The sequence below is a fragment of the Peromyscus eremicus genome, unplaced genomic scaffold, assembly GCF_949786415.1.
Source record: "Peromyscus eremicus unplaced genomic scaffold, PerEre_H2_v1 PerEre#2#chr22_unloc_1, whole genome shotgun sequence".
NCBI lineage: Eukaryota > Metazoa > Chordata > Mammalia > Rodentia > Cricetidae > Peromyscus > Peromyscus eremicus.
This window is the reverse complement of record NW_026734286.1, coordinates 6,450,644-6,505,302: the sequence shown is the minus strand read 5'-3', so window position 1 is coordinate 6,505,302 and position 54,659 is coordinate 6,450,644. Positions and strand designations below refer to the sequence as shown.

The following is a 54,659-nucleotide window of genomic DNA, read 5'->3' as shown; positions in this document are numbered from 1 at the left end:
GCTTCACCCTCCATATCTGATATGTCTGAAGATCGATTTAAAAAAAAAACGAAAAAAAAAAAAAACAAAAAACTAAAAGAAGAACTAAGAGTGTGCCACTCACACGGGGACGAGGGACACGTCACGGGCTCAGTCCCACACTCGCACGTAACTGCCACATGACAAGCTGACTGAAAAAATAGGCCTCCCTCGGAGGCGCACATGGTGATCTTGTTTGTTTTTCAAAGTTTTGACCGGCACGATTTTGTTTCTTCTTAAAAAAATGAGGAAAAAAAATATACACTATTAAAAAAAAAGAAAGAAAATGTTGCCGATAGGCCGGCGGGGAGCCCTGGCGCAGAGCTCGGCCGTGGGGAGCAGAGGCTGCACCCCTTGGCTCTCCACCCCCGCCCCCACCCTGGAACCTCATCTGGAATCAGAAGGGAGTGAGGAATGTGCCGAGTTCGGAAGGCAGCAGCTGGGCCCCTGTGACGCCGGGCTCCTGGTGCCCTGCGGGGCCTGGGTCACATCTGGACACGTGGCGCAGGGTCTGGCGTCGGGCAGGGCCCATGGCTTATGTTGCATAATGATCAAAGCTGCCCAGGTATTCCAGCGCCGCCTGGAAGCAGAACTGGTACTCATCCTGCAGGGCAGAGGGGAAACTGAGGCACCTGTTCCAGGGACTGAGGGTTCCCAAGGCGGCAGCAGAGTCCTCCCCCAGGGCCTGCAGCCTGGTCCTTCCCTGGCCTCTGTTGTGGAATATTACTTTAACTCTGAAGGTGTGTTACATTGTTTCACACTTTAATTATGTAAAGATCCGGTGTTGCTGTTTCACCTCGCCTGCCTGAGGCACCTGATTGGTCTAATACAAAGCTGAACGGCCAATAGCTAAGCAGCAGAGGGATGGGTGGGGCTGGCGGGCAGAGGATAATAAGTAGGAGGAAGAATCTAGGCTAGAGAGGAGAGAAGGGGAAGAGAAGGAAGAGAGGGACATGCCCAGGGCCTGAAGCCTGAGGCGACCAGCAGGCAGCCAGACCGAGAAGGGTCAAGGGAGGGAGGGAGGGACGGAAGGAAGGAAGGAAAGAAAGAGGTAAAAAGCCTGAGGCAAAACAAAGATGAAGAGAAGCAGGTTAAGTTATAAGAGCTAGTGGGACAAGCCTAAGCTAAGGCCGAGCATCATAACGAACAATGAGTCTCTGTGTCAAGATTCGGGAGCTGGTTGGTGGCCCCCCAGAAAAAGCCTGGTATAGGCCTCAGTTTCCCCACCTGTACACAAGTATCACTAGATTCAAGACCTGTGATCCAGAGGCAGACACCTGATCAACCCCAAGCCTGCAGGGCTGTGGAGCTGGGGTGAGGGGATCAGGAGGGAAACTGAGGCTCAGCATGCAGAGGCATCTCGTGCATATTCCCATACCTCCGTCTGCACCATGGCGGGCCTCTGGGTCCGAAGCACCTTCACCGTCTGGAAAATGTCCACCACGCCCTCGTAGCGCATCCGCTCTAGCACGATGCTCAGGGTGATGAACACGCCTGTCCTGCCCACTCCAGCGCTGCAGGGGGGAGGGGGCGGTCACACGGGCTCCCGGCGCCTCCCCACGCCCGCGCCCCTGCTACCTGTCGGAGTCCCTCTGTGGCGCTCACCTGCAGTGCACCGAGATGGGCCCGTCCTGGCCGAACTGCTCCTTGGTCTTATGAACTTGGCCGATGAAGTCGATGAAGCCCTCGCCTGACTTGGGGGCGCCCTGCTCTGGCCAGTCCGTGAACTGGAACTGTCGAACGGTCCGGGACTGGCCATCCTGGGGCGGGGGACGGACAGGACAGCCTGGTCACAAACCCCTTCCGCCATCTTCTACACGACGAGAGCCTTTGCCATCCAACATCCGAGATGCCACCTTCCGTGGACGCTGGCCGCCCACACGGCTGATTATGGCACAACCCCCAAAGCTGCCGGGGTCAAACCCGGGAATCACCAAAATCCACCCCAGCTCCCAGCGGTGCCAAGGTGCTCCCACCTGCTGGAGACCTCTCCTGAACATGCCTGGCCTCGTCCACCTCACCCCACGTGCACTCGGTGGCTCTTCTTTCACCGAGTGTCCGTCCTCAGCCACTCAGGGCTCAGCCTGGCTGGCACCACCCCCAGGCCCCGGCCTCCATGCTCTCCTGGCACGGGCTGGGGGCCGTGCTCTCTCCCCGACACCTCCCTATCTTATGATGTCTCTCACTGAACCGAGGGCTGGTCGTTGGCCAGCACGCCCCCTTCACCCCTCCTCCTGCCTCAGTCCACAGAGCTGGACTGTCAATCCGGGTGCTGCAGATTCAAACCCAAGTCACCACAAACTTTACCTCCCAGCTGCCCCACCACTCACCCGGGCATCCGTGACCTTGAACTCACGTAGGATGTACTGCGGCATGTTGTACTCTGCCATCGGGTCCACCACGAAGTACTGGTAGCGGGCAGAGCGCTCAGCTGGCCAGTACTGGTGGCATTTCTCCTGTGGGGTGGAGGGCAGGGTCAGTGTCATGGCCCTGCCCGTGACCTTCCTGGCGGGCCCAGTGCACACTCACCCGGCCCATCTCTCGGAGCTTGGTGAGCATTACGACTATGGTGGAGTTGTTTTCCCACAGCGCTCGCCAGAAGTCCTCCGTGGTCTCTGCCAGTGGCCCCTGAGTCGCAATGTAGGCTTTCTGCTGCCTGGGGAGACAGGGCAAGTATGGGGTCAGACACACATCCTCCGTCCACTCTCCAAAGCCATCAGACATGCTCAGTCGGGCCAATACAGAGTTCTCTCACCCAGCCAGGACATCGTCCTCCCAGGAACTAGAGTTATAGGGTGCTAGGGACCAGACTAGGGTCATCTGCAGGAGAAGCCAGCGCTCTAACCACTGAGCCGCCTCTCAGTCCCAGGTCAGACTTTAATTTTAGCTTGGTGTCACTGAGGGAGCTCTGGGCTCTAACTCCCGCAATGGCAAGGCCAGGCGTGGGACCACGGAGGAGTCTCAATGGCCAGAGAGCTTGCTGTGCCTGTGAGGACCCGAGTTCAATCCCTGGTGCTGGGGAGGTGGTGACAGAGCAGCCCTGGGGGGCCGCTGCTCAGCCAGGATGGCGCCTGAGCGAGAACACCCCACAGGCTCAGGTCCCCAACAGGTGGAACTGCTGGGGAAGGATCAGGAGGGGTCACTGAGGCGGGTTTGAGGTTTCAGAGGTCTCTCCCTCTCTCTGCCTCTAATTTGCAGGTAAGATGTGAGCTACTCTTCAGTGCCTTGCCTGCCTGACACCATGATGGCCCCCGCCTGACCCCCCCAAGCCCTGAGCCCCAAACTTTCTTCTGTAAGTCGCCCTGGCGTCTCATCACAGCGACAGGACAGTAGCGAAGGCGGCCAGTCACACCCCCTGGGCAAGTGTCAGGAAAGTCAGCCCAGCTCATCAGACAGGGAAAGGCGTGCATGCAGGCTCCTCCCCCAACCCAACAACAGGCTGAGGATGGAGGGGCCCCGAAGGCGGGACCGATGCACCTGTAGCCATCGATGAAACTGGCATTGATGTAGTCCGAGCCCTCAACTCCACGGATGGGCTGCAGGCAGACTCGTGAGCTCTCATACGGCAGGATGTTCACCAGGCGGTTCTTGAACTTGTTGCAAGGCAGGCTGGCGGTGATGAAGCGGGAAGTGTGCGCCTTGGAGCTGGCGAGCCTCTGTGGGTGAGGGGTGGGCTGGTCAGGCACAGGGAGAGCCCCGACCCCCGTCACATCCATTTCATAGGTGAATGTGGAGGTCAGAGGACCACTTGAGGGAGTCAGTTCTCGCGTCCACCCGTGGGTCCTGGGGCTCACACACAGGTTGCCGGACTTGGGCTACAAGTGGTCACCTTGAACTCCAGCTCCATGCCCGTGACGTGCTCGCCAGGCTCCACCTGGGCCAGCTTCTGGATGTAGGTATAGAGGCTGCGTGCGGGGACCTCGGTATTGCCACAGCCCACAGCCTCCAGCAGGGCCTCGTGAATGAAGCTGTACTGATCTTCCGTCTGCACCATGTAGTTCCGCTGCGAGCGCATGAGCGTCACGTGTCCGTACACGTCCACCGTCTTCTCAGTCTTAATTCGCTCCAGCATGGCATCGATGACAATGAAGCAGCCAGTGCGGCCCACGCCCGCGCTGTGGGGGCAGACACTACAGTCAGGACACAGGACGGGGGACAGGCCAGGACGGGGACAAGACGGGACTGCGCTGTGCGCACCTGCAGTGGACCACGATGGGGCCAGCGTCGGGCGGGTTACAGGTCTTGACTCTGCGCAGGAATGCCAGGAAGGGTGTGGGGTATTCGGGCACCCCATGGTCCGGCCACGCCGTGAACTGGAAATGGCGCACCTCACGCTTCTCGCTTGAGCCATTCTGGGGACCAGAGGGACAGCGGCTGTCACTGTGGGCTGAGTGCACTCCAGAACACCTCAGTCCACTCTTCCCTGGTTTAGGGGCTTTTACAGGGCGTCTGTCACCCACTGTGCCCACACTGCACTGACCACAGCCTGGGGTCACTCAGCTCCCCTCCCCCACCTTCCTTCCCTTCCCCCAACATGCACCAGCCCAGTGCTCACTCAGGAGTCACCCACCCTGCTCCCGGGGCCTGCAGCTCCCCTGAGCGTGGCCCTCCCATCTCCCCCTCCCTCAGAGTCAAAGCAGGTCCATGTCCTCCCTGCAGCTCGGCCCTGCCCGGCCCTGCCCACCCCCTCCTGCCCTCCACACTCCTCCAGTGCTGGGCTCCATCCTCTATCAGGCCTGGGATGCCCAGGCCTCCTATGGCCCCTCCCATGGCTATTCCTTCCCGTGCTCCACCAACGGTCACACCCATCACGCGGTGGAAGGACACTTGTGTGCTTGGCCCTACTGTCATGGGCGGCTCAGGTCAGCACGCTTACACGTGTGACTCAGCTCACAAGCTCCTTCCTGCCCACGTGGTCACTCAACCTGGTGGCAGGTAGTGTCATGGGCTCTAGGCACCTTAACCCCAACAAACACGAAGTAGATTGCACCCTGTCAGAACAACTGGACCGAACAGATTTGGCTACACACCAAGAGCAGACATCATTACGATGTGCACAGCAGACAGACAACCGTGTCCCTCCCCGGCAGGACAGGGCCCCTGGGTGACAGAACCCAGTCAGTTCAGGAGCAGGCGGGACCACATTAGAGAGACATGGCTAAGGACGGCTGGGTGGTAGACCCTACACACGGCAGCCAGGGCACGCCACGCTGCCAGGCCAGGCATCTGGGCTGGCCTTGTCCCGCTGTGGCTGCTCACACTGGGGATGTCCACTGCTCACGTGGGCTTACAGGAGTGTTGACGGTCTGGGACACACTCATCTTTCTGTGGAATGCCTCCCCTACCCAGGCCACACCTTGTGCAGGGAAAATGTCCTGATGCAGAAAGTGGCCAGCTCCATGGTGTCCAGCAGGGTGACCTGGATGAAGCCGTAAGTCTCCGTACCGCGGTTAGGCCAATACTGGTCACACTTGATCTGCGTCAAGATGAGTAGGGGGTGAGTTTAGGAAGGTCGGCCAGGGCCTTGGGAGCTGTGGGGCAGGCGCTGGGCCAGGCTGCCTGCGGCGCCGCCTCACCCGTGATTTCTCCTCCAGCCGCGTCATCATGACGACAGTGGCTGACCGCTGCTCCCACACCATCCTCCAGAAGTCCCCAAAGGTCTCGGGCAGGGGCCCCTGTGTGGCGATGTACGCGTTCTGCCGACGGTAGCCGTCCACATAGTTGGCGTTGATGTAATCACTACCCACGATGCCTGCAGCCGGGCAGGGTGCCAGGGACAGCTTTGTGGGGGCTGCCCACCTCGCCCTCTCCATCCCCAACGCACACACTGTGGCCGCTGTGGGATGGCCCTCTGTGGCTCTGCTCTGCTGCCCTGCAGCTCTCTCCACGGGGCCCACAGTGGAGCCAGTCGCTCCGTTTCCCACACATCTGTCGCTACGGCACTCCTGCCCCAAACCGTGACAACCCAGGGCAGACAGGCTGACGCAGGCCAGGCAGACGCCCCCCTACCTTCGAGGGGCTGAAGGATGACTCGAGAGTGGTCGTAGGCGATGACGTTAGCATAGCGGTTCTTGGGCTTGTTGGCCTCCAGGTTTGAATGTTCCCATGTGAACTGCTGCCCGGGGTCGATGGACTACAGGGGAGGGCGGGCTCAGGTATGGCAGGGCCGGGGTGCTGGGGCATCAGGTCAGGCCAGGCCCTGTAGTGACCCCAGCTTACCTCGTATTCCTGTGAGAGCTTCAGACTGTCATTGGCTTTGAGTCTCTCCGTGTGCTCTGCCATGTCTGCGATGGGGATGGGTGGGTGGCTGAGCATGCCTGTTGGGAGATGAGTGGGTCGTGGGATCAGTGGGCGCAGGCCCGGAGGGCGCAGGCACTGTGGTTAGAGGACAGGTGGGCAGGCCTGGGTGGTGTCCCCACTGCCCACTAGAGGACGAGGCCTGTGATGTCCCGGTCCCTGCACTGCCCGGGACTCCAAGGTCTTGTGGCAGAGACGAGAAGTAGACGCAGCTGCTGCAGTTCAGAACCATGGCGCCTGGGGTGCTGCCCTTCCCAAGACCAAAGGGCAAACAAGTCCTCCAGATGGGCACAGTGCGTGCTATGTGTGGTGTGATGGGCTGTCCCCAGTTTCCACGTGTCCTGAAGGTGGCTGGGGTCTCACGTCCTGGTGTGGAGATCCACTGGACTCCAATCTGCATCCCAGGCCCCGCCAACAGTGTTAGCCCGGAGCCTGCAGGGTGGTGGGCACCCCCAGCTCATCTGACACCCCGAGAGGCCCCTCAGTCCCTCGTGGCTGCCTGTCATCCAGCTGGGCGCAGTCACACCAGCCAGCCCAGGGCAGGGGAACCAGGTCCTGCCCTGTGAGGTGCCAAGGCCAGGCGGGCAGTGGGCAGCACAGAGCAGACCCACCGACAGGCGCCAGGACAGGGAAAGCAACAAAGGGAAACATGAGAGGAAGTGGGGACAGGGATGAGGGCCCAAGAGACACCCCAGCTGAGGCCCAAGCTTGCAGAGACAGCAGACAACAAATTCACCACGGGGAGGAGGCCATGGCAGCAGCTGCCTGTGGGGACTCACGGCGACAAGAGGCCAGAGCTCTTCTTTAGCTCCGACTCTGAGATCTCAAAAGCTCAGGCTCATCTGGCTCTGTACCCCTCCCTCACACCGACCTGGCTGGGGGTCCCTACAGAGCAGGGACCCGGGAGACGGTAGATGCCACGGGGTAGAGGACACATGGACCATGCCAGGAGCTTTCGGGAAGATGAGTTATCTGTTAAATGCTGGTGATTCTCACTAGAGTGTGAATGTCTGCTATGAACTAGTTCAGAACTGGACCTTGGGGTGACACGAGACTCCGGGCAATTGGGAGAACACAGCTGTCAGCCAGACTCAAACTCAAAACCCTCGCTGGCTGGGGCTAGTGATGGGGTGGTGGGTGGAGCGAGCGAGAGAGAGAGCGAGAGTGAGAGAATGCACAGAGAGGTGACACAGAAGTCCCAGGGTGCACCGCAGGGCAGTGGCGTCGGTTAGACAGGAGGCGGTCTGCTCAGTGAGAAGCAGCTGGTGGTGGGGCCGGGGCAAGTCTGCAGCCACAGAGGAAGCTCCGGCCACGGCAGGTGTGCAGACCCCTCCCAAGGCTGGCGTGGAAGACAGCCAGGATGACTCTCGAAACCCTACCCCCGAGGGCCATTGTGGGGTACAAAGCCACTGCCCTCCTGCCTGATCGTTTTGTCTTGACTTTCCAGGCTGCTACAGTACCAGCCTCACTTGGCGATCATGACCCAACTTGTTCAGGGGGTACAGGGGGCCCCGGCACAGCACCCTCTCCCCAGCTGCCTCTGGCCCCAGGGTCAGCACACACCTGGCGTCTGGAAGTTGATACGCCTCATTTCCACAGGGTCCTTGGGGTGATGGGGGGCGAGGTCAGCGTTGTTTAGCAGGCATTTGGTGCGGGGCTCGGAGTCCTTGCGTTTACTTTGAGGAGAGCGAGGGGGACAGATGGCCCAGTGTCAACACATGCCCCGCGCACAGAGTGCACACTCAGGGATGTGTGACCCAGGCAAGGAAGGGGCCATTTACACTGAACACTAATTTTATGGAGCCTTGATCCCAAACTGAGCCTCAATCTTGGCGTAGCCAAGCCCCAAATCCAGACAGAGGCTCAATCCCAGATGAACCCCGATTCTAGCTGGGGCCTAAGTCAGGACTGAGCCCTGATCCCAGGCCTCGCTCTGAGCCCAGCTCCACCCACCACCATCCTCCTCAGACAGTCCTCACCTGTCGGGTTTGCTGTCCACAGGCGGATGCAGGTGAGAGGAGAGGAGAGAACATCAGTGAGGCTGCGGGTCAGGCAGCGCCCCCGGCTCCGTGACCCTGCCGACCCCCAGTCCCTGGCAAGTGGGGCTGGCTGTTCTCGTCTGGACCCCACTCCGAGGAGGCTCCCCACAGCTTTCTCTGGGGAAGGTGTGGCGGGCGGGCGGTCCCTCACCCAAGCGGCTACACACCCCACACGGCCACGCCCCTCGTGCTGCCGGCCTCCCATCCCCCACCTCTGGCCGCAGGGCTCACTTCTTGTACAGCAGGATGGCGATCACGATGCAGATGATGAAGACCACGGCCAGCACGGGCCCGATCACCCAGATGAGCCCTTCCTCGCCATCCACGATGGGCTGGGGGTCTGGGTTGTCCAGCTGGAAGGGGTCTGAGAAAGGACTGGCTGCAAACGTCTGCAGGGGAGTGGCAGGGGAGGGGCTGCCATCAGTGCTGGCCACAAACTGATCCCTGACCCCTGACCCCTGACCCTCAGCCTGTCTGCCACCTTCTGCCTCCCTGACTCTCTCTGCTGCCGCCACTTTCCAGGCTTCCCTGGAGCACACGAATGATGGGCACCTTTTCTGCTGTGCTCCTACTCACCTTCAAAGACCCTGCTCCACTGTCCTTCCCTCCAAAGGACGAGCCCTCGGGACCCCTCTGCCTCAGTCCCTCCCTCTGCCCAGGCCTGACCAATTGGGAGCTGACGAGGTCTCTGCTTGGCCTCGGGGATCAGCGGGCCAACCTCACTGAGAGGTCCCATCAGCTCAGGGGGTGACGGGGCCGAGCCCCAGGGCCTCTGTGCCTCCACCTCCACACCTACTTCCACGCCGGTGACGAGGCCCGACTGGGGAGCGGGCGGCACGACGGAGGACTCACAGGCTCGTTCTTCTGCAGCACGGCGAGCACAAAGAGGACGTAGCGGTGGCCTGGCTCCAAGCCGCGGTTGTCAAAGCCGCCATACTGTTTCTGGTTGCCAGGATGGAAGACAGCGGGCAGGATGGAGAAGCGGGCGGCGATGTAGGGCCGGGGTACCTCCAGCTGGCGTGAGTGACGCAGGCTGCGTCTCTGCAGCCGGGAGATGTCCTGGATGAGCTGTGGAGACAGTGGCATGGTGGCCCAGGGCTCCTGGGGGCACCACAGCCTGGCTGTGCGCAGGCCTGGGGGTGGGGAGTGGGGTGTTGGCCTTACCTCCTCCAGATCCATGTCCTCGGGACTACCCAGCAGGATTGGGAACTGGCCACCACGAGACTTGCGCAGTGGGACCATCACGATGAAGTAGTTCCTGTGGAGGGAGCTTCGATGGTACCTGTCCCCAGCCCACACAGCACCCACAACTCCACATCCCAGTTCTTGGCTACATGCCCTCTGCTAACTTCATGGTGTTCTAGCTCTTCAACCCCTGTGTCTCCCTCAAAGCCCAAGTTTCAGCGTCCATATACTCTTACACCCTTTCCCTGCTCCCAGGCAGCCTCTAGTTCTTCATTGGGGACTAATAACCGCCCCCCTCCGCCCAGCCTGGAAGCACAGAATCAAATCCTTGCAGAGGGTCTAAGGTGCCCAATGAAAAGTCAGGCTTTGTGGGGACCGTCCATGAGGTAGGCTCCTTGACCCTTATCATCTCAGTGAGTGAGGAAATGGAGGTAGAGACGTGCACGGGCCTGACTCAGTCACACAATGGGCTGACAGCTAAGGGTAGGGTCACGAGGGAAAGGGTGGGCGTACTGGACGGTCACAGGACTCTGGCCATCAGGCAGGTAGACCACGATGAAGCCGTCATTGTCGGGCTTCGGGGCGACACTCGGTTTGCCACTGAGCATGTTGAAGGCGGTCCTGGCAGTGACGGTCTGCTGCAGGCCGCCCAAGCTGCTGCCACGGTTGGTGAGCACAAAGTTATAGAAGGTGTGCGGCTTGAGGTGTGTGATCAGCTTCTTGGTGGTACGGCCGTCCACGTCCAGTGTGAGCCCGTTGTACTGGATCTGTGGGCGGAGCTGGCTCAGCGAGGGGGTGGTGCTTGGAGCTTGTTGACCCCAGCAGAGCCGCGACCCCAGAATGCTCAGAATGAGCTCAGGCTGCTCATCCTCGGGACTGATCTTGACTGTGCTCCAGTCCTAGACTCAACTTCAGGTCTAACCTAAGCCTTGATCCCTGGCCGACCTTCAACCTCGGCTAAGCCCTGAAGCCAGCCTGAGGACCAACCCGATTGTTCCAGGCCGTCAGCCCCAATCCTGGTTTCAGGTGGAGCCCCCAGCTGAGTATCAGTCTGGACTGAGCCTCAATCCCAGGCAGAGGCCCAACATTGACCGACCATCTTCGGTCCCAGGCTCTTCCTTGACCCCAAACTGCGCCTCAATCTCAAACTAAACGGTGATTCCTGACTGATCCTAGACCGAGTGTCACTGAATCCCGACCTTAGTTGGCCTTGACTGCTGATGCCAGCCGGAGCCTGGATCTCTGTGGCCCCGCCGTGGCTGCGGTACCTTATAGGGCGTGGGCGAGTTGTAGTTGTCAGGAAACTCCCAGCTCAGCAGCACCGACGTCTTCATGATCATCTTCACCTTGAAGTTCTTGGGGGAGACTGCAGGCGGCGGCAAGCGGAGAAGAGAGAAAAGAGAGGCCCAGTGAGCGCCAGCGAGGGCTGAGGGGCGCGTGGGGCGGCCCCTGTCGTCCCTGCGGTCCGCTGTGCCCTCGGCCTTCCTGCCTGGCCCGGCCCTGCCTGCCCTGTCCCCAGTGCCTGCTGCTGCAGAGATGGTGCTGCTGCTGCTGCTGCTGCTGCTGCTGCGGAGAGAAGCGGGAGGGGCGTGGCCGCCGGGGGCGTGGCTGCCATAGGCGTGGCCGCCGAGCCGCATCCCACCTGTGCAGACCGGAGCCTCCGGCGCCTGGGCTGAGTCCGCGGAGGCCGAGACTTACCTGCGGGGAGGAGCGGGCCGGGACCGGGGCGGCGCCTACCTGGGTCCCGCGCGAGCCTGTAGCGCAGCGGGGGTGAGAAGGGGCCTGGGCCGCGGCGCGTGTGCGCGCGCACACGCAGCTCGTAGGCCGTCTCCGGCCGCAGCCCTTGCAGCGTGAGCGCCGTCTCGGCCCCCGGCTCGGCCGCAGCCGCCAGCTCCGTCTCGGTCGCGGGCCCCGGGGCGCCGGCCTCCCGCACGGACACCGTGTACTTGATGATAGCGCCGTTGCGCTCGGCGGGCACGGGCGGCAGCCAGCGCAGCAGCACGGAGCCTGCGGACGCGTTGCCCGCGGCGCCCAGGATCTGTGGGAAGCCTCGCGGGGCGTCCTCGGGGATGCTCAGTGCCGCCGCCGCCTCCTCGCCCAGCCCCGCGCGACCGCGCGCCGCCAGCCGGAACACGTAGGTGGCGCCCTTGTGCGCAGGCGCTGCGAACCGCCGCTCCCACGCCGCTAACTCCAGCGTGGCCGGGGCCGTGTCTTCACGCCCGAACTGCAGGCGGTAGCCCAGCACAGGGTCCTCGGCCACGTCCGCGGGGGGTTCCCAGCGCGCCAGCAGGCTGCCCTCGGGGGTCTGCTGCACCGACAGGGTGGGGCGGCCCAGCACTGCAGGGGGAGACAGACGGTCAGCTGCCCAGCGGCCAGAGCCAGCCCATCACTCAGCACCTTCACCCTTGACCACGCCCCCAGCTCCTCACTAGGGGGGTCCAGGCAAGGCCCCACCTTCACCATGCCTCTAGCCCTCAAGGTCTAGTTTTTACAGGTGCTCTTTAGGAAGGACTTCTTTTAAGTTAAGGCTCGGATTCCGGGGGGGGGGAGTGGTGCATGAGAACATCTTTGGGGCATGCACTGGAAGCCTGACTCCCACATTGCAGCGGAGAGGCGGCCATGAGTAGTGTCCGGGCAGAGATGAACACTGGTTAGCAGTGTCTGGAACCTGGAACCTCTGAGAAGCGGCCCATGCCTTTCCTCTCTTGGGCCCACCAGTCTGGTGCATCTTTCACTACATAGGCTTGAGAATGCAGTGGGTAGTCTCGTACCTGCTCCCTTGGTCACCACCACCTTCGGCTTGCTGCGAGCGCCATCGCCTTTTCATGGTGTATGCGGCTACTGTGATAGAGTAAGCAGTCTCAGGCTGTAGGTCCGTGATCACCATTTCCTGTGGATGCCGACGGGGAGGGGGGTCAGCAATGGGGCAGGCTCTGCCCACCCTCTCCCCTTACACAAAGGGGAGACAGATGCCCGAGTTCACAGGCAGACATGCTGGTGAGCGCGTGCACAGGCCACAGCATGCAGTGCCCACACTCCGGCCAACACACACCCTGAGCCATGCTGTCACCACCAGGTCCCCAGCGCCTATTCTCATGGCGGCAGCCACCAGAGTACTGTGAACCGCCATCCCTCTGCCCGAGGCCCCACAGCCCACCAGGCCCTGCTCCCCACCCCCTCTTTCCCTCAGCTCCTCGAACATCCCAGGCCCCGTCCTGCCCCAGGGCCTTCGCATGGCTTGGCCTCCCTCTGAGCCCCCTGGATTATTAGAGATGCCCACAACCAACTTGAGAAATTCCAGTTACACTATCTGGAATTTTGAAAGCCAGTTATGAAACACAGCATCAAATGCTAAGACACAAACTATAAACTTAAAGTCGACACAGGAGGCAGAGGCCGGCTGCAGAGGTGCGGACGAAGGCCTGCGTCAGAAACAACCCCCCAGCAGCAAGCCTCGCCCTGTGCGGACCACCCCGTGACAGTGATGCCACGCTGGGGTGCAGTTTGTTCATACATCGGGTCCTGCTGCGCTCTGACATACCCCCTTCCTGGGGACTCTGGGCAGCCTTGGTCACCACCCCATCCTGAGCCCACAGCAGTCTGTCAACTCTACAGTGGTGACTGACAGGTCTTGCACACAAGATGTGCACATGTGCGGTGTGCTCTCTTGCACGTGTGTGTGCAGGTACGCACACACACACACACACACACACACACACACACACGGCATGCCTGGCAGCTGAGTCCTCAGGAGCACAGGAGTGGGGAGGGGACAGAAACACAGGCAGGGAGGACGGAGGGCCTCCCCTGGGGCCCAACCAGGTCAGTGGCAACTTTAGACCTTATGCAGAGCCCTTGCCTCCTGTCAACTGGACTGAGAGCAGCCCAGAGACAGGCAGTGCCTTGCCTGAGGACACACAGCAATTCTGCTCTGGAGCCACCTTTGACTGCTCTGGTGTGGCAGCCTGACAGCTGTCCTTCCCCATCCTGGGTCCATCAGAAGCTACAGAGGTCGTGTGGAGGACACAGGGGAGGAGACCTGGGGACCACACAGTGCGGACAGCAGGATGGACCCGGAGACTACTTACGTATTCGGCAGTGTCGTCCATCTCCCACTGAGCGGGAGGCGGTGGCACAGGAGAGAGGAGGCATGTGAGAGGGGGCCAGCAGCAGAGTGGGGAGCAGAGAGGAGACAGTGCCCAGGTACCCCTGCCACCCCAGCCGTGCCCGCCCACCTGGGCATCTGCCAGCATGATGTCCTTGATGCGCGGTGGCCCGCGGGCCTCGGCACCTTCCATGCGTACATAGTGGACCTGGTAGCCGCGGATCTGCCCATGCTGCCGGCCGGGCGTGGGCGAGCGCCACAGCACTCGGATGGCCGTGGCGTTGAGCGCCTCCGCCTCCACCTTCCGCGGGGGCGCGCTGGGCACTGGCGGGCAGGAGGGGGGCGGCGGGGCTGTTACCGGGGCGCCAGGCCCTGCCCCAGGCCAGGATACTGGGCAGCTGCTGGCCCGGGAGGGCATGGCCCCCTCCAACCCCTACGTTCCCAGGACCTTCTGCTGTACAACACAAGGACCCACCGCGGTCCCCTCTCCAAGGCCCCACTCTTAGTACTTGTCACCCTCTGAACGGATACACATCTCTGCAGGCTACAGATAGGGAACTGAGGCCTGGAAAACGGAATCCGGGATCCCAGGTGATCACAACGCTGGGACACACTATGCAGTCAGTCCAGAAGCATCGCCCCTAGCCTGCTAGGCTGGGATCTTTTTTCCCCGTTTGTCGTCAGGCCCAAACGCTCCCTCCCCGCACAGACAGTGCTGGTCCCACGACGCTCGGCACCTAGCTTGTAGCTCACACTAGCCTGTCACGTGGCTTTCCCGCTTCAAGCTACCTGGACTCTTAACAGGCCACCGTGGGTGTATGTTGGTGAAGGTGGCCGCAGCCTCCAGGCAGGATGATGCAGGGCCACCGAGAGTCTAAAACTCGGGTTAAGGAGGCCACCTCGGAGGCGGCCCCTGGGATGGAGGGCGCCCCGGGCTCAGGCCACCTGTGGCGAGGCCCCCGGAGGTACAGCTCTCCTGGCTTCCTGGTTCCCGCTCTGACCCCAGCCCGTGGGCGGGCGCAGCCCTGGGTCCGGCCGGGGCCGGTGCTTACCGTCTTCGTCGGTGCGGACGACCACGGGCGAGCTCTCGGGCCCTGGTCCCACCTCTGTGTAAGCCACGGCGGTGACACGGTACTCCGTCCATTTCTCCAAAGCTTCCAGAAGGATCTGAGTGGTGGTCGGGGGTATGTTGTTCACCTCCTTGGGGTCCGGGTCCTCTGAGCCCAGCGGTCGGTAGCGGACGCTGTAGCCCACCAGGGCCCCGTTGTGAGTTTCTGGCGGTGGCGGGCGCCAACTTACCAATATGGCCGTGGAGCGCAAGCTGGTGCACTTAACGTCTTGAGGGGGGGCTGACGGTTCTATTGGGAAGAGCGTGGGGGCGGGGAGGTGGGATGGGCAGGGAGGGCAGGGACAGAAGATGGGAAAGAGAAAATAAAAAGATGATAACAAAACAGAACGAACCAAAGAGAAATCGAACCCAAAAGAAGCGGGTGTCAATCAAAGGTGAGATGGGTAGTGGGCGGGGCCGGGAGGGCTGGCCAAGAACTGCTGCACTAGCTGTGGGAAGGTGACTGCCAGGTGCACAGTAGGTCTCCAGCGGGAGACATGGGTGGTGGTGAAGGCTCTCGCCACTGGGCTCCACTACATGCCTGAGACCTACTGTGTGTCATCAGATACCTACTGGGTGTCATGAATGTAACACATGCTTCATAGGATAGAGAAAGCAGTTACTGAGCACCTACTCTGTGTATGGCGCCACAACAAAGGAAACCACAAGAGAAGCCTCACATACTAAGGACCTACTGTGTACCAGTTACTTGCCACAGACTTTACATAATAGGAAAATCATTTTTCCAGACTCCTACTATGTGCCTGGCACCACAAGGGGAATCATACTAGACACCTACTGTTTGCTAGGACACTTCTCATGCCCTTCAGAGAATGGCAGAAGCCTGTCTCTTGAATACCTAGTACGGGCCAAGCACGTGCAGGGAACTCCATATAATAATACACAAAGGGATGTACTTAGCCGGGCACCTGCTACGTGCCAGGCACCATGACAAGGACTACAATTGAAGCTCCAACAACTGAGTACCTACTATGTTCCAGGTACCCCATAAGGGCTTCTAAGAATGGGAGCAAAATCACCTACTACCTCCATGCCTACTATGTGCTGGGTACCATGCCAAGGGGGGAGAAGGTACATATTATGTGCAAGGTGTCTGACAAGGGCTTCATAGAGTAAGACGTGCTGTATTGACGGTCTACTATGTGCTGGGTACTGGCCAAGGGGATCAGCAATCAGATAGCAAGGTCCTACTGTGGTCAAGATATCACACCAAGGCGTCTTAGACAACAGCAGATTTACTTATTCCTTGAACACCTACTGCATGCCTTGCATGGTGCTGAAGTATTTTAGGGTTAAAAAAATACAGTGTTTAAATATTCTTAGGTTTCATCTATTACTTGAGCCCTGAGGCCATCCCAACAGCCAACTCCAGACACCACTGTCCTCTTGGTCTTGCTCAAAAATGGGTGTCCTGAGCACCTAATGTGTGCCTGGTTACATGCCAGGTGCTTTTCAAAGTAATAACAGAGATGCTGAACATATCCTATGAGACATGTACTACGTGCTGGGCACTGGGCCAAGTCCCTGAATATCAAACACCCATTGTGTGCCAGGGTACCAGGCCAGCAGCCCTTACATGGTAAGCACTTACCTAGGTGGTAGGTATTATGCATTGGTTATACATCAGAAAGTCAGACTGCAAAAGGTAAATCACCTACTGTGTACCAGTACTGTGCTAGGGTCTCTACTGAAAAGAAGGCTCCATACTTTATTCACCCACTGTGTGTGAGGCCCTGGACCATGGACTCTGTAGAATATCAAGAACTCTTACATATTAAGCACCTACTGTGAGCTGGGCACTGAGCTAATATATCAAATACCTAGTGTGCCAAGCACTGGGCTAGTAATATCCATACATTAAACACTTACTGTATGCTAGGCACTGACTGGGCTAACAGTGACCACATATTAAATTCCTACTATGTGTCATTATTATGCCAGAGGCTTTACTGAGAAACAAGAACAATCTACACATGTTAAATACCTACTATGTGGGCACTGGACTAACAGCTCATACAAATTAAACACCCACTGTATGCCAGACATTGGAGTAATTGTCTCCATATATTAGATGCCTACTATGTGTCAGACACTGGGCTATTATACCCTGTGAAACATTAGGAGCTCTCATCTATTAGGCACCTACTGTGTGTCAGGTACTATTAGGAACTTTAGCTTAAGCACCTATGGTGTGCCAGTCCAGGTGGTAGGGACTTTATTAAATTGAGTTCTAGCGTCCACATATGAAGCACCTACTGTGTGTCAGGTGTCATGATCTCACACTAGAATGGTCGCAGCGCCAGGATCTTGGCAGGAACTGTTCTGAGCAAACCCTCAGCCACAAAGTCCCTTTTCAGACTAACAAGGTACAGATGTGAGCACCTGCTGTGTGCCAAACACCAAGCCAACTTCCTTACAGCAAGTGGGCCTAAGTGCTTACTGTATACAAAGAGGCTTGTAGAACTGTCAGAGCCCTATGTGCTAGGGACCTACTATGCATCCAGCATCAGATTTAGCTGTTCTCCAATGGTCGATGGCTTTCATTTTGATTATGTCCTGATTTGTATTTAAACTTCAGATAACCCTTAAGGAGCATCTACTATCTGTTGGGCAGGACATCAGGACTTTGCTCTCAATGGCGTGCCTACTGTATACATCAAGGGCCCTAGGGGAACATTTGTAGCCCTACTATGGGCCAGAGGCTAAACTGTGGAAATTATTGATAATATATGCCATGTACCTACTGTGCACCCAGCACCCCATGCCTTTTGGGGGCTTGAAATGGGTCCTGACATTGGCTCTCTGTGGCCTGGTCTGCTGGACATAGGGGGGGGCTCCTACACAGGACCCACAGACACTCAGTCATCACTCCTGAACCCTGCCTCAGGCCACAGACAGGAAACCCAGCTCCAAAGCCCACTGATCTGGCTGCTGGGATTGGCTGTACACCTACTAGGTGTCAGACTCCACTCTGAATTAGCTCTGAATCCTCCTGGAAACCCAGGGGCAGATCTCATTTTGCAGGCAGTGAAACCGTCTCAGAAAGAGCAGGTACCGACTCAGAGCCCATACACACAGCAGGCTCAGATTCAGGCTCAGCTGTCAGTTATGGTGGTCTGGCCTTGAGCCTGTGCAGGTGGCAGGTAGGTGGCTCACGGACCTGCAGGCACTCTGCTCTGGCTCGCTGGGCGGGTCACCTGCCATACCTAAGTCCGGCATCTAGTCAGTGACGCTGCGTGCATCCCTGACCTTCCAGGCTAGGACCTAGAGTCAACCACAGCTTCGTCCTCAAAGACGGTGGCTGCTGTGGGCCCGGGAATGACCTCCAGCTCCCCTTCCTCAACACTGGACAGTAGCCATGGGATGGAGTAGGGTCCATTTCTTGACCAGTCACCCCAATCCAAAGTGCCCGGGGTGGGGGGGTGGGAAGTCAAGCAGGGATGATGGAAACAAAATAAGCCACTGGGGGATGTGCTGGAAGGGTGCTTCCGCTGCGAACAGGAGGAAGATAAGGTGATAAAACCAAACCGAAATAATAAAATAAGAAGTGAGGGTGATGGTGGCGATGATGGAAAAAATCATAAAAGAAAGACAGACAGACAGACAGACGCCTCGCAGAGACGCCTGGTCTTTACCTACCTTCCACTTCTTCAAGCGCTAACTTAACAGACTTTCTTACGAGAGGGAATGGCGCCGGGAACAAGGCTATGAGCTCTTGGTGGCCCGTGGCCGGGAGAGCCACTCTGCAGCTCCCGGCTGGCGGGGAACGGCGGGGTCTGGGGACACCTGCAGTGGCCAGCAGGCAGACCTGCACCTACCCTTGACAGGGCCTAATGAGCCCACAGCCCCGGGGACACGCCTGGCCCTGGGTCTTGGGGTGAGAAGTGGGGAGCTTGCTCCCCCACTCCCTGTCCTGGGCCGCCCTGGACCGCACATGGCTGGGCCGAAGACGCTTTCTGGGTGACCTCGGAGGTCACGACCTTCACAATCCAGCCCAACCTGCATGGTGTCTCAGGAGGGGACATGTGCTTGTATGGTATCCAGTCGGGGTTCTTTGGAGGTTCCTCTGGGCCACGTGTGTGGCCCAGGGCAGACAGGGGACACGCAGGGTGGGCTGTGTTTGTGAGTCGCTTGAGACCGGCTGATACTCACCTGTGGGCCACCTCTACCGGCCGCTCGGTGGCTCCAGGCCACAGGCCACCCTCACTGACCTCCACCTGGCAATCACCACCTCAGAGCCACCTGGGGCTCAGCGAGGGGGTGGGGGGGCAGGCTGGCAGGGGGACCGGGTCTCCGTGGCCCATGCCCTCAGAGAAACCCTGGCCCAAGTCTACATCACCCTTGAGGGACCCGAGACCCACGTGTACACACATGGGGGTGAGGGACACCGCAGTGCAGAAGCTTCTGGAACCACATTTGGTGGCCACATGTGACTGGCTGAGGGGGCAGGGGAGGTGCAAGGAACCACCGCGGCAGCCGCTAATGCCGGCCAAGCTGAGCAGAGCAGGCAGGGTGAGGCAGCCCCAAGGGGGCCATGAGGGCTGAGCTGAGTGGTGGGACGGTAGTGGGACATCAGGGCCACCACGTGGCCCAGAGGCAGCAACCTAGTAAGAGGTGACTCGTCCGTGACAGGGGACTGGGCAGGCACAGCAAACTGCTTTAGGGACCCACGACCCTGTATCAGGGCCACACACGCCCCCCCCCAACTGATATGGCTCTGAGCAACTGGGCCACAGGAGACCCTGTCTTGAGGCTTCGAGAGCCATGTCCCCTAAGAGGTGAGAAGAGCTGAGGGGGACCTGATAGTCATCCTGGGCCTTCGGGGATGACAGCCTTGGGGCCCTGTAGGGACATTCTGGGGACAGGATTGGTTCCATGTCCAGGGAGAGTAGGAGGAACCAGTGGCTGAGAGGCCACTCTGTGCTGGTCTCACCTCCATGGGGAGACCCACCCTGCTCTGGGGAAACTGAGGCACGGCAGGCAGACATGGCCAAGGCTGAGGCAGGCCAGGCGGGAGGCACCCCCGCCCCCACCCAGGGGCTCCGGCCATGTCAGTGGCCACTGTGGCCCCCCTCCCCAAGGACAAGGTGCCAAGAGACACGTACTGGCCTGCAGCGTGCGCTGGCGCACGACCGCGGTGAAGGCGCCCAGGCCCTGCGGCGAGCGCGCCGCCAGCCGGAACGCATACTCCGTGTTGGGCTTGAGGTCCTCCACCACAAAGGCCGTGGTTGGGTCAAAGGTGCGGCCCACCTGAGAATGGATGGGGTGGGAGTGGATGGAGGGACGCAGGGGCGGGGGGGGACAGTGATGATGCAGGGAGACACAGAGGTCCATGGGAAGTGGAGGACAGAGAGGGAAGAGACAGAGATGAGGGACACGCGCAGAAGAGAGGCGAGGTGGGCAGAGAGAATGGACAGGAGAGACGGAGAGGCAGGGGTGAGTAAGGAGCCAGTGCTGACCAGAGGCCACGGAGGCCCACGTGGGTTGCCCACCCCAGCTGTCCCCTCCCACCCGCCCAGCCCAGGTACCTCTCGGCCACGGTCGCCCTCCCGGAAGAGCAGTTCATACTTAATGACACTCTCCTGCCTTGGTGCGCTCCACGAGAGCCCGATGCTCGTCTCTGACTTGGCCTCTGCCCGCAGGTTCATGGGCTGGCCAGGCACTGGGGGGAGCACACAGGAGGGAGAGGAAGGTGGGGAAGGCCGGTCTCCACGTGCTACCTGACTCACCAGGGAACTCCAACCCCAAACCAGGATCCCAACACTGCTGCCTGCCCGGCTCAGGATGCTTCCAGAACCAGCCACTGTTTGTACTCTCCTGGGAGTGCCCACGCCCTGGAGTTACCACCCCACCCTTCTCGTCCAGCAGGGAGGAACACTGCTCGGGACTTGCCACCCTTTCTAATTACTGCAAGGAAAGGACAAACGGAAATTTCCTGGGGCTGGGCATTTATTTTCACCCATTCTTTTTATTTTGACAGAGTCTCGCTGTGTAGTCCAGGCTAGCCTGGCATTTGCTGGGTAGACCAGGTTGGCCTCAAACTCCCACAGACCTGCCTGCCTCTGCCCCCTCCCTCAGTGGTGGGGTTCAAGTTGTGCATCACTTATGTCTAGAAAGGGACACACTGTGATGACAGCGTGTGGGGTCTCCTCCCCAGTGACTGGGGGGCGGGGGTTGGCAGTTAGAGATAAACAGATGAGCCGGCCTTCGGGAAGCCGGGCGCTCAGATCCTGTCCTTTTTGACGCTAACACAAAACCCATGGCAGGTGTGTGGGGACCTGCTCCCCAGACCTCACCTCCCTGCTGGGTCTTGACCTGGATGGGGTCTGACAGCGGCCCATCGCCCACTGAGGTAAAGGCGAGCACGCGTACGGTGTAGGTCTCGTCCTCCAGCAGACTGCCCACAGTGGTCAGCAGGCTGTCATCCACATTGTGTTTCTGCCAATTGCCCACCGGGTGCTCGGGCTCCATGGTGTAGTAGACGCGGTAGCCACGGATCAGGCCGTTAGGCTCCACCGGCTCCTCCCACTGCACAATCATGGTGGTAGCGCTGAGCATGCGAGCCTGGACATTCCTGGGAGCGCTGGCCGGGGCCTGCTCGCCTGTGCGGGTCACCACTGACTCGCTGGGCGGACCTTGGCCGATGGAGTTGACAGCCGACACCCAGATCTCATACTCGGAATTGGGGCTCAGGCCCCCGATGCTGTAACGTGTGGTGGTGATGTCCTCTTTGATCTGATACGGTCCATCCTGGCTTTTGGACTTATACTCAATTACGTAGTAGGACACGGGGTCGGGGTTGCCTGAGTCCCATGTGACCGTGATACTGGTGGCGGTGTTTTCCGTCACCACCGGAGTCCCAGGGGCTTTGGGGAGAGCTGCAGGAGGGAGGGAGGATGACTCAAGACCATACACCTATCTGAGCCTCAGTGTCTTCAGCAAACACACAAGCCTAACAACCCACCCATCCCATCTCCTCACTCATGTTTTCAAAGTTGTTTTTTGGTTTTTTGTTTTTTTTGGTTTTTGTTTTTTTTGGTTTTTCGAGACAGGGTTTCTCTGTGTAGCTTTGCACCTTTCCTGGGACTCACTTGGTAGACCAGGCTGGCCTCGAACTCACAGAGATCCGCCTGCCTCTGCCTCCCAGTGCTGGGATTAAAGGCGTGCGCCACCACCGCCCGGCTTTTTTTTTTTTTTTTTGGCAAGGGGGTTTCAAAGTTTTAAGTAAAGCTTTATTAGAGCATAACAACACTGTTGTTAATGGCTGACTTTCACACTACCATGTCAGAGAGGAGTGGACACAGTAGAAACTAAAAGTTAATGTAAGGTTAAAAGATATTTACTTCAAAAAATAAAATTACAGGGCTTCAGGTAGCCCAGGCTAGCCTTGCCCTCACTATGTAGCTGAGGATGGCTTTGCACTGGCCCTCCTGCCCTACCTCCTGAGTGCCAGGGTAGCAGGCATGGGTCACCAGGACAGTATTTGCAGGATATGTCGTGGAGCTTACCTGCCATCTCAGGACTTGAGAGGCTGAGGCAGGAGGATGGTAATTCCAGGCCAGCCTGGGTTCCACAGTAAGACCCTGTCCTGCCCCCAGTCTGTGGAAACAGACATTTACAGAGGAGCGGTGTCCCCCGCTAGGAGCTGAGTGCGGCATTGCCCTTCTCCCTGGGGTTCACTCTTTCAGGAGTTTCACTCCACACTTTGGTCCCCACAATTCTGTCCCTACACAGACGTGGCTCCTGCCCTCCCCTGGCTTTGGCCCACATCATGACACCCACCTGTTTCCCCACCAGCCGGGGTTTATATCCAACTTTTTTTTTTTTTTTTTTTTTGAGCTGAGGACCGAACCCAGGGCCTTGCGCCAAGCGCTCTACCACTAAGCTAAATCCCCAACCTCCCCCCGCTTTTTTTTTTTTTTTTTAAGATTTACTTATTTATTATGTGTAAAGACAGTGTTCTGTCTACATGTATGCCTGCAGGCCAGGGCACCAGATCCCATTACAGATGGTTGTGAGCCACCATGTGGTTGTTGGGAATTGAACTCAGGACCTCTGGAAGAGCAAGCAGTGCTCTTAACCTCTGACCCATCTTTCCAGCCCCCCACCTCTACCCCCAACTATTAGAACTCACACACCACAAGGCCTGGTGGTCACACATTCAACCTTCGGCACAACCCATGGGCCTGCGGTGACTGAGGCTCACTGCGCACTTGCCCCGTGTTCGGATTCAGCTCTACCGTACAGCCCCCATGCTGCACAGCCCCCATGCTGCACAGCCCCCATGCTGTACAGCCCCCATGCTGCACAGCCCCGATGCTGCACAGCCCCCATGCTGCACAGCCCCGATGTTGTACAGCCCCCATGCTGCACAGCCCCCATGCTGCACAGCCCCGATGTTGTACAGCCCCCATGCTGCACAGCCCCAATGTTGCACAGCCCCGATGCTGCACAGCCCCAATGTTGCACAGCCCCAATGTTGCACAGCCCCGATGCTGCACAGCCCCGATGCTGCACAGCCCCAATGTTGCACAGCCCCGATGCTGCACAGCCCCGATGTTGCACAGCCCCCATGCTGCACAGCCCCCATGCTGCACAGCCCCGATGTTGCACAGCCCCGATGCTGCACAGCCCCAATGTTGCACAGCCCCCATGCTGCACAGCCCCGATGTTGTACATCCCCAATGTTGCACAGCTGTGAGATACAAGCAAACATGATACCACTTCAAAACACCTCATTTCATCTAAGTGGAGGGCCGGGATTCACAGGCCCTCAAGTTTAGCCTCCGATTCTCACGGAGAACTCAAGCCACCAGGAGTCTTTAGTGCCCTCCCGTGTCCAGGGTCTTAGCATAGGCTGCCCTCCTCCCAGTGTCTGAACCATCCGTTTAACTTCCGGACTCCCACCTCACCGATGCCCTTCCCAGACCTGACCCTGCTGGGAAACTGAGAGCTTCACCCTGGGGTTTCCACGCTTGCTGTGCAGCCCCAAGTTGGCCTCAAATCCTCCGATCCTCCTGCCTCAGTTCTGAAGGCCTGGGATCATCCCCAGCATCAGTCCCACACCCTCTAGCCAGGCACACCTGCTGCTTCTCAGCCCCGCCCACCATGGTGTCAGGGTCAGGGATGCGCCACATCCACCGCGCCACCACTGTGGACTCGACTTACATTTTACAGTGATCTGAGCCACCGCCTCGATCACACCCAGGCTGGACATGGCCACACACGTGTAGTTGGCTGAGTCCTTCACATCCGTGAGTTCTAGAACATTCCGGCCCACGGGCATGTCATCCTCAGGCGTCAGGTCCTCGGCCCCCTGCATCCACTTCACGTAGGGCATGGGAGAGCCCACGGCCACACAGGTGATATTCACGTTCCCACCGGGCATGATCTCGTGGCTCATGGGCAAGATGGAGAAGCGGGGTGCCACACGGCGGACTGGGGGGGCAGGCGGCGGTTTTGGCAGGAGAGTGAGGAAAGGACAGGGTGAGGAGGAGGAAAGAGAAAAAAGGGGGAGAAAGGGTAGAAAACCATTTAAATATAAACAGGGCCATTTCAGTCCCCAGGTCGTTCATTCCCCAAAATGAAAACAGAACAACAACAAAAAAAATTAAACCAAACAAATTATAAAAACAAATTCCAACACAAAGGAAACTTCAAAGGTAGGAACTTCACAAACAATATAGAGCTACCGAGAGTGAGACAGGAAGCGTTATCTCATAGCAACAGGGTTTCCCCGACCAGCAGTTGCTGGTCGCAGCACAGAAGTACACACAAAAATTTATCGGCAGTTTCTCATCTTTGTGGAGAGATGTGGCTCCAGTGGGAGGCCTCCCGGGAAGGGGTAACTACCATGGAAGGTTCTAGAAGGTTCTGGTGCCAAGTGCTGGGGTTGGGGAACACACAATGGATCCACAGGGGTGAGGCCTGCCACCCTCCTGGGAACGAGGACAGAACCTGATCATGAAAGGTCGGAGCCTGGGAGGTCAGAGGACCAGGGAACCCCATGGCCTTCTGATCCGATCCCCAAGGGAAAGATGAGAAAAATGCTAATGAAATTTTTGTGGTTTTGGGGTGTTAGAAACCCTCCTAAAGCTTGAAGCTTCTGTCGGATTGGACAAGTTTCCGTCAATAGATGCAGCTCTCAAAAATCACAAACATCATGCAGAAGAGATAGATAGATAGATAGATAGATAGATAGATAGATAGATAGATAGATGATAGAAAGAAAGAAGGGAGGGAGAGAGAGGGGGATGATGAAAGGAGGGTGTGGATCTCAGGATGGTGGGGGAGAGGAGATAGAGATAGAGATAGAGATAGAGATAGAGAGAGAGAGAGAGAGAGAGAGAGAGAGAGAGAGAGAGAGAGAGGAGGAGAGATGGGGACAGGGACAGAGAGACGGGGAGGACCCACTTCAGTGCTGCATGGTACTCTAGCAGATGTGACGCAATGTGACTGGCCACATTGTCACATCAGCCCTGGCAGAACCATAAATAGGATATTTAATAATAACTCATAATTGAGAATTCTTAACAGTAAGGAGCCGATGAGCTGGAACGTTGGGGACAGGGCATGTTCGCTGCGTTCCTTAGAGGGTGGGGATGGATGCCACCTTCTGCAGGGGCCTCTTGGGCTTGGAAGGCAGCAGGACATTTCCAGGGCTCCGTTTTCGGAAGCTGGGTGGGTTCTGAGGTGGGTGTGGGACACTCACAGGGACCCGAGCTTCAAAGAGTAGCCTCCTCCCCAGGGGTGAGGCTCGGAGTGACCCCCAGCCAGAGCCCAAAGAAGTCAAGGAGTGAAAGCGTGGCCTTAGGTGTGTGAAGACTCTCTGACAAGCTGAGTCCCAACCTAGGAGGACACGTGAAGGCCATCGCCACGCCTCTGTCACACAGTTCTAGGGGTACAGCCTGAGGGCACTTGCCATTAACTGCCGTTAAAGGGTTAACCTGCTCTACTGAGGGGGAGAAGCCGGCCTGTGCCGTTCCTTCCAGCCTGGCCCTTCAGGTGGACACCCCAAGTTGTTTCCAGAATCCAGGTGGAAGTCAAAGGAGACAGAGACAGGGGTGCCACTGAGATGGGAGTGAAGGTCTGCGGGCTGGAGCCCTTCAGAAAACGTAGCCCCACAAAAAGTCCAGAGTCATGGAGGACACGGGATGGAGGGGAGGGGTAGGGAAGACATGGGGCCATGCAGGCTGGAGGGGAGAGGCGGGGCAGGGATGGGGGCACCGTTCCGACAGGGCTGGGTGGAGGGTGAGGAGCAGGGGTGGCGGCACCGGGGTCCAGCCGGCCACCTGCTGCCAGCATCCACAGCGAGGCTCAGGGTGGGAGATGCCGAGGCTACGTTGTCATGGAAACGGAATGAGTGGGAATGAGTGTGGAGAGGCTAATTAATCCAGGACAGAAAACGGCATTGACGTCCAAACCAAAACCAGGAGGCGGTGGGGGAGGCAACGAATTTCAAAAAAATAAGCAAAAACAGAAATCTAAAGACCAAACAAAAGTGCCTGAAAGGAACAACACTCCAAGCAAGAAGAAACATGGAATGGGTGTGGGGCTGAAAATCGGGGTCTGAACAGAGGAGGGCTGTGGCTGCCCCAGGGAGATGCCCGGGTCCCTCCCCGCCAGCAGAACACAGCATCCGGCCTCCCCACCCAGCACCCAGGGTCCTCGGCTGGGCAGTGAGGCACCCGAGGGGCGAGCGCCCCCAGAGAAGGCTTCCTCAGGGCAGACCAACCCAGACCCAGAACCCCATCTCTCTAGACCCCTGAACCTCGCTCAGGGCACAGTACACTAGAACCCAGAGGCAGAGGCCTCCACCGCTGCCGCCGCCAGTCTAAGTCCCCCGTGTATCAGCAGAGGTGACCTGCAGGGAACGGGCTCTGAGGGGACAGAGCCCGCGAGGGCGCCCAGCCCAGGAAGGTGGCTGCCAATATCGTTGTCCAGACCCCCAGCGACAAGAGATTCAATTGGTTACCTATTATCACTCATTGCTGCCATCGATCATCCCCAGCAGCTGTTACCTATCTGCTACGTCAATCAGTCAACAGCTATCTATTGAGACAGGGTCTTGCTCTATAGCCCAGGCTGGCCCCCATCTCAAGGCAGTGGTTCAGCCTCAGCTCAGATGTGCACTTCACAACTGCCTGTGAGCCGGACCCTGGAACTGGAGATCTTCGTTGTACATCTGCCTCACTGGATCCCACTCAACAAGCTCAGTTTGCAGAGGAGAGAGCAGGTCGGAGGTGACGAAGCTAATGAGGATGAGCAGGTGCCAACCTCAAAGGCCCCGCCTGCTCTCCGCCACTCACACACGACCAGCAAGGACAGCTGAATTCCCTTTCTCACTATCTGGGTTCCGTTAAATGTGCGTCTTTACTGGGGACCCAGAAGAGGGCAAAAGCACTCGGCTAAGTGAGCCGTGGGCCCTGGCTGAGGGATATATCTGTCACACTCAAGAGGCCACTGGTGGACAGCTCCTATGCAAATGTGTGGAGCCCCAAAGGGGCAGAACCCAGAGCTTACAGGGCTCACTTCCGTCCTCAAAAAGGAGCAGATGTCTGTTCCAGAGGCCTTGCTCATTCCTGACCCAACCTTAGTTTATGTTGAGGGCACTGCTGTGTGGAAAAGACCCCAGCTTCCAGAATACAGAAGCCACAGGCAGCCTGAATACAGAGTTTCCATCCAGGGCTGTGACTGCGGCCATTAAAGGCTGGATAGGACCACAAGAACACAAGGACACGTTCACTGTCCCTGATGTGGCTAGCCACCGTCAGCTGAATGTGGCTATCAGTTAAATGGCCAGCCTCCATAGGTTAAATGGCCAATGGCTATAGGGTAGACGGCCAGCTACTGCCAGTTACATGGCGGCTCTCAGCTGAATAACCGCATCAGTTAACTGACAGCTCCATCGTGGTCACGCCAATCGGCTGCGAGGGGGTCTGGGGCATCCACAACACGCTGCCCACTGGCTTCCATGGCCCCTTGTTGGTTCCTATGTCCTTCAGGAAGTGGGTTGGTGTGCCAGAGTCTGCGGGGAAGGGTGCTGTAGGGCTCTTATCCTCTCCGTGCACCTTTCCGCCCGTGGGGGTGATGGCTGATGCTGTGTTCTGCCCAGTTCTGGGCCGTCGCCCGCCCACTTTGTTCCTCCAGCCCTCGGCTGCAGGCTTGAGGTGCACATTAGGATATAAAGTGGGCACAGAGCCCACGGGACGGACAGGCCCCGCGGGACCCCCGCCCCAAATTACCGACCTGAAAGGAGGGTCCAGGCGGGTTATAAGGGGCAACACCAGCCTTGGTCCTCGGCACGCTCCAGCTGGCTCTGGTCCCCAGCGCTTCTGGTCACCGAGTAGCCGGGAGGGTCCCAGCAGGGGGAACCCGCGTGGGCGAGTGGGGTCAGGAGGGTTGGGTGGCAGGGTGGGGGATGGTGGTGGCAGGTCAGGAGGGGATGGTCGCTTCAAACCCCGATTCACATGGCAAAAAAAAAAAAAAATCAAACCAACTGAAAAACCATCAAAGCAACCAGGAGACAGCCCCTCCCCCAGGCAGGAAGAGAGGCAGAAACCAAAACTTAAAAGTGGGGGTTTGAGGGTGAGGGGTGGGTGGGCGGGGACAGGAGGGGTGAGTGGGGAAGAAAACTCAAAACAGTGAGGTGATCTGGTTGAAGCGCTAGGTAAGGGGTCCGACAGTGTCACATGATTAACATCGAGCAAGCTGCAGGTGGGGGAGGGGGGGTCTATGGGGCATTTTGGGGTGAGAGAAAAACGTGGCTGGTTCTCTGAACTCCAAAATGGATATGTGGATGGGAGCTGGGGGTGGGGTGCCGAGGACTTGTGCAGCCTCCAGGGTGGGGGTGAGTTAAGCTTAGATTACACCTGTCTCGACGGAGGGGCAGAGGCCCAAGCCCAGAGCCCATCTCCCCCCCCGCCCCCCCCACTACCCTGAGACCCTCCCCGCCTGCCTCCCTGTCCGCCACCAGCTCCCTTGGCAGGAAGCTGCCACATGAAGGCCCAGAGGGCCCTGAGCCGTGGCTGTGGCATCTGAGCCGTGGCTGTGGCATCTGAGCCGTGGCTGTGGCAGGCTGCTGGGGCTATACTCCACTACAGATCACTTCCCAGCCGTTCCATGTGGGGGTACCCAGTCTCAGCCTCTTCGCTCCCCCACACTTTTGCCAATTGACTTCCCCATCGCCACCCACCACTGTGGCTGTGGGACACTGGCTTCTCCCAAGGACCAGGTGTAATCTAATGTCCGTCCCACCCCGCCCACAGGGACACGGATGCAGGGGTGAGGCAGGCAGCAGGCCACATGTCAGTCAGTGCTCAGTGTTCCTGTGGGGCAGTTCCTGCGCCCCCACCAGACCCCGCTGGAGTCTCCCCGCCGAGGCCCGACAGGATGATGGGGATGGTGTACCCTCACCTCCCCGGTCAGGGGCCGTCGGAATGGGGAGCTGGCCAACAGACCCCACAGAAGCACCTGGGGGACATGAGAAGTGAGAGGAATCCGGCCCCATTATCTCTAGCCCATTTGGGGAATGGAGGGACCTAGAAGACAAATTCCAGGACATGGGTGCAGCCTCGCCAACGGCCAACGCGTCTCCACGAGCAACAGGAGCAGAGCAGGTCAGCCTGCAAGAGCTGAGGGCCGAGCAGGGACTGGGTAGCCTGAATGCGCACCACCTCGAGTCCCTTGTGGGTGGGAGGCTGTCCCTCTGCAGCAGGTGGGAGGCGCCATTCACTTGGTTAGGCGCATCACGGTTCAGTAATGCTGCACTCCGATGGGGGCCTACGGGTGCCATCTTTTTTGGTTAAACCGAGAACCTGTTAAAGGCTCACAGCTTTAAATTACTGACGAGGAAAATGTGAACAGCCTGCTCTGACGCCATCTGTCTGTCTCCTGGCACTGTCTTCCCTCAGGGAAACCCCAGAGAGGTGCAGAATGTGTACTTAAAAATAGTCGTATATAGGGCTCTGGCCATGTAGTCCTCAGAGGTCAAGGACTGGCCAGCTCCTGGGCTCCCTCAGCAGCAGCGGAGCCTGCCACTTAGGGGAGGGTGGCTGGGGCTCTGTGTCACTCTGCAGGCCTCGCAGGCCAGCTGCTGTTCCCCTGGTGGGTACTTCTGTGCCAGGGACCTTGTCTCTCCAGGCTCCCTTTGCTGCCTCTTGGGCCTCAGGACTTCCTCAGAGAAAGTCCCAAGGGGAACATGACATCACTGGCCCCAGAGGAGCCGCCTGCCCGCAGTGGACAGGACTGAGGAAAACACCAGAGAAGACCATACGGTCCCGGGCTGGCGGATGTGCTTCTGCACTGGGGTGCTCTCTGAGGCTGCCCCCACAGGCTGCAGCCAGGCAAGTCTCAGCACGGTCCCTTAAGCTGTCACACTTAAACAGAGGGCATGGGGGGCACCTGACCACCTACGGCTGGCTGGAGGGGGCCCCTTCCTCCCCGCCTTTCAACTCCTGTGAGTACCTGGGTTCTTCTCCACCCAGGGCACACGACGCCGTTGGCTCTTAGAGCCAACAAGCAATCAGGGACTTCATAGTTCCCATGAGGACCAGGAACCCTAAGAAGTCATATGAACAGCCAAGGTCACACATGTGGACATCAGCACCTGCCTCGGGCTGGACGGCACTGCTCACCAACCCCAGGTGGCCCTCGGGGGTCCCTGTCACCCAGGTACAGTGTACCAGGACCTGCTTTGCCAGGGCTCAGGCTGAGAGCAGGAGCAACAATGTCCCTTCCTGAGGCATCTAGACCTTTGCTGACAGCGCTTTAGATGTAATAAGCTGGAGGCAGAGAGGAGGCTGGAGGAGAGGGTGCCCTGGGGGTGGGTGGGCTTGGTCCTCAGCTGGAGAGTGAGCTGGGCATGAAAGGGGTCTTATTATTGTGGATAGGACAGACAGTGGATGTGTGGATCTCAGAAGAACGAGAGAGAGCAAGAGAGAGCTAAGAGAGAGAAGGAAAAAAGAAAGTTTAGAAAGAGGGAGGGGCAGACAAAAGGGGAGGGAGGGAGTGGGGGAAAAGAAAGAGTGGGGAGCGGCCACGCCCCAAATGCCCCTGGTCTTCTCGGGAATTCCACAGCCCTGATGCTTGGGTGACCAGAAAGTGACCACGCTGAGGGACAGCACACCTGTGGATGCACCCAGAGCCTGAGAGAAGGGAGCAGCGGCTAACACCACCCTGGAGGCAGAGGCGCGCTGCAGACAAGCTCGCTGGCCAGGCATTCTCCGAAAGTCTGTCCCGTTACATCCCCGCCCCCCAATGGGCAGCTCTAGATGAGCCCAGCGGCGTGCGTGAAGCCACTGCCGGTGACACTCTGCACTTTCTGCCAAGTGCTGGCGACTCTGGTGCTGTGGCACCCACCCACTCTCTTCTGGGTTGGCCAATACTGAGTGGGAACTCGGGCACTGGCAGCCCCTGGCTGTATTCTTTGGGAGAGCAGGGTGTTAAATATCCTGAGGCAGGAGGATGGGAAATGCCCTTGGGGATGTCCTTCTGCCAGCCTCCCGGAGGGAACCGGACAACGTCAACTAGGAGCCAGTTGACCCAGGCGCCCCCACTCCTGCCCCCTGTCCTGTGGTGCCTACGTGGTCACTTTTCATCAAAGCATCCCAGCTGTGGGACCCCTTCCGCCCTCTGGGTGACAGCTGGGACAGGAACACTGGCTTTGAACTCACAATGCGTTTGGTAACAACCACATCAGCTCAGGCCAAGGAAACCAAAACCAAACAGCACAAAACAAGACAGAACCAAAGACATCGCTTTGGGGGAAAAGGGCGTCCAGTGAAGGGAGGCAGAGCGGAGGAGGGGGCAATCGATCCCCCCAAAACGAAACTTATAAAAAAGTTTAAAAAAATAAAAAAATTAAGAAACCAGGAAAACAAAACAAACAGGACAAACACTCCAACAGAAGGCCGGGGTCCACCAAACTGACGGGAGTGGCATGCAGAGAAATTTTTTTTTTTTTTACATTCTCCCAGCATGCATCAGGCCCAAGTTACCATGACGACGAGGAGTGCAAAAAACTTAGCAACAACATTACCAAGGGATGCAGAGGCGACCACAATGCAAGCATCGCGTGAGCCGCCGCGCCCGGCGGCTGACATTACGTCTGTGTGTCTTTCTGGGTTGTTTGCTTTAGGCTCGGTACCTCATTCCACTTTACGTCTGTTTTGCTATTCGTTTTCCGTGTGCGTGTGTGCGTGTGTCTGCGCGGTGTCTGCGTGTGCTTCTTGTGTGTGAGCACGTGTCAGCTGTTATTATTTTTTTTTTCAGAATGTAAAAATGTGGGTAAAGAAAGTAAAAAAGAAAAAAACCACACCAACCTTCTCGAAGCTCTGAGGGATGTAAAGGGGGTTTGATGCGCACAATGACATGGGGAGAAGAGAAAAAATAGGGGAGATACAGAGAGTAAAAAGAGGACTTCCCACGGCTAACGCTGCAATCGTTTGTTTTTTTTTTTCTTTAAACCAAAAAAATAAAAAAAATTAAAATCAAAAAAGAAAAAAGAACATAAAGCTCCCTGTCTTGGCTCAGCGCCGAGCACAGCCAGCAGCGGCGCCGACCAGCTCTCCCGACCCTCACCTGCCCCCAGGGCGGGGCGGCCGGGACACACAGGGCCCTCCTCCCTCCTCACACCCTCACTACGGGCTCCACCCTCCCCGCTCCACCCCTGCCATCCCCTCTTTTCTGAACCCTACCAGACTCACAACCCCCCATCCCCAGTGTCCACGAAGACACACACAAGTTAGATGAAGACCGGTCGCTAGAGTCCTGCAGGGACCACAACTCACCGGTGCCGGGGTGGCAGAAGACCAGACTGGCCCCCCTCCCATCCACTTGCACCCTCCCTCCACACGGCCTCCTGCTTGGAGCCAAGATGTAAAACCCACAGCCAGGACCCAAAGGAGCCGACTAGGGGCTGAGGAAGGCAAGGGCTGAGGGAGGGACAGCCCTGCCGGCCTCCCTGGGTAGAAAGGGATGAAGGCCAGGGGCGCTGCAGGGAAACTGAGGCTGGGGGAGGAAGGTGAGCAGGTCAACTGATACAAGCAGATGGGAGTCCCCGGTGTAGCCGTGGGACATGGAGGAGGGCGCACCAAGGGTCCTGCGGGAAGCCTCCTGGGGGCGGAGGCATGGGAGGCGGCTGTCACGGACCCCAGGCTTCCAGCCACAATTGAGCGAGCCTGGGATTCTGAGACCCACATGGGGTCCCAAGGGCTGGGCAGCATGTCTCGCCACCAAGCCACAGGCAGGCAGGGGTGTGAGCCGTGGCTCTGGCCTCCCACGGTCAGGGTATACTCCTTCTAGAGCAAGCACTGGGTTCTGGGACACCAGAGGGAGGAGAGCTGGACCCCATCCCCACAGTCTTCACTAGAGGACACTGGACGGGGCAGGGAAGCAGGGAACCACGAGGCCACAGGGTCAGAGAAGCAAAGCCAGCAGGACACAGGAGGCACACACACCACACAAGCCAACTTGGGGGTTGGGGACGTGGCGGGGGCGGGCGGTGGCCCTCAGGCTCCCCCAGCCCTGTAGGCCCGAGATCGGCCCCCCAAACCCGGCTCTGCTCCCACCCACCCTGCCATTAGTGAGACCCCCAGAGGCCCCAAGTGTGGTGACTGCCATTCCAATGACCCCGCGGATGGGGTCAGGGCCTTCCTGCTCGGGTCGGCACAGGACAGGGGAGCCGGGAGGCCGTGAGCCCAGGGATGGGACAGGGTGGGACAGTGGGTCCCTGCCTCTGCCTGGCGGAGTTCCCTACCTCGCACGTAGAGGTTGGCGGGTGATGAGTAGCGCACACCTGCGCTGTTGGTGGCCACACACTCGTACTTGCCCTGGTCTGTCTCCTCGCTGCTCTCAATCTGCAGGGCACCTGCGGGGACAGGGGGCGGGACCTTGGCCGTGACTGACACCACTGGGTCGGGGCTGGGCCCAGCGAGCACCCCCACTGCCACATCTGTACTGCCCACCGACGAAGGGGCTCCACGGGGCACAGCATCGTGGGGTGCCACTCCCAGGGTCCTAGGGAGGAAACAGAGGCCACTCCAGCCTCTGGTGGAGCAACAGGCCACCCAGACTTGCATGTGGTGGCAGTGGGCCCAGGTTTTCCCCTCAAGGGCAGCTGCCGGTCAGCGGAAAGGAACAGTCCTTCCTCAGGGCGGAGGCCGACAGTTGCTGGGTGAAGTATTGGGGGCCACCCGCACAGTGGCTTGGGTCAGATCTCAAGTCTGAAGCCCCGCGTAGAGCGTAGAGACCTGGATAAGCCCCAGACTCCTCACTCCAGGGCCTGGGGCCCAGGGCGACCCACATCTGAGGTCCCAGCCCTCTGAGCCAGGCTGGTGGTGCATGCCCAAGGTGGAAGATCAGCATGCTCCTCAGGCCAGCCTGGGCTACGGGAGACCTCGTTCCAAAATCGAACAGAAAACAAAACTCAGACAACACCGAGGACCCAAAGAGGGAGCTGTGATCACCCGCAGGGCTCGGAAGGAGGCCACGCTTCCCCCAAGGACATCTCAAACAAGCTAAAGCCAGGTACTCCCCCTTCACAGCAGATAGGGACATTTGAAATCTCAGCCTCGGTGAACAGTTTGTCGTTTACAAACTAAAACCAGAAAGTGAGGTGGAGGCAGCCACACTTGCCACAAAGGCCTGTCTCGCCATGCTTGATTTACGGCAGAGCAAAGGCAAGAGAGTCTGGCTCAGTATGTCGGATTACAGGCCTGCATCTCAGCCCCTACTCAGATCAACGCAGCAACAGCCATGAGCAGGAACCCTGGGCTCCCAAACCCTGCTGGTCCAGACTTCCTGTTCACATTCTCTGGTTCTGTTGACAGCTGTACCCAGTAGTAACGGGGCCCAGAGACACCCATGTCCTCTCTCTTGGGTGGTGGTGGATGATGGGCCACCATAGAATGCTTCCTACCGACTTCAAGGCTACTGCAGAGACCAGAGAGGGTAGGAAACCTATTTGAGGTAGCACAGTATGTCAGCACTGGGTCTGTGTTCATGTGCCCTGGGGAAGCGGGGTATCAGACCTATCTTTGGAGAATTCCTTTCTCTGATCCCTCCAGTCTGAACACCCCTAAATCTCAGAAGGCCCTTTTGCAATTCATGGCAGATGGCTGTGTGTGTTAGGACTCTGCAGCGGGCAGGGAGGGGTTCAGGTGCCTGTCCCTGCAGCTGGATGCCCACACAGTCCCCTGCAGCCACACTCAGCCCAAACCACAGACAGACACAAACACCAGAGGGATGTGGGGGAGCCGTGTGGCGGGTGGAGCTAGTGAGACCTGAGGGCTGGCTGGTGAGGGGCAGACCTCTTACCTCGGATGGGGGTGCTTTCTGTAAGGGAAACAGAGAGACACAGGTGAATGTCACAGGAGAGGGGGCCGTGGGGCTGGGAGCCACACCTGTCCCTCTGCTGGGCAGTGCAGCTGCAGCCAGATCCTGAGGGTTCCAGGCTGGGGCTGGGGGACTTCAGGGCGGGTGCTTCCTGCAGGCGGCCTCCCAAGGTCTGGGTGCGCCCCCAGGGAGACTGCGCCTCTTCCCTCAGGTAGCTTTGGGGGTTCCAGCAAGGGGTTGCTTTGAAATCCAAATGGGGAGGGGTGGGTAGCGGCAGGACCCCAGGAGTCTTGTTAGTGACCAGGGAGGGACAGGAGTTAGCGCTAGAGGGCTGGGCACTGGTGCCGTGGGGACAGGTGTCACCAAGGCCGAGAGGGAGATGTGGGAAGGGAGCAGAGGGTGGAGGGGAGCCGTGGCCTCTTTCGATCCCGAAGGAAAAGAGGAAAAAGCCGTCTGTGGGTCGGCCACACCCAGGGAAGAGGAGGTTCCAGGCTGGAGTGCCCACGCGGCCTCTAATGCTGCTCCTTTCCCGGGGCCAAAGCCAAGCAGGGCCAGCGGCCTCTTGGCAGAAGGCAGTAGGGCTTGGACACCATGTCTCACACCTTCTGAGCTGTGGACGTGCACCCCGAACCCTCCCTGCTCTGTGTGCTTGCTACCCCTTTCACACCCCACACAGGGTCTATGCAGCCCTGGCTGGCCTGGAACTCACCATGTAGACCAGGCTGGCCTCTGACTCACTGCAATCCTCCTGCCTCTGTCTCCTGAGTGCTGGGGTTAAAGGTGCGTAACCATGATGCCCCATAGAGACAGAGGCCTCCCCACCTACTGTCAGTGGGAGTCAATGGGAACCACCGTGTGGTGGGAGTCAGGAACGGCCACATGGAATCCTAACTTGGCGTGGACTACAGTGGCTGAGGTGCCAGGGCACTGCTGGAGCTGCGCTTCCCACGGGGAAAAGGAACCCTGTTTCCTTTTCCACTTCTACTGTGATGGTTCTGGGTATCAGCTTGTATCAGTCTCTGTAACTTTACCAAGCATTGGCTTGGCAGCTGGTGTCAGAACGAATGCTCCAGTTAGACACAGCATCTTCGGCATTAAATCCCATCTCCACCCGCTTGGAGCGGGGGCTCATGAGGTGTGAGGTCCCCCAGCCTGGGGGCCGGTGGCGTTTTTCCTCTTTTCCTTATGGGTGGGGTCTGTCTTCAGCCCGCCATGGGGGGCAGGAGAGGGCGTTAGTACACATGCCACACGCAGTGGGTCAGTTACTGTCACGGTGGCTGTTAGTGTGGGGGCAGAGGGGTGGCAGGACCGTTAGTGGTTGGCGTGGCAAAGAAGTGAGGACTTACCAAAGCTTTCTGAGCGTTACAGAGAGGAAGGAGAAGAGAGAAGAAGGTCACAGGGCGGCCACTGGGCATCTGGCTGCTCGTGGGCACAAGGGAGGAGGGACCACAGGGTGTGGACAGCTCCCAGGGTGGTGTGTTTACACAATGCTTAGTTGTCGCCCCTGGACCGTGGCCACGTGATGGTCAGGAGACCCCTGGGAGCGCGAGGGCTCCCTCGAGCTGTGAGCACATCACTGCGGCTGCCATGGGGACTTCGGGGTGGGAGGGCGGAGTGGCCCTCCCGAGGACAAGGGGCGACCTTGCTAGGGAGATGCTGGGGGGATTGGAGTGAGACTGTGAAGAGGCTGGCGTGGGGTGCTGGGGAGACCAAGAGATACGGGGGTCACGGGCGACGCTCGGGCCGGCGGACACTCGTGTGCGGAGGGCCCAGTCCCTGTACCACACGGGAGGCAGGGTGAGCCACTCAGGGAACCACACGCACACAGACAGACAAGGGACAGGGAACATGGTTCCCCAGACGGACACACAGACTGGTCAATGGGCCAAGTGGGGTCTCTGCTGAAACATCACCATGAACCACCCAGACTCCCCAGTCCCAGGCCTGGCCTCCATGCCAGGCCTCCCCAGACTGGCTGAAACCACGACAGACACTCATCTACACTGCTTGGTTCTGACACCTTCAGCACCGAGGACATTCCCAGGAGCCTCTGTGGCCCTCCATCTCCTCTGGGGCTGCAAACCTTGGCCATTGCCATACCCAGCTCCCCTGGGCTCCCTGCACCTGGCTGCTCTGTCACTATGCCCCCCCTCCTATGGCTCCCCATTACCTTGACTGATCACATCCTGTTAACACACTCTGGACCTAGGGTGCCATCCCCCTGCCTGCCTGCATGGCCAGTGCTCTGCAGTTACCCACTGGCTACGGCTGTCCTCACGCACAGTGCACACTACTGAGTCCCAGAGCCCTGCTCCACGTGGGCCTCTGTGGCGCCCTGGGGTTTGAGTGCTGGGCCTGAGCTCTGCTCCTAGCCAGCTCCATGTGCACCACGACCCATCCTCGGGTCACGGCCACCCATGCCGTGTACCAGCCTATTCCCACCAGGCCCCAGGTGTGGGCCCTCTGCTACCCCTGATGGCATCCGCATCCCGTCGGCCACCTGTGCCCACCTGATCGAAGCTGCTTGATGCGCCCATTACTGGCACTGGGGTCCACAGGCAGGAAGTCCTTGAACCAGGTGATCTCGGGGTCAGGGTTCCCGCTGGCGGCACAGAGCATGGTGGCTGTGCGTGTGCGTTCCACGACCTTCAGCTGGGGGCCCATGTCGATGTTGGGGAAGCCGGGGGGCAGCTGGTCCTCTGGGGGTGTGAAGACGGGGAGAAAATGGGACAGGAGTCTGGTTACTGTGGGAAACGCCCTGGGGATGGGCCCTGGGTGGCCTCAGTCCTAGCCCACACCCTCCCGCCTCCCTCTCTGGCTTACGCCCCCGAGACCTCCATGGCTGCTGTGGGTAGAACTGGAGGATCATGGGCTCGACTGACGGTCCAGCACAGAGGGCTCTCCATCCCCTGCTACAGCTCCCTATTACCTGGGCTAACCTGGGCTAACACTGCTCCTGGGACAGCTGGAGATGGGGACACCCACACCAGCCCCTTAGCATCCCAGCTGGAGCAGCCATCACCCGTCCCCGGGCCTCCTACCCCTGCAGTCCCCTCTTCCCAACTCAACCCCTACACCTGCCTCCATCCAAACGTCCCCTGGAGCGGAGGGACTTGTTCTAGATCCTTCCAGAACTTCTCAGAACTCAAATGTCCCCTCCAGAATGTCAAACCCAGCTACTGGGACATGACCATGTCACTGCAGAATCCCAGTCCGACACCCCGTCGCCCAGGATGGAGAGGAAAGAACAGCATGCCCCTGAGACCAGCCTGGGCCACTGCCCTCTGGCGATGGCAGTTGGAGATGAGACACTGCAAGGGGCCCGTGCCGCACACAGACAACAGGACACTAGAGCCAGCATGGGGGTTCCTAACTGTGTTAGAAAAAAATGGGATCGCCGGGTGGTGGTGGCGCACGCCTTTAATCCCAGCACTCGGGAGGCAGAGCCAGGTGGATCTCTGTGAGTTCGAGGCCAGCCTGGGCTACCAAGTGAGTTCCAGGAAAGGTGCAAAACTACACAGAGAAACCCTGTCTCAGATTACAAAAAACAAACAAACAGACAAAACAAAACAAAACAAAAAGAAAGAAAGAAAAAGATGGGATAAACCAAGGACCAAGAGCCTGGGGCACCGTCTGCTGTGTGAACAGTGTGACGGGCACAGCCTCTCGCTCAGGCGGCCCTGTCATCGGTGGCACGTCCCGGCCGTGACACCAAAACTGGTGTTTGCCACGGGAGCCGTTTGGCTTGAGGTTGGACGTGTTTGGAGGGAAAAGGCTGGATTCTCAGGGGCACTTGGGGTGCTGTGGATGGAGGGGGCGTAACGGTCCCAAGCTTGGGACGGTGGCACCACGAAGGCGGCAGGGGACAGAAGTGAACGAGAAGCCACTGTCCCGGTAGGGAACACAGCCCAAGGTGCATCAGGCTCCAGACAGCCCGGAAGGGTCCTGTGCGTGTACGCGCACTGCAGCAGCCAGCTGCGGCTCAGAGCTGGGGAGGCCACTTCCCGGTGTCCCCACACGCCACACCCTGGGTCAGCATGAGATGGAAGGAAGGAAGGAGGGAGGCAGGAGCCATGGCTTCGGCTCTAGCAGCCCACAGGGGGCAGGAGGCCGAGCTTGAGCTGAGGGCCGGGGAGGGGGAGGGTGTCTGTCCTGGGGCCTCCTCAATGGGGGGGTAGGCAATGGTCAAAGAACAAAGGGAGGTGTCTGGGGCTTGAGGGGCTGGAGAATCTTTCCAGACTCCCAGTGATCTGTGCATCGTGACGGATGCAGAGTGAGTCCCAACTCTGGGAGTGTTGACAATGGGGCTGGCACGGGGCAGCAGGAGGCTGGCTGCCGAGTCTGTGCCGGGAAAGGTCAAGGCAAAAAATATCCCAAAGAGAGAAGGGAGAGGAGGGGCCCTGGGGTGTGTGGACTCTGCCCAGCTCCGCCCCTGCCCGCGGAGGCTCTGGCGGTCACAGAGCGCACTGTGGGGCCCCTTGTTAGAAATGACGGAATCCCCCGATAGCACAGTGCCCTGGGGTGGCTCAGAGCTCTCACCAATGTGACTGGCCCCGCGTCCCAGCTTCACAAGAGAGCCCCTGGGGACCTGCCATGCCCAGGGCAGACGCTCATGGCCACAATGCAATGTCCCTAAGGGACAGACATCCCAGTTCTGACAGGTTCACTAACCCGGCCCGGGTTACAGAGCCAAAGCGGCTGCCTTGGATTCTGAACTGTTGTCTGGTGCCAGTGTTAAAGGGACATCTCAGTGTCCCTTAGAATGAGCCAGGGCACAGGGTGTCTGGGGCTCAGGCTGTTGGGCTTGCTCCATGCTGCCTTTGGGGGACCCACCCTTTGCTAAGTTCTTCTGTGGGGCTGGCCCACTGGTGGCTCCAGGTGCATGTGAGACCAACCATGGCTATCTGCTTCTGAGTGGCAGGGCACTTGTGACCCAAGCTACCTGGGGACAGAAGGTCACAGGAGACACAGGGACAGACACTAGACAGCACTAACTGAGCACCTAGATCAAGCGGAGCCTGAAACCCACCAAGTGCAAACATTTAAACCACACAAACCACAGTGGTGGGCAGTGCTGGGGGCGGACAAACCCAAGTCCTTAAAGAACAAAGCATCAGGCAACGAGGAGGGTTCCAGGCTTGGGGACTGTGCGCCCGGGGGCCAGTACCTCGGAGGACGGTCAGCTTCGCATGAACGGTGATTTCTCCCACCGAGTTCTGGGCCACGCACTCATACACGTTCTCATCCCGGGGCGTCCGCAGCGGCTGGATCCTCAGCACCGCCCCAGAGCTCTCATCAAAGTCAATGGTCTGCGGGGAGGGAGGGTCCGGACGTAGGACGGGGACACACAATGGGGGACACACACAGGGACCGGGACAGGTGAGCAGTGAGGCGGGCCCGGGGCGGGTTCCATCCCAGCAGGACTGTGCTGCTGGGGTGGTGACAGTAGCCGCCTCAGACACATGGTATCCATCAGCAATGGGTGTCACGTATGTGCTGGGGGGACATGCGAGTGTGCACATAAGACACCACCCAGGATCAGTCACAGTTAAAGAAAAGGAGCCAAGAGATGCCCACAGGACCACGCTAAGCACCTGGATGGAGCTGAGCCTGAAGCCCACATACTCTACACCGATTACAGGGCGTGGCCGCGTGGTCACGTGTGTACTCAGCTGGGCGAATTTTCCTCCCAGGTGGGGGTGTGAGTTTAGACTCAGAAAAGGCAAGGCCTTGCTTGAGGACACACAGCACGGAGTGGTGGACTAGAGAACTCTGTGGTGCCAGGGAATGCAGGATGGGAGCTGTGGCCACCTTGTGGCACCCCAAGGTTCAGCCACTGGCCCCACCTGGAGGGGTGTGCTGGGCAGAGGGCACCCCCACCCCAGCCCCAGCTCACCTCGAACCGCTGGGAGTTCACTTTCTTGCCCTTCTTGTTCCAGGTCACCCGTGGCTTGGGATCGCCTGTGGCCTGGCATACGAAGGAGGCCACGCCTCCCGACACACCGATCTGGTCCTTGGGCTCTTTGATAAACCTGGGTGGCTCTGGGGGTTCAGCAAGGGAGGGCAGGTCTGAGGGCTCAGGGCCTCCCACATGCACACACGCGCACACGCGGCCCTTCGGAGACCCAAGAGTCACCTCAGTGATGACCTTTTACACCGGGACTCACCCCCAAAAGAAACAAAACGTCCCCTAATTCTTTCATGGGACTCGTGAGAAACTAAGGCACTGGCGGGCCACCAAGCCCTCCCACTCCGGGTCACGTGCCTGGGCAAGCCCATGCACACACAGTAATTAATATGTAAACGATAACCAAAAAGAAATGTAAAAGATGACCAGAGTCAGGATTAGAACCCAGGGCCCCAGAGAGTGGCGTGAGCCAGGGGCACAGGCCTGGGGATGGGCTTGGCCTTCCATCCAGAGGGCCTCAAGCGGACCCACCCTCCACACACTCCCCAGGCCCCTGTGTTGCTCTGATGCTCGCCTGGGGATCTGAGGCGGGAAGACTCTCTGCCAGGCTTCCCTTTCACTGGCTGTTTGGTAGCAGCCCAGTGTCACCCAGGACTGGATACAGTGCCTCAATCACAGCTGAGCTGCAACCTCCTCCCCGAAGTCCCCAACTCAAGGCTGGGGACACAACATAAGCACCCAACCAAAGGGGAACTGGGAAAGGCGTTCCGAGTGAGCCAGGACTGTAGAGGGAGTACACTGGCCCCTCGGGTCCCTTCTGTCCACGGGTCACACGGAGCGATCAACAGGAATGGTTGCCACGTGAACTGACCGGCCTCCTCTCCCCCAGGAGGCTTGCTCCTAACGCGCAGCCCCCAGAGTCCAGGCTGCTGCGTGTGTCCCCCTGCTACAGATTTAGGGGTACTAATGGGTTTCCACAAGGATCCCCAGAGAACTCAGAAATGACAACCCAGGTCTCTGCTTCCCCTCGGCCCACGTCAGGTCTGGTCCAAGCCCTGAGATGGGGCCCTGTCCTCTGATGCCCACAGGAATGACCTGGGGTCACATGTCTTTATCCAAGGCTGTGGGGAGAGTCACCCCTGCTGGGTGGGATCGCCCTCTCAGAGGTGGACACACCCCTCACGTCCTCCAATCCTACTGACCCCTTTTGGTGAGTCCAAGTCCCCACAGCACCTCTCTTTCTTTCTGTGACCCCTAAGGTGACCTCTAAGAACGTGAGTCCCTGACCCTCTGCCTTCTGACCCCTGGTGCTGAGTGGACATCTGTCGGTCCGTCCGGCTCTGGGCGCTGAGCCAACCCTGCAGAGCCTGCTCCACCCGCTGCTGCGGTAGACAGGATCTTGTGGGTTCATGCCATCTCTGTTTGTGTTTTCCAAAAAGGAAAACCACCTTGGGCCTGTGAGGGCAGATCCACAGCTCTGAGGGACTGAGTCCCCTCGGCACAGGGCCTGGATGGGCTCACAGTGAATCTGACACTCATTTGTGCAGAGGCCCAGAGGGGACACGCAACCTTCCCGGCCCCCAGCTCATGCTGGGCAGAGCAAGGGTCTAACCCAGCCCCACAGGTCTCCATGTCTGAGACAGCAACTCCTATATAAAGGGGGCCGTGCTCCCCCAGCCCCATCACCAGAAGGGACTGAAGCCCACACAGGAGGATGGATGTTATAGAGGCTCAGCTTTTCTATTTCTGCTTATGTGAGAATCAGGGCTAGGGACAGGACATCTGCCCTAGATCCAACCCCCGCACCTCCACCCGCCAGCCTGGGACAGTCCCCTGGACCCAGAGCCATTTCTCTGTCAGAAATGACCATCTGAGCCCACTGAATACTTCGGCGCCGGCCTCGGTGCCTGTGACCATCCAGGCTCAAGGTGAAGGGCTTCCAGCTGGACAGACCCATGTTCTGGGCTCGGAGAGCACAGCCTCAGAGACCAGACCCGGCTTGCATTTTCACACATCGGCCACAGAACAAGCACCCAAGCCCAGGCTGGTTCTCCTGTCCAGGACCACCGCCTTCCTCACAGCTCCCGGACAAGCTGTCTGGGTCCCCAGTGCCCCGTCCTCTACAACTTCCTCCCCACTTCCTACGAGGAGAGTGGCCTGCCCTTACCTCCAAGGTCACTTGGGTAGGGGTCTCCTACATGATGGTGGATCTTGGTGTCAAGTCCACACTGAGGCCCTGCATACATCTTAACAATAAGTAAAATGAGATGCCGACTTTGTCTAACGTATACCAGTACTTTAAAAGACTTGTGTATGCACACGCAGCGCCCTTGGAAGCCAGAAGGGTGCATCAGATCCCCTGGAATGGGAGTCACAGATGGTTGTAAGCTGCCAGGGAATTGAACTGGGGTCCTCTGGAAAAGCAGTCGGTGCTCTAACCGCTGAACTATCTCTCCAGCCCCTTTTGGGTTTTTTTTTTTTTTAGACAAGGTCTCACTAATCAGCCAGGGCTGACTGACCTCAAACTCAGAGATCCACCTGCCTCTACCTCCCTCCTAAATTCTGGGATTAAAGGCATGTGCCACCACTCTAGACCCATCAACATTTTTTATTTCCAGACTTTTCCATGGTCAGTCAACTCCACCAAGAGTGTCATCAGACTCTTACATACCTCCAAAACCCTGGCCCCCAAGCCCTGTCTCCTAAAAGCCTGCCTCAGCTCCTCCTGGTCGGACCTGGCCTGACACTGGAGCAGTGGACACTGGCTACTGAGGGTCACTGCCACCTCTGCTGTATGAGGCCTTTCACACATCCGGGCACCAAGCCTCTTCCTCGAGCATGGAGGTTCTGTTTGGGCTACATCAAGGAGTCCTGGGCTGGGGAGCTGCATGCACACACACCCTGGAACAGACACACAGCCAGGTCCACCCCACTCCAGCCTCTTACCTTCGGCGGCGCATCCTCTGGCCAGCAGTATGAGGAAGAGCCCCATGGGACCCACCACAGACGCCACACTGGGACTCCAGGTGGGCGCCATGTTTGGCAGTGGCCTCCGGCCTCTGCCCTGGCGGGGGACGGCGCCCCACCCCCCGTCCCTCACGGAGAGGCCTCAAGCGGAGGTGTCCAGAGGGGCAGCGTCTGTGGAGACAACAGAGCAGCAGTGAGTGTGGAGTGGGAATCCAGGGATTCCCTGCAGGTGGCTCTGGGAGAGGGAGCCACACCCAGAGACCCACATGTGGGGTCTAGAGGGGATCACTGCCCTGTCCTGGGTGGGCACACAATTTCTAGAGACAGCATCTCCTGTAGCCCAGGCTGGCCTCCAACTTGCTATGCAGCCAATGACCTTGAACTCCCGACCCTTCCACCTCCAGCTTCCCAGTTCCCTGGTGCTGGGGTGGAAGCCAGGGCCCTGTGGGCACTTCCACCCACACACTGAGCCCCACCCAACAATGGACCTGCCAAGCTTGGACCTTGACCTTCTGGCTTCTAGAGGCTAGTGTGGGCTGTCTCCAACCCCCAGCTGAACCCCTACCTGTCTCTACACCCCCTACCCTGCCCAGCCACTGCTCCTAGGGCCCCTAGGGCAGCTGATGCTGCCTCTCCCCCACTGGGGGAGCCCCATTTCATCAAGCCAGTCCACTGTCCAGTCCGGAAATGACAGATATGGTTCCATGGCATTTACCCAGCATCCTACACGGGTGCCAGTCTCCAGCCCACCCACCTATAAAGACCTAAGTTCTTGGGTACAGCATCCCTCGGGCACACCTCGAACCCAAGACCAGCTGCTCTCCCATGTCGCGAAGTTCACACTTGGCCTCAAGCTAAAGCAGTGAGGCAGAAAGGCCACGGAGAGGCCAGATAGTGTGACCACCACACCCCAGGAAGGCCCAGGCTGTGGCCTTGGGAGGGGAGAGGCACATAATGACGGGGTGGCCCTGTGATTGTGTCTCCCAAAATACCCAGCTGTGGTTGGTTGCCTCACCCATCTCCAGGAGAGGGCAGGGCCTGCAGTGGCCAGTTCACGGCCTAGTGTAAGCCAGGATGGATGGGAGAGGGCAAGAGGGAGCTAACTACACACACAGTCAGACCACAGTCACACAGACGTACACATGGCCAGTCGGACAGTAGACACACTTAGGCACACAGTCAGGCTGCAAGCAGACCCAGGGAACACAGTCAGATGACGGGCAGACCTGGGCATCGTCAGGCCGCGGATACACCAGAGACATCAGAGCCTGACATGCACTTAGTCAGGCTGCCAGGATGAGGATGCCCTCACTTCCAAACCCAGTCCGATTCCACACAGTCAGACCACAAGCCTAATATGCAGAGGTCCATGCGAGCAGAACCCAGGACCACAGTGGGATGCACAAAGTAGGGCCACAACTGTCAGACATATGGTCAGGGTCAGTACCCCTTCAAGGGTGCTGGGATGAGGCTTGCTGGGTGTCCTCCACCAGGCCCCTTCTCACCAAACACGGCCCTCAAAGCTATGCCCCTGCCCCCATGGTGGCAGCAGTCCACCCACAGGTCCACACAGTCAGACCGCACACAACACCCACTGACTCAATCTACTGGCAACCAGGAGGACAGACAAAGCCCCAGACACTCAGGAAGGTGAGCCATGCCAGGCCGGGACAGGCTGCCCATGCCAGCCCCACCCAAGGTGCCTGTGCATGGCTACAGCGAGGACAAGGGCAGTCAGGCCCAGGCCACTCGGACAAGCCCTGGGAGAGCCTCTGGGGGAAACTGAGGAACCAACGAAACTCAAATCCCGGGAGGTCCCAAGGTTAACACCCCAGATGGGGCATGTATAGGGGATGTTCCCCAAGGTGGCATTATTCTGGCCTCTCAGGGTCCCAGCTTTGTGCCACATGGGGACACAGGTTGGAGGGGATGGGAGGGCGTCCCTTGAGACCTGATGGGATGTGGGGTGGAGGCAGAAAAGAGCAACTGAGGGAAGTCCCCACACCATCCCCACGCATATTGAAAGTTCCAGGGTCTGTCACACCTCATTCCTTCTTGAAGGCTTTGGGGGGGAGGCCACTGTGTCACCCCAAGTTGGTCCACCATGTCCCAGGGCCTTTGTACACAGCTGGATGTAATGTGATCCATCATTATCAGCTGGGGAAACTGAGGTCCTGGCCACCCATCTAGCCATTAGTCAAGAAGTTCACTGTTCTCAAAAGCTGGCTAGAGGCAGGTCCCACCCGCGTTTTACAGAAGGGGAGACTGAGGCTCAGGGAGGCATTAGAGCTCCCCCAGGCTGCCTCAGCGGGGGTGTGAGCTTGGGAGGAGTCTAGACTGAGTCTTGCTAGCTAGCCAGCTCTGGGGCTCCCACACCGCACCTCAGGGAAAGAGCAGGCACCAGGCTGCAGGTCACGCGGGCCTCGAGCCGACTTTGTGTGCCCACGCGGCCCGGGAGCATAAAAGGGTGATTATAACCCAGGCTGGGTAACACACAGGCTCTGGGTCACCCGCACAAGGGGCGTCTCCTGGAGCCTAGACGCGCCTCTCCCAGCCCTGGGGAACACAGGAAGCTGGAGCCCCCGGACAGTCCCATGACTATCAAGCCCCTTCCCTGGGTGACCCTGGAAGGGAGCTCAGAGATACCAGGGTGTGGGGGCGTGTCCCCCATCATTGGGGTGTCAGCCAAGAGGGATGTGCGGTGGAACCCGCTTGGCCAGGAGGCAAAGTCCCCACAGGGCACCACTTCTCTAGTCAACTAGTCCCCCTGTCCCACCCTCGCCTGCCCAGAACCCGCTCTAATTAGTAGGGATCTATTGAGGAGTGGACATGAAGGCCAGGAATGGGTGGGGGCCGCCTGAACTCCAAGCCCCACCCCAGAGAACAGCCGATCACACCTACTGGTCAAGGAAACTGAGGCTGAGGAGAGGGTCGCTGTCCCCAAAGGGCCGGGCTGGAGGAGCCGACCGTCCCTGGCTGCTGAGAGCTTGGCCCTCAGGGACCTTCACCCATCCTGCAGTTTCTCCATACTACCCACGATTCAGAGCGCTGGGCCTCTACCAGATGCCCCCTTCTCAGACATGGCCCCAACAACACATCCCTCAAGCCCCGAGACAACTCCCGCCCCCCATCAGGGCTGGGTCTCAGGTCCTCTCTAGAATCCTCCCTGGCTCCCATCTACATCCGCCACGACCCATCCCTTGCCGTAGTCCGTCCTGCTGTCCATGCTGTCCCTAGCAAGCTGCACATCCTCCCCCAGTCCGCATCAAACCCCAGCCCGCATCCCTCCAGGTTGCCAACCTGGACACCCCAGGTGGACACTGTCGGGCACTGTCCCAAATACACTTTCCCAGCCCCGCCCCCACTCCTCCCCGGCAAGAACTAAGACCAAAGTCGCAGCACACACATCGACGCCTACTGCATACCCGAACCTCGCTGGACGCTTTATCCACGACACCCCTTTGCTCTAGAAGGGGAAACTGAGGGTGCAGAGCAGAGATGCAAGTCTGCTGGGGACCTGGGGGCAGGAGGGGCCCAGGAGTGAAGTCGTAGGGTGCACGGTGGGCGTGGCCGGGGCCCCTTTGAGTCTCAGGACCCTCAAGGTGCACAAGGGTGCAGGCAGCCCTGGGGCGCGGCGAGCGGGAAAGTTTCTGTGCTCCGAGCGCCCCTCCCCCTCCTGATCCCTCCACGGTCCCCGGGCTCCGCCCCCAGGTGGGGGAGGGGACCGCGGAGCATAACGGTCCCGAGCTCAGCCAAGTGAGGGGTGCGGGCCGGGTGCGCGCGCGGGGCCGAGGGGACCCGAGCGGCTCCGATCGCGGCCGAGCGTCCCCGATCGCGGCCGAGCGTTCCCGAAGTCGGGCGCGCAGGGACGCGGGGGTCCCCAGGCTCTGTGGGGGAGTCCAGGACGATGACAAAGGCCGGGCGGGGACACGACCCGCCCGAGCAACTCACCGCGGCTGCGAGGTCCTGGCTGAGCCGCTCGCTACACCGTCCGTCCGTCCGTCCGCGCTGGCACAGCGCAGCGCGGAGACTTGGCGCAGGCAGCGGAGCAGTGGTCGGACTGGGGGCGGAGCCTGGCCTGCGGGGGCGCGGCCCGGAGATTCCGAGGAGAGGGGGCAGGAGGCGGGGCTTCCGAGGAAACCGGGCTAGGGGGCGGGGCCTCGCAGTGGCAGACTGAGGGCAGATTCAGGAGGAAGGGGGAGCCTTGGGGCGGGGCTTCTGAGGAGGCAGGCCGGGGGCGGGGCTTCAGAGGAGGGCTAATCGGGGGCGGAGCTTCGCTGTGGCAGGCTGAGGGCAAAGGCAGGAGGGAAGGGCTGGGGCGGGGCTTCTGGTGAGCGACTGGGGGCGGGGCTTAGGAGACTCCAAGGCCTCCCAGGGGCGGAGATTCCGATGGCGCTGGGAGAAACTGGCTGGTTGGGGGCGTGATTTCTCCCGGACTAGGGGCGGGGATTGTAGGGCCCCCCATGGGGCGGGGCTTTCGGTAGGCGTGGCTTTCTGCCACAAAGCCGGGTTAGAGGCGTGGCTCCCGGAGGCCTAGCTCCGCCGTAGCACACGCCCAGGCTCCTGAGGGCCTGGTGGGGGGGGGAGAGGGGGGGAACCCGGCCAGAAGTGAGGCCGAGTGACCCGTGAGCCTCAGAGTGGGGATGGCCTTAACTGACACCCCAGACCCGGTTCACAGCGGCACCGTCGGCATAGCAACAGATGCAGCCCGGGCCAGAGGGGGTCCAGGAGCCCCAAGCCAGCCCAGACCTCTGGTCCCTGCACCCTGGGTTCCCCTGGGATCTTAGGGGCCGTAACGTGGGGACCTGGTGGCCAAGGCTCCCGCCCAACCGCGGGCCAGATTGGAAACAGATGCTGCTTCCCACACCCTCCGCGCGCAGCCTATCTGGCTTCAGATCTGGCGGAGGCTTGGGGGCCGCGCAGGGGACTCAGTGCTCTCACCCCTCCCCCGTGTCCCAAAGAGCAGGACGACCCACACACAACCGGACGGCTCACCACGAGCTTAAAGGCCCTCTGATGCATCTGGGACCCAGCAAGGCTGGAGTCCCCTGCCACCCAGTTGGTATAGGACACAGCGACCTATAGACGACAACCCCGGGCCAGATGCCTGCCCCATCGGCCATATAGCAAGTGTGAGGCCAGCCTGTCTCCAAAACCAACAATATGCCTGTCTGGCCGGGCCCAGGCATGCAAAGGCCCAGGCAACCCACAGCACGCGCTAGGATGTCTACCTGCCCAAGCCCCTTGGGCTGAGTGGTGCGGATAGGGAGGAGCCTCTGGGCTGCCCAGCACCCAGGGGACAGCAGCCAAGGGCTAGCGGCTCGCTCCCAGGCAGCCTGGGTCTTTTTTTTTTTTTTTTTTTTTTTTTTTTGCCAAGGGTATGGAACTGACACCCCGCCCCTTTTCACCATGGTAACCGCACTGGGCTGGGACACAGCCACCACCATGGGAGTCAGAGAAATCTGGGCCAGGTGTCCTTGTCTACTGGGCAACCCGATCTGTGGAACCCCAAGCACCCTGTCACAGCGCTCACGGCCCTATATATCATCAGCTGGTCACAGGAGCCGTCTCTATATCAGAGGGGTCCTCAGACCGGAGCAGCTGGGATTTGCCATCCCCCCACCCCGGCCAGCATCAGGACAGGGCGGGCCACCCAGGACGCTCTCAGCAGAGATCCACCTCACTCCTGTCCTTGTCACAACATCGGTGTCTCCTGCAAGACAAAGTTTCTGAGTCTACTGTAGAAAGCCAATCACATCAGAGACCAAGAGGCAGACCGGAAACAGCGGCTGGGGTGGGGAATAAGCGATGTGGATAACTGAGGGGCCGTGTGGGAATGGGATCCATATGGAAAGGCGGGCCAGGGTTGGCCAGGAAAAGAATGTTCCAAGTAGAGAGGACGCACTGGTGCAAAGGCCCTGGGAGGTACTGAGCCTGTCATGTGGCTGGAGCAAAGGGCAGAGAAGCAGGAGGGCACAGAGCAGGGTCCTGTGGGCTTTACCCTGATGGAGGTGGGAGCCACAGAGCTGTAGGCAGGAGGGATAAGGAGTCAGTCAGGTGCCCAGGATGGAGGGCACAGGCCGGTCCAGGAGGCAGGGCAGGTGGATTCTGGGTAGAGTCTAAAGCCCCAGTGAGTTTTCCAGGGACTGGTTATTAGGGAAGTGAGGGTAGGAAAGACCAGCGCCCGCATCCAGCCCCCTCGACGGTGAACACTCGAGGGGGTGTCCTTGAGCACCAACCCCAGGGGCTCCGGAACCTGTTCTCACTACATCCTCCATCGCCACCAGGATGCAGCCACCCTTGGGGAACAGACACAGGGACAGATCGCGTCAGCGGCTCCTGCAGCTGGGATGTTGGGGGGTAATTTTTGTTTTTTCAAAATAACTTTTCTTCTAATTATGAAACAGTCCCGTGCAGGAAAAAATCCGCAGACGTCCGCAGAAAAGGGGGAAATAAAAGTTACCCAGAATCCACAGGGCCAGGGCAGAAACAGTGTTCCTGGCCATGAGCAGTCCTTCCTGGGAACACAAACCGAGTACCTACTATGTGCAGGGCTGCTGGGGACAAGGTTGGGCCAGGAGCAGCCCCACCACAGGCATGACATGACAGAAAAAGCACCAGGAGGCTCCAGAGCTGGGTGACACTGGGTCCCCTCAGACACTGTCCCCCAGGTGACTTCGAGTTTAAACCTGGGTGAAGTCACCGAGTCAGACACAAAACCATCCCACAGGAGGAACAGCACTACAGTGGGGTGGAACAGAGAGTGCAAAGGCCCAGAGGCCAACTACTTCCTTCCGGCCTATGTCTGCAGTGGGTTCTGTTCTATGCACTATGTAGCCCAGGCTGGTCCTGAACTTGCAGCAATCCTCCTGCCTCAGCTTTCCAAGTGCTGGGACAACAGACCTCAACCACTACGCCTGGTAACACCTTAATTTGACATTGGGGTTTATCTTCCCGACCATGTGCCAGTGTGTGACCCCGAGTGTAGTCGAGGGCCCCATGACACACATGGCCAGGTTCACTATGGAGTTTCCGGGTCCCGTGGTCTGGGCCGAAGACGTCTGACAAGGGGGTGACTCACTGGGACGTGCTTGTGCATCTGAATCTGCTTCAGTGGGGTCCGCAGGCAACGTCGCCCCTTGTGGTGGGGCACGACCCCAACCCCATCAGCACCCAACACCACACCTGGGGCAGCGGCTTCTGAAGAACCGGTCCATCCGTGCGGCTTCCTCCCAGCTGCCCCGCCCAGCACAGAATGTGTGACCCGGGGCAGGAGCGTGTGCCGACTAGACCCGGCGCCTGCCCCACCCATGCTCACAGCCTGGGGTCACACCCTGCTACTTGCCAGCAATTGTCACCTGCCAGGTCCGCCCACCCGAGGGCACCATGGGTTTCCTTTCCTTTGGGCTAAATCCAAAAGGCTTTCAGGTGTGGTTAGGCGCAGTGACGCTGTTCCTCCCTGTCTCCCTCCTCCCTCTCTGCTCCTCCCTGCCTCCCTCCTCCTTCTCTGCCTCCCTCCTCCCTCTCTGCTCCTCCCTGTCTCCCTCCTCCCTCTCTGCTCCTCCCTGTCTCCCTCCTCCCTGTCTCCCTCCTCCTCTGCTCCTCCCTGTCTCCCTCCTCCCTCTCTGCTCCTCCCTGTCTCCCTCCTCCCTCTCTGCTCCTCTCTGCTCCTCCCTGTCTCCCTCCTCCTCTGCTCCTCCCTGCCTCCCTCCTCCCTCTCTGCTCCTCCCTGTCTCCCTCCTCCCTCTCTGCTCCTCCCTGTCTCCCTCCTCCCTGTCTCCCTCCTCCTCTGCTCCTCCCTGTCTCCCTCCTCCCTCCTCTGCTCCTCCCTGTCTCCCTCCTCCCTCTCTGCTCCTCTCTGCTCCTCCCTGTCTCCCTCCTCCTCTGCTCCTCCCTGCCTCCCTCCTCCCTCTATGCTCCTCCCTGCCTCCCTCCTCCCTCTATGCTCCTCCCTGCCTCCCTCCTCCCTCTCTGCTCTTCCCTGTCTCCCTCCTCCCTCTCTGCTCCTCCCTGTCTCCCTCCTCTCTCTCTGCTCCTCCCTGTCTCCTTCCTCCTTCTCTGCTCCTCCCTGCCTCCCTCTCTGCTCCTCCCTGCCTCCCTCTCTGCTCCTCCCTGCCTCCCTCTATGTTCCTCCCTGTCTCCTTCCTCCCTCTCTGCTCCTCCCTGCCTCCCTCTCTGCTCCTCCCTGCCTCCCTCTCTGCTCCTCCCTGCCTCCCTCTCTGCTCCTCCCTGCCTCCCTCTATGCTCCTCCCTGTCTCCCTCCTCCCTCTCTGCTCCTCCCTGCTTCCCTCCTCCCTCTCTGCTCCTCCCTGTCTCCTTCCTCCCTCTATGCTCCTCCCTGCTTCCCTCCTCCCTCTCTGCTCCTCCCTGTCTCCTTCCTCCCTCTCTGTTCCTCCCTGCCTCCCTCCTCCCTCTCTGCTCCTCCCTGCTTCCCTCCTCCCTCTCTGCTCCTCCCTGTCTCCTTCCTCCCTCTATGCTCCTCCCTGCTTCCCTCCTCCCTCTCTGCTCCTCCCTGTCTCCTTCCTCCCTCTCTGTTCCTCCCTGCCTCCCTCCTCCCTCTCTGCTCCTCCCTGCCTCCCTCTCTGCTCCTCCCTGCCTCCCTCTCTGCTCCTCCCTGCCTCCCTCTCTGCTCCTCCCTGCCTCCCTCTATGTTCCTCCCTGTCTCCTTCCTCCCTCTCTGCTCCTCCCTGCCTCCCTCTCTGCTCCTCCCTGCCTCCCTCTCTGCTCCTCCCTGCCTCCCTCTCTGCTCCTCCCTGCCTCCTCTATGCTCCTCCCTGCCTCCCTCTCTGCTCCTCCCTGCCTCCCTCTATGCTCCTCCCTGTCTCCCTCCTCCCTCTCTGCTCCTCCCTGCTTCCCTCCTCCCTCTCTGCTCCTCCCTGTCTCCTTCCTCCCTCTATGCTCCTCCCTGCTTCCCTCCTCCCTCTCTGCTCCTCCCTGTCTCCTTCCTCCCTCTCTGTTCCTCCCTGCCTCCCTCCTCCCTCCCTGCTCCTCCCTGCCTCCCTCCTCCCTCTCTGCCCCTTCCTCCCTCTCTGCTCCTCCCTGCCTCCCTCCTCCCTCTCTGCTCCTCCTTGCCTCCCTCCTCCCTCTCTACTCCTTCTTCCCTCTCTGCTCCTCCCTGCCTCCTCCCTCCCTCTCTGCTCCTCCCTGCCTCCCTCCTCCCTCTCTGCTCCTCCCTGTCTCCCTCCTCTCTCTCTGCTCCTCCACCATGCCAGGCTCCCTCCTCCCCTCTCTGCTCCTCCACCATGCCAGGCTCCCTCCTCCCTCTCTGCTCCTCCACCATGCCAGGCTCCCTCCTCCCTCTCTGCTCCTCTCTGCTCCTCCCTGTCTCCCTCCTCCTCTGCTCCTCCCTGCCTCCCTCCTCCCTCTCTGCCTCCCTCCTCCCTCTCTGCTCCTCCCTGCCTCCCTCTCTGCCTCCTCTCCTCCCTCTCTGCTCCTCCCTGCCTCCCTCCTCCCTCTCTGCTCCTCCCTGTCTCCCTCCTCTCTCTCTGCTCCTCCACCATGCCAGGCTCCCTCCTCCCTCTCTGCTCCTCCACCATGGCCAGGCTCCCTCCTCCCTCTCTGCTCCTCCACCATGCCAGGCTCCCTCCCTCCTCTCTGCTCCTCTCTGCTCCTCCCTGTCTCCCTCCTCCTCTGCTCCTCCCTGCCTCCCTCCTCCCTCTCTGCCTCCCTCCTCCCTCTCTGCTCCTCCCTGCCTCCCTCTCTGCCTCTCTCCTCCCTCTCTGCTCCTCCCTGCCTCCCTCCTCCCTCTCTGCTCCTCCCTGTCTCCCTCCTCTCTCTCTGCTCCTCCACCATGCCAGGCTCCCTCCTCCCTCTCTGCTCCTCCACCATGCCAGGCTCCCTCCTCCCTCTCATGCTCCTCCACCATGCCAGGCTCCCTCCTCCCTCTCTGCTCCTCCACCATGCCAGGCTCCTTCCTACCCCAGAACCTTGGCACAGCTGCCTCCTCTGCCCCGGGGCCCCCTCACCCCTCACCCTCCATCACACATTCCCTGGGTTTTATTTTTTTGTGCCGTTTCAGGATCCGCGGCCTCCTCGGCTGTCGACCGTCTAACCTAGCTGTGTCACTCAGGCCCCACAGGGTCACAAAACCCCCCATTCGCCCAGAAGCCAAGGACACGGAGCTGGCGCACACCACGCCACCTCACGCACGTCACAACCCACTCTCGGCCCCAGGGCACTGGTGGGGTCGCCCAGACAGAGCCCCGCCACACGTGGGCTCTTCTGACAGTGTCAGCGTGGCTCTGCCTTAAACAGGTTCACATTAGACGCCAACTGCATACACCAGGGCGACAGACCCCCAGGCTTTGCGGTGCTGGAAGGTCCCCAATGCTGCAGCTGGGGTCCCCAGTGACACCACTGTGGCCCAGCAGCCCCAGCGCCTGTTGGGGGGAAGGGCACTGCAGTCCTGCACCCCCCCCAACATTCCGGCTGGAAGGGGGCATCTCTGGAGCCTCGAGCAAAGGCCTCTGCTACTCTCTGGCCTCAGTTTCCTCCACTGGTGCATGCGGGGGAGCCTTGGCTATTGGTGGCTGGGATTGAAATTTGTGCCTTTAAGATCTATGAAGATTAGGGAAACTGAGACAAGACTCAGATAGATATCCCAGGAATGTCCCTCCGTGAAGAGGGAGGAACGGTGATGTCCTGAGACAGGCCAGCAAGTACAAAGGACCTGTGGCT

General features: G+C 59.5%; 1 protein-coding gene across 1 annotated transcript; it reads right to left on the bottom strand.

Moving 5' to 3' along the window:
• Window positions 1-257: 257 nt before the first annotated feature.
• Window positions 258-48,043, bottom strand: Ptprs (protein tyrosine phosphatase receptor type S). The gene is given in 34 exon segments (XM_059252094.1): window positions 258-622; window positions 1,397-1,532; window positions 1,624-1,778; window positions 2,349-2,474; window positions 2,548-2,674; window positions 3,496-3,674; window positions 3,848-4,133; window positions 4,216-4,370; window positions 5,375-5,494; window positions 5,595-5,770; window positions 6,028-6,151; window positions 6,238-6,335; window positions 7,879-7,991; window positions 8,295-8,306; window positions 8,586-8,743; window positions 9,207-9,422; window positions 9,519-9,612; window positions 10,053-10,306; window positions 10,808-10,905; window positions 11,277-11,876; window positions 12,311-12,362; window positions 12,364-12,429; window positions 13,775-13,968; window positions 14,697-15,002; window positions 19,879-20,023; window positions 20,302-20,435; window positions 21,070-21,651; window positions 23,942-24,211; window positions 33,531-33,641; window positions 37,618-37,806; window positions 40,275-40,416; window positions 41,004-41,149; window positions 43,962-44,153; window positions 47,934-48,043. Coding segments are annotated over 33 exon segments (5,724 nt in total). The 5' UTR covers window positions 44,053-44,153; window positions 47,934-48,043; the 3' UTR covers window positions 258-553.
• Window positions 48,044-54,659: the final 6,616 nt, after the last annotated feature.